The 72,089-nt window shown below is 37.5% G+C and overlaps 1 pseudogene; it reads right to left on the reverse strand.

Annotated features, from left to right (window-relative positions):
- Positions 1–38,487: 38,487 nt before the first annotated feature.
- LOC125999139 (protein FAM126B-like) lies at positions 38,488–47,213 on the reverse strand (annotated as a pseudogene).
- Between the last annotated feature and the right edge of the window lie 24,876 nt (positions 47,214–72,089).

Genomic DNA, 72,089 nt, shown 5'->3' on the forward strand with positions numbered 1-72,089 from the left:
CTGGGTCAAATGGCAGCTCAATTCTGAGTTCTTTGAGCACTCTCCAGACTTTTCTCCATAGATGTTGGACTAGGGGGCATTCCCACCAGCAGTAGATGAGAGTTCCTTTCACACTGCATCCCCGCCAACAAAGGTTGTTTCCATTATTTTTGATGTGATCCATCCTCACTGGTGTAAGGTGGTATCTCATTGTTGTCTTGATTTGGATCTCCCTGATGATGAGTGAAGGTGAGCATGTTTTCATGTGTTTGTTGGCCATCCTTCTGTCTTCCTCAGAGAAGTGTCTATTCATTTCATCTCCCCATTTTTTATGGCTTTATTTGGTTTTGGGGGGCTCAGCTTTCTGAGTGCATTGTATGTTCTAGAAATCAGCCCTTTATCTGATATGTCGAGTGAAAAGATTATTTTCCCATTCTGTTAGCTGTCTTCTTGCGTTAAGTAGGGTTTCTTTTGCCATGCAGAAGCTTTTTAGTTTGATGTAGTCCCATTTGTTTATATTTGATGCTAACATTCTTGCCATCGGTGCTCCATTCTCAAAGACCTTTTTGATATATAGGTCTTCGAGTGTTCTGCCTATTTTATTCTCGATAAACTTTATAGATTCGGGTCTGATTTCAAGGTCTTTGATCCATTTTGAGTTGACTTTTGTATAAGGAGTGAAGTATGGATCGATTTTCACTTTCGTATATGTGGTTTTTCAGTTGTACCAACACCATTTGTTGAATAGGCTTTCTTTGTTCCATTTCAGATTCTTGCCTCTTTTATCAAATATTAGTTGGCTGTATATCTGGGAGTTTATGTCTGGGAATTCTGTTCTGACCCACTGGTCTGAGGTCCTGTCTCTGTTCCAGTACCATGCTGTTTTAGTTACTATGGCTTTATAGTATAGTTTCAAGTTAGGTAAGGATATGCCTTCCAGCTTTTTGTTTTTCAGTATGTGTTTGGCTATCCTGGCTCTTTTGTGGTTCCAGATGAATTTTGTGATTGATTGTTCTATTTCTTTAAAGAATTGTGTCTGGATTTGGATAGGGATTGCATTAAATATATATAGAAGTTTGGGTAGGATAGTCATTTTGACTATGTTCATTCTACCTATCCATGAGCATGGAATGTTCTTCCATTTCTTTAGATCGTCTTCAATTTATTTCTGAAGTGTTTTGAAATTTTCCTGGTATAGGTCTTTCACTTCTCTTGTAAGGTTGATTCCTAGATACTTGATATTTTTTGATACTATCTTAAATGGAATTGTATTTTTAATCTCTCTCTCCTCAACTTCATTGTTTGTATATAGAAACGCTACTGTCTTTTGTGTATTGACTTTGTATCCAGCCACTTTGCTGTATTGGTTGATTGTTTCCAGGAGTTTTACTGTGGACTCTTTAGGGTTTTTGATGTATATCATCATATCATCGGCAAATAGAGATAGCTTGTGTTCCTCTTTCCCTACTTGAATTCCTTTGATTCCCCTCTCTTATCGGATTGCTATTGCTAGGACTTCTAAGGTTATATTGAATAAGAGTGGAGAGAGTGGACAGCCTTGTCTAGTTCCTGACCTTAGTGGGAATGCTTCTAGTTTCTCGCCATTAAGTATAATGTTGGCTGTAGGCTTTTCATATATAGCTGTAACTATCTTGAGGAAGGTTCCTTCTAATGCTATTTTGCTGAGTGTCTTTAACATTAAAGGGTGTTTGATTTTGTCAAACGCCTTCTCTGCATCGATTGATATGATCATGTGGTTTTTGTCTTTCTTGTTGTTGATGTGATGTATAATGTTGATTGATTTGCGTATGTTGAACCAACCTTGCATTCCTATTATAAATCCCACTTGGTCATGATGTATGATCTTTTTGATGAAGTGCTGGATTCGGTTTGCTAAGATTTTGTTGAGGATTTTTGCATCTATGTTCATTAGTGAGATAAGTCTGTAGTTTTCTTTCTTGGCAGTGTCTTTGCCATCTTTGGGAATGAGTGTTATACTAGCCTCATAAAAGGAATTAGGAAGGATTCCTGTTTTTTCAATGGTTTGGAAGAGCCTGTGGATCAGTGGTAGTAATTCTTCTCAGAATGTTTGATAGAATTCACCTGTAAAACCATCTGGACCTGGACTTTTGTACTTGGGGAGTTTCTTAATTACTGATTCAATTTCCTCAGATGTAATTGGCCTATTTAGGCTTTCTACATCCTCCTTATCCAGTCTTGGAAGATGATATTTTTCCAGAAATCTATCGGTTTCTTCTGGATTTTCTAACCCGACTGAGTAAAGTTGTTCATAATAAGTCCTCATGATATTTTGGATTTCTTGGGGTTCTGTTGTAATCTCTCCCCTTTCATTTGTGACCCTATTTATTTGGGTCTTTTCCCTCTTTTTTTGGTGAGTCTTTCCAGTGTTTTGTCAATCTTGTTTATTCTTTCAAAAAACCAACTCCTGGTCTCATTGTTTTTTTGTATTGTTTTCTTAGTTTCTATATTGTTTATCTCTGCTCTGTTCTTTATTATTTCTTGTCTTCTGCTTGTGTTTGGGTTTCTCTGCTGCTGTTTTTCCAGCTCCTTAAGATGTCCCTTTAAGTTGTTGATTTTGCTCTCCTCTTTCCTGACATATTCCTGTATTGCTATAAGTTTTTCCCTAATCACTGCTTTTACTGTCTCCCATGGATTTTGACAATTTGTCTCTTCATTATCGTTTGTCTCAAGAAATATTTTTATTTCTTCCTTGAGTTCCTCCTCCAGGTGTTGTATTTTCTACATAGTTTCTTTTTATAGTTAATCTTGATCTCTGTTGCATAGTGAGCTGATAGAGTAATTCTGATAATCTTTATATTTGTGACTTTATGTAAGTTAGAATTATATCCTAAGGCATGGTCTTTTCTAGAGAAGGTTCCATGTGCACTTGAGAAGAATGTGTATTTTGTTTTCTGAGGGTAGAGGGCCCTTTATAAGTCTATTCTATTAAACCTACTTCTTCTAATTTCTCATTTAGGACTCTTATTTCTTTGTGAGTCTTCTGTCTGGTGGATCTGTTCAGTGATGATAGTGGAGTATTGAAATATCCTACTACTATCACATTGCCTTCCATATGTTTCTCTAGTTTTGTGAGCAAATACCTTACATATATTGCTGGGTCTGCTTTAGGTGCGTAGATATTACAGAGTTATTACTTCATCATCTTGATCTAGCAGTCCTCTGATCAGTAAGTAGTGACCCTTTTGTCTCTGATCACTTTCTTAAAGTTGAATGCAATTTGGTCTGATATAAGAATGACTGTCTCAGCTTTTTTTTGGTGTCTATTGCCTTGAATAATTGAATTCCTTTTATTTTATCCTTTTATTCTGAGCCTGTGTCTATCCTGTACTTGTAGGTGTGTTTCTTGCAAGCAGTAGAAATTCAGGTTTTGTTTTTTGATCCAAGACTCTACTATGTGTCTTTTAAATGGAGAGTTTACTCCATTGACAAATAAGGAGATTATTGTTAGGGAGAGCTTTTGTGCAGTTGTATTGTGTAGGGTTGTTGTTGTTACATTAGGGGATTTGGATTGTGTAATTCATCTCTGAGTATATCATTTAGAATATGTTTTGTTTGTGCACATAATGCAAGTTCTTTTTTGTCTGAGAACGTTTTTAGTTCTCCCACCCAAATGAATGAGAGTTTTGCTGGATACTGAACTCTAGGATGGAAGTTTCTTTCATTCAGTTGTTTAAATATGTCATTCCACTCTTTTCTTGCTTGAGATATTTCAAATGGGAGATCTTGTTTGAGTCTTATGTTCATTCATTTGTACTTGATGTTTTTTTCTCTTCCTTATTGCTTTAAGGAGTTCATTCTTCTCTTTGATTTTTTTTTTTTTTTTTTTGGTTTTTGGGCCACACCCTGTGACGCTCAGGGGTTACTCCTGGCTATGCGCTCAGAAGTTGCTCCTGGCTTCTTGGGGGACCATATGGGACGCCGGGGGATCGAACCGCGGTCCATCCTAGGCTAGCGCAGGCAAGGCAGGCACCTTACCTCCAGCGCCACTGCCCGGCCCCTTCTCTTTGATTTTTTGCCATTTGGATTAATATATGTCTTGGTGTTGGTTTATCAGGGTATATTTCATTAGGGACTCTTTTCACTTCCTGGATTTGCACTGAAGCCTCTTTCCAGAGATTGGGAAATTTTTCTGCTATTATTTTCCTACCATCTTCGCTCCCCATTTCTCTATTTCCTCCCCTTCTGGTATTTCCACAATCTGTAGATTATTTCTTTTTTCTTTGTTCATTAAATAACTTTTTCTTCCAGTACTTTACCTTTTATTTTCTTATTGGCTTGTTTGTCATTTTTGGTTTGACGTTTTTATTCAATTTCTTTTATGTGATTCTTCAACTGTTTAATTCTGCTACTATGGCTTGCTAAGACATTTTTTATTTCCTTTATTTCCATTTGTATGGATTATTTTATGTTCTGTAAAAGTTCTTCTTTTAGTTTGTTGATTTTTTCATCTATGGATTTCTTGAACTCGCTGGCTAGTGATTCCCTGATTTCTTTTGCCATGGCTTGCAATGTTGCTTTTAGGTCTTCATCTATTGGTCCCATGCATTTTGGTGGACTTGGAAACTTGCTAGGATTTCTTTCCATATCCCCTGTTGTTAGTATCTTCCTTAGTTTGCCCATATTTTTTGCATTTGGTGGTTTTAGTTGGACTGACAGCTCCACAGGTCTGTCTGGGTCAATCGCCCCTCTCCCTACCTGGCAGATGGCGTGGCTCAGCCCCAGCTGCAGAGACTAGATCCACAAGCCAGCTTGGCTCAATCACCCCTCCGCCACCCAGAAGATGGCATGGTTCAAGCTCAACTGCAGAGACTAGCTCCAAAGGCTGGCTTGGATCAACCACCTCTTCCATACCTGGCAGATAGCATGGTTTAACCCTCAGCTGTAGACAGAGATCGAGTCCCACAAGCCAGCTTGGCTCAAGTGCCCCTCCCCCACCTGGTATATGGCGCAACTCAGTTCCAGCTGCAGATACTAGCTCCACAGGCCGGCTTGGATCAACACCCCCTAAGTCAATCGTTTTTAATGTCAGTAGTGAGTATTTAATGTCATGACAACCTTAAAAAATGAGCAGAGCCATTTTGATTTTTCTACTTATGGGAACAGAGGCAACAGGACATTCATCAAAAGTTAGACATGCCAAGGACCAGAGCAGTGGCACAGTGGTGGGGTGCTTGTCTTACATGTGACTGACCTAGGACTGAACTCAGATCGATTCCCCAGGGGTTCCGTATGATCCTCCAAGACAGAAGTGATTTCTAAGCACATAGCCAGGAGTAACCACTGAGCATTGCTGGATATGGCCCCAAAACAAAACAAAACAAACTGAAAAAAAAGTTAGACAACCCAAACCACAGGACTTAATTCCAGTTCTCCAGAGATTCATTTTTCCTGGTAAACTGAGGTAAACTCATTGTGCTTTTCTGTTGGGAAACAAGTCTTATACTAAACAACCCATCAAGACCACATTTTAATGCAATACCATATTTTCACAAAATTGCATTTTTTGGTGAGGTTCATAACCATTTTAAATTATTTTTCATAAATGAATGCTTAGTATATTTATGAATTATTAATGTTTAACATTTTAATAGATAATTTGAACCCCCTGCAAACCAAGTCTCAACATATTTATTCTTAATTTTTAAAGATGATCTCAACTAGTAAGCATAAGTAGTATTACTTTAAATAATGAGCATGTGACATTGAAAATCATTTCACATATATGTGAACAATCATCGCTAATGATGAAAATAAATTCTTTCATAAGAACAATATCAATAAGCCATATTTCACGTAATTATCTATATATTAGTGGGTATAAATAAATGACTTGAAAGGCTATAGCTGGAAAATATGGAAATAACTACTTAAAATAATTAACTATATAATAACTAGTATAGAAGAAAAATAGGTACTTGAGGAAACTTAAAATATTGTTAAAAATATCTTCTTTAAATAAACGCATTTTGCTTTCCCCCTTTTATTTTTGGCTCTTATTCTTTGCTTGTTGTCCCATCAACCTAGGTCTTACTCATAGCTCTATGATCAGGGATCATTTTTGGAAGTGGAAGAGCATCTGATGTGAGAGCAATTAAACATATGTTGGTTGTATGCAAAGCAAGTGACTTGCCTCCTCTATTATCTCTCTGACCTCTGTTTTGCCTTCTTTTTATTGAACTATTGGCATGCTAGAAAGGAATTGTAACATATTCATAAATATGAAAAAATGTTTAAAATGTAAGTAAAATGATGAAGTTTATTAATTCAATCAATGCTGTTTCTAAATGCTCTCTAATATTTTCCTTTTACCAATAAAAGATCAATATTCACGTACATGAATTTACAGTAAATTTACATATTGGTTGCATATTATAACATTTTTTAAAAACAGACATGGAAATGGGGCCAAAGCAAATAGTACAGTGGGTTTGGCATTTGCCTTACACATGGCTGACCTGGATATCATATATCATATTGGATCATATCACATCATATAATTTTATATCATATCATATTATATATCAAATTATATCATATCATATATATTTATTATATGATATCATATGATATGATATCATTATTATATTATATTATGTTGTTATGTTATGTTATATTATATTATATCATGTTATGTTATGTTATGTTGTTATGTTGTATTATATTATATTATATTATATTATATTATATTATATTATATTATATTATGTTATGTTATGTTATGTTATGTTATGTTATGTTATGTTATGTTATATTATTATATTAAAATATTATGTTATATATTTTATATATTATGTGTATTATATATTATATGTTCGGAGTCTGTAGTTATTTACATGACAGTATACTTCAAGGAAAGAGAAGACCTGTATCTATTAGCTCAAGGGAATTCCCTTTCTAATTTCGCCAATTTTTACTGTGCCTATGTAAAAAAAATAGCTCAAATTAATTTGTTTTGGTTTTGTTATTGTTGTTGTTTTTATCTTTTCTTTCCTGCTTTTTTTCTTTTTTTTCCTTCTTGTGTTTTGTTTTGTTTTTATTTTAGGACCATGGTCATTGTGTGGTTTTTGTCTTTATTGCTGTGATGCCTTTTGGGTTTTTTTGTTTGTTTTTTTTTCTTTCCTTCTAACAGAACCTCATAACTTGAACCATTTTTTCTGCCTCATATATTGAGGGAGAAATAATGTATGGTACCAAGACCAAACAGTCGTATGAACATTAAGTTGAAACAAAAAACAGACTTAAACACCAAATTCAAAGCCAATGACAGCAGAATTTATACCCAATTACAATAAGCTAGACAAAGAGGGGACCACTTATATTGTCAGCCTGGTGGTGGGGGTTAGGGAAGGGAATATGGGATGCATGCTGGGAACAGGGGAGGAGGGAGGACAACATTGTCCTGATTCAATGTCACTATGTACCCAAAATATTACATTGAAACATTTGTAATCCACTTTGTCCAAAATAAAAATTATAAAAAAAATTGAATATAAGTCTGTCTGTATAAAGTTCTCTTGGTGATGCATTGATTTCATTGAGTTTTATCACTATATCCCACTTCTGTCTATGGCCTTGTGAGATATCTGTGGTAAATCTTAGGGGTGCTCTTTTGAATGTAATTTTTTTTTGATCTTGCTGCTTTTAGAATTCCATCCATAAATGTGGGGTTTGTCATTGTGACTATCATATATCTTGGATGCTTTTCTCTATATCTCTTTGGTTAGTACTCTTCAGGCATGCAGGATTTGGTTGCATGTACTCTTTAGCTCTGGGATATTCTCTGGAATTATGTCCTTGACTATTGATACTACGTGGGATTTTTTTCCTCTGTCCCTGAAACTACAACGATTCTTATGTTGTTTCTGTTGAATTTCCCAGAGTCTTCGTTTTTCATCTGTTCACATTCTTTGTAGATATTTACCATTGTGCAATCATTTATATTAAGTTTCTTTTCCAACATTTTATCTTCTATGGAGTTGTTATGCATGTATCTTTCAGCCCATTTATTCTGTCTTCAGCACTGATTGTTCTCATTCTTTGTGATGTGCATCAATCTCTGTGGCATGGGATGGTACCTCATTGTTGTTTTGATTTGCATCTCCCTGATGATTAGTGATGTCGAGCACTTTTATGTGTCTTTTGGCCATATATATTTCTTCTTTGACAAAATATCTATTCATTTCTTCTCCCCATTTTTGATGGGATTAGATGTTTTTTTCTTGTAAAGTTCTGTCAGTGCTTTAAATATTTTGGATATTAGCCCCTTATCTGAGCATTGGGTGAATAATTTCTCCCATTTAGTGGATGGCTCTTGTATCCTAGGCTCTACTTCCTTTGAGGTGCTGAACCTTCAAAGCTTAATATATTCCCATCTGTTTATCTCGGCATTCACTTGTTTGGAGAGTGCTGTTTTCTCCTTGAAGATGACTCAATGTCATGGAGTGTTTTATCTATGTGTTGTTCTATATACCTTATGGTTTCAGGTCTGATATAAAGGTCTTTACTCAATTTGGATTTTACCTTCATACATGGTGTTAGCTGGGGGATATGAGTTTGCTTTTCTGAAAATGGCTAACCAGTTGTGCCAACACCACTTGTTGAAGAGGCTTTCCTTGCTCCATTAATTATTTCTTGACCCTTTATCAAAAATTTAATAATTGTATGTCTGGGGAACATTCTCTGAACACTCAAGCCTATTCCATTGATCTGAGGATTTGTCTTTATTTCAATACCATGTTGTTTTCATAACTATTGGTTTGTAATACTATTTAAAATTGGAGAAAGTAATGCCTCCCATATTTCTTTCCCCAAGGATTTCTTTATCTATTTGTGTGTGTTTATCTTTCTAAATGACTTTCAGGAGTGTTTGATCCACTTCTTTGAAGAATGTCATGGGTATCTTTAAAGAAAGTGCATGTAATCTGTATAATGTTTTGGAGATTTTTGCCATTTTAATGATGTTAATTCTGCCAATCTATGAACAGGGTATGTACTTCCATTTCTGCATTTTCTCTCTTATTTCTTGATGCAAGGTTTTGTAGTTTTCTTTGTATAAGTTCTTCACATCTTTAGTTAACTTGACTACAAGATATTTGAGTTTGTGTGACACTCATAGGAATGTTTTTTTAATGTGCATTTCTTCTCTATCATTATTTGTGTATAAGAAGGCCATTGATTTTTGCATGTTAATTTTGTAGCCTTATATTTTGCTATGAATCTACTGTTTCTAAAAGCTTTTTGATAGAGTCGTTAGGGATTTTTAAATACCTAGTATCATACCATCTACAAACAGTGAGAGCTTGTCTTTTCCCTTTTCTGTCAGGATGAACTTGATATCTTTTTGTTGCCTAATCTTTATAGGAAGTACTTCTAGTACTATGTTAAATAGGAGTGGTAAGAGATACCAGTCTTGTCCTGTACCAGATTTTAGAGGAAATATTTTTAGTTTTTCTCCATTAAGGATAATATTGTCATTAGTTTGTGGTATAAGGATAATATTGTCATTAGTTTGTGGTATATGGCCTTAATTATACTGAGAAAGTTCCTTTCATCCCCATCTTAATGAGAGTTTTTTTTTTATAAAGAATGGGCATTGGATCTTATCAAATGTTTTCTCTGCATCTATTGATATGGTCATATGGATTTTTTCCTGTCGTTGACATTGTGTATTATGTTGATTGATTTAAATATGTTCAACCATTCTTGCATTTCTGGGATGAAACCTACTTGATCGTGGTGAATGACCTTGAGGAGGCAGTGGATCCTATTTGCCAGAATTTTGTTGAGGATCTTTGCATCTTGTTCATCATAGATATTGATCTGTAATTTTTTGACAGCATCTCTGTCTGTTTTTTGTATCAAGGTGATGTTGGCTTCATAAAAACTATTTGGAAGTGTTCCCTGTTTTCAACTTTATGAAAGAGCCTGGCAAGGATTGGTATTAAATTCCTCTTGAAAAGTTTGAAAGAATTCATTAGTGAATCCATCTGGGCCTGGGCTTTTGTTTTTGGGTAGACATTTGATTACAGTTTTAATTTCCTCAATAGTGATGGGGATGTTTGGATATGCTACATCCTCCTTATTTAACCGTGGAAGGTTATGAGTCATATTATTTATCCATTTCTTCCTGGTTTTCATGTCTTGTGGCACTGAGTTTCTCAAATTAGTCTCTGATTACCCATTAAATCTCTGCACTATCTGTACTGATATCCCCCTTTTCATTTCTAATCCTGTTTATCAAGTTGAGAGAAAAATATCATCACACCGTGCCCATCACAGAGTACCAATATTATTCCACCACACAATATTAAGATCCTGTCAACCTACCCTTTCAGAAACATCCACCACCTTGGTAAACTCAATTCTAGAGCTTTTTTCTCTCTGGATGCTGCCTGCTCCTTAGATTTCTTCTTATATACATAGCTTATGAGTGAGGTCATCTATTATTTGTCCAATTCATTCTCACTTATTTTGCTTAGCATGACTCTATGTAGTTTTAAATTTATTGCATACAAGAGAAGAATTCATCTTTTCTTATGAAAGAGTTGTGTTCCGTTGTGTATATTACCTTCTACATAATTATTTACTAATATATCATTAGATATTTGATTTTTTTCAGCTCCTGGCTTTTATAAATTAGTTGCAATTAACATAGGTGTTGATATATACTTTTGAATTATTATTTGTGTGTTCCTTGAATAAATAATATTGAAATTGATAGAATAAATAATAGTGAATTGATAGATCATATGGTAGTTTTATTTAATATTTAGAGAAACTTTCAAACTATCTTCTATAGAAACTGATCCTGTTTACATTTCCATTCAGTCAGAATAGTTTTTATTTATCCATATTCCGTCAGCATTTGATTTATGTTCTTGTTTTAGGCCATTATTATTTGTGTGAAGTGTATACAGTAATGATAAGCTTATTATTAAAATATTTAAACCCAACTATGAAGATGTTTGCAATGACAGTGCTTAAATAAAGAATTTATTTAAAAATAAATAAATCATGTGCCATTGAGTAGAAAAGCCTTTCAGATCTTCTATTTTAATTTTTTTATAAAGCTGTGGGCTTTTTCTACTTCTGTTTTGGTTTGTTACTTGGGTTATTACAGTTTTTAAACTTGGCTCACTATGATGTGTAAGATATGCAAATATTTCCTTCCATTTAGTAGAATGTTTTTTAGCTTAGAATTCATTTATTTATCAATGGCCTTTTGGTTGATTCTTATTTAGTACCATTCTTTCAATTTAAGATTTCATTTAGCAAAAATTGATAATATGAATATGTATTCCAAATTTTTCTTACATATTATGGTGATAATTCATTTATATATTTTTATTAATTGTATGTAGGTGCCATCTATCAAGTAAAAATCTTTGGCTGATATTTAAGAAGTCTAACTATACAAACAAAATATAATATGCAAAATAACTTGCATATTATATTCTAGATGTTATTTATATAGATATTATGTAAATATTTTTTCCAGTCAGTTGAGTATCTTTTTTAATTTAAGCCAGCTTATTTTTTGGCTATGCAGAAAGTTTCATTTTCATATAGTTCCAATAGTTTATTCTGATGTAATTGCTAGTCAAATCATGCAATTGAAATCTTCTAGATGCTAAGAAACTGGACAGTTTTCTCTACATTTTCCTCATACAATTTATAAATTTTGCTCTAATTACTAGGTTTTTTTTTATCTATTTAGAATTACTGCCAAACAGGGTGGAGCCCGATGGCCATTGCAAAGGGCTGCATTCTGACCATTGCTGTGGCTTTTGATACCAAACCCTGTCCAAAAACCCTCCTGAATTTGCATAAGTGGAGAGGCTCTGCAGAAACTATATGAGTGATAGTAAGCCTGTAATGCCCAAGCAGGGTGGAGCCTGATCACCACTGCTGAATGCCACTGCAAGGGGCTGCAGCCTAACCACCACTGTGGGTTTTGATACCAACCCCTGCCCAGAAGCTCTGCTGAAGATGCATGAGCAGAAGTAAGCCAGAAACGCCCAAGCAGGGTGGAGTCAGAAGAGCATGGCTGCTCCACTTTGCGTCCAAGAGTAACTTCTAGTCAATTAACTCTACCATGACATGTAAACAAAAAACCCAAACAAGTGGAAAATGAAGAAACACTGCAGGCCAGCACCAGGTATAGAAAACTAAGATGACAACTCTGATGATCCAAAAAATGCCAACCACCTAATTAACCTCTCAGATAAGAAGTTTAGAGAAGAAATATGGAGAATGTTCATAAAACTCAAAGAAAGCATAGATCAAGCTGAATGGAACACAAATAAGAATCAAGAAGATATAAATAATAAAACTCCAAACTGAAATACAAGGTATAAAAAATCAGTACATAAAATAAAAACCTCAATGGGAAACCTCTTTAAAAGAGTCACAGCAGCTGAGGACAGTATGAGTGAGCTGGAAGATGAAATGCATAACTCTATACAACAGAAGATATTGGAAAAAAGCTTTAAAGCAATTGAACAGACAATGGGAAAGGTACTTAAAGAACATGAACAGATAAAAATAGATATATTTGATAAACTCAACAGAAACAACATAAGAATCATTGGAGTCCCAGAGACACAGCAGACCTTTCACAAGAAACTCTCAAGGCCAGAAGACAGTGGTGGGATATAATGACAAAACTCAACAAAATGAATGTTTCACCTAGAATAATGTACCCAGCTAGACTCACTTTCAGTTTTGAAGGAAGTATACATAGCTTCACAGATAAACAACAGCTCAGAAACTTTACAGACTCAAAACCAGCCTTAAAAGATAAGTTGAACGGTCTAATTTATAACAAGACAGACCTAAAGATGCATCAAACTTCCACACGAAGATGGCTCTAAATCCCATGACAATTATCTTTCTCAACGTTAATGGGTCAATTGCACCAGTTAAGAGATACAGAATGGCAACATAAATCAAAAAGCTGAATCTAACATTCTGCTGCCTACAAGAAACTAATCTGAATAGTCAGAACAAACAGACTCAAAATCAAAGTTGCAAGCACACATCAAGAAGGAGGAAGGGACCACATAAATAATCTTAATGACACAGCTTAAAAAATTAGAAAATGATTAACAAAATTTTGCACCCAACAGAAGTAGGCAGAGAAAGTAACAAAGCTTAGAGCAGAAATTAATAAAGTGGAAACCCAAAAACAATCCGAAAGATCTATGAAAGCAAAAGTTGGTTCTTTGAAAAAAAATTAGGACAAGATTGATAAACCACTAGAAAAATTCACAACAAAAGGGAGAGAAACTTAATAAAGCAGATTAGAAAAGGGGGGGCACTACAGATAATACAGCGATCCAAAGGATAATCAAAGACTACTTTGAGAAACTGTGCCATGAAACATGAGATCCTGGAGAGAATGGGGAAAAATAAATAAAAGACATTATTGTAATAATGCCCAGAGATAATAGAGATGAGGGCCAAAGGACTAGCTGACTATATGAAACCCACCACAGAGTGGTGAATGCAGTTAGAGAAATGACTACAGTAAAAACTAACATGACAGTGTTGATGAGTGAGAAAAGTAGAATGCCTGTCTCAAATAAAGGCAGAGGGTGGGGGAAGAGGGAGAAGGGGGATACTATTGGTAAGAATTTGCACTGGTGAAGGGCGGTGTTCTTTCTTTGACTGAGGCCCAATTACAAGCATGTTTGTAATCATGGTGCTTAAATTAAAAGAAAATAAACATAAAATAATTTTAAAAAAAGAAAAGAAAAGAAAATCCCCAGGAAAAATCAACAGTTTAGGACATCATTGCAGAGAAACTACCATAGCTAAAGACTGTATGCAGCCAAATCCTGCAAGCACAAAGAGTACCAGCTAAAAGGGATCTGAAGAAAAGCATTAGAAGACAAATCCTCAGTCACAATGATGAATCTCACAGATAGGGACAGAATAATAAAAGCAGCAAGATCAAGAAGGGAAATTACATTTAAAAGAGCATCTTTAAGATTTACAGCAGACCTGTAAAAAGAAACACTCAAAGCCAAAGGCAGTGGTAGGATATACTGACAAATCTTTGAGATGAATGATTCACCCAAAATACTGCACCCAGCCAAACTCACTTTCTGGTTCGAAGGAAGTATACATAGCTTCACAGATAAACGACAGCTCAGAAACTTCACAGACTCCACACCAGCCTTAAAGGAAATACTGAAAGGTTTACTTTAAGACAAGAAAGACCAACAATGCACCAAACTTCTAAAAAAGATGATAATAAATCCCATGACAATTGTCTCTCTCAACATCAATGACCTAATGCAACTGTTAAAAGATACAGAGTGGCAAAATGAATCAAAAAGCTGAATCCAACCTTTTGCTGCCTACAGGAAACTATCTGAATAGTCAGAACAAGTATAGGCTCAAAGTAAAGGCTGGAGGAAAATTATCCTAACACGCAACTCCCTTAAAAAGCTGACGTGGCATATTAAAATCAGGTGACACAAATCTTAGACTCAGCAAAGTTAAAAGGAACAAAGATGGACATTTCATAATAATCAACGGATATGTACAACAGGAAGATATCAAACTCCTAAACATATATGCATCCAGTAAGAGAACAGCAAAAAATTTAATACAATTGCTAACAAATATGAAAAAAATAATAGAAACAATAATAGTGGGAGACCTCAAGAGTGCCTTGTCACCCTTAATAGGTCGAACAGGCTAAAACCCAAAAAGAATATACTTCTTTCTCTCTTTCTCTCTCTCTCTCTCTCTCTCTATATATATATATGTATGTGTGTATGTGTGTGTCTGTGTGTGTGTGTCTGTGTCTGTATGTGTCTGTGCATGAGTGTGTGTCTCCACCCACAGAAAATTGGATACACATATTTCTCCAATTCACATGGGTTATTTTCCAGGATATACCACATGCTGGCTAATAAAACATATCTCCATAAAGTCAAGAGGATAGAAATTGTACAAACTACCTTCTCAGATCACAAGGCACTGAAAGTAAACGTGAACTACAGACGAACACAGAAGAAAAACTATAACTTTTGGAAATTAAATATTACACTACTGAGCAAGCAGTGGGTAAGACCAAATCAAAACATTCCTGGAAACAAATGACAATGAAACCACAAATTATCATAATTTGTCTGACACATCAAGAGTACTAATAAGAGAAAAAAATTATACCTATGCAAGCATATATCAAGAAGGAAGAAGTTGCCTACATAAATAGCTTAACGACCAGTTTATTAAATTAGAAAATGATCAACAAAAGGAAACAAAAATAGGTAGGCAGAAGGAAATAACAAAGTTAGAGCAGAAATCAATTAAGTAGAAATTCAAAACACAACCCAAAAGATAAATGAAAGTAAAAATTGGTTCTTTGAAAAAAAAAACATTATCATTGGCAAAAATCACAAAGAAAAGGGCAGAGATAAACTTAATAAACTGGATAAGAAATGAAAAGCGGGAGATCACTACAGATATTGCAAATATTTAAAGGGTAATCAGAAACTACTTTCAGAAATTCTGTGCCACAAAATATGAGAACATGGGAAAATACATAAATTCTTGGAGTATTACAATCTTCCATGATTAAACCAGGATGATCTAGCATATCTAAACAGACACATCACTATTAAGGAAATTAAATGGTAATCAAAAGTCTCCCAAAAAAGAAAGCCCTGGCCTAGAAGAATTCACTAACTCGTTCTTTCAAACCTTTCAAGAAGAACTAACTACTACCAATCCTTTTCAGGCTTTTTCGTGAAATTGAAGAAACAGGAGCACTCTCCAATAGTTTTTTTTCTTTTTTTCCTTTATTTATTTATTTATTTTTTTGGCCACATCCACTCAGGTATTACTCCTGGCTAAGCGCTCAGAATTGCCCCTGGCTTGGGGGGACCATATGGGATACCAGGGGATAGAACCGTGGTCCTTCCTTGGCTAGCACTTGCAAGGCAGACACCTTACCTCTAGCACCACCTGGCTGGCCCCTCCAATAGTTTTCTGAAGGTAACATCAGCCTGTTACCAAAATTAGACAGAAATGCTGAAAAAAAAAAGAAAGAAAGAAAAGAAAGAAAAAAAGGCCACTATCCCTGAGGAACACACATGCAAAGATTCTCAATTAAATAAGACGAAATAGGTTTACTTCCAGGAATGCAATATGGTATGGCATACATTAATCAATCAACATAAAACACCATCTCAACAAAAGGAAAAATCAAACCATATGATCATGTCAATAGATGCAGACAAAGGATTCATTAAGGTCCAACAGCCATTCTTGAAAGCTCTCATCAAGATAGTAATAAAAGCAATTTTTCTCAATATAGTCAAGGCATTCTACTACAAGCCAACTGCAAATATTATTCTAAATAGTGATAAACTAAAAGCCTTTCCTCTATAATCTGGTACAAGAGAAGGCTGCCATCTCTCATTTCTCCTATTCAACATAGTACTGGAAGTACTTGCCCTGGTGATTAGGCAAGAAAAAAATCAAGAGTATTCATACAGAAAAGGAAGAGGTCAAGCTCTCACTGTTTACAGACAACATGATACTATATTTAGAAACTACTAAATACTCTATCAGAAAGCTTTTAGAAACTATAGAATCATATAGCAAAGTGGCACACTACAAAATTAACACATAGAAATTAGTGGCCTTCTCAAACACCAATAATGATAGAGAAGAAATGGGCATTAATAAAACAACCCCATTTATATTACTGTCACATGTATTAAAGTACCTTGGTGTCCACTTAATTAAAAAGGTGAAGGTCATATACAAAGAAAATTACAAAGCAGTGCTTCAGGAAATAAAAGAGGACACTAGAAATAGACACATAGACTCATAGACTGGGATGATTAACATTATTAAAATGTCAATATTTGGAAAGGCAGGTCTTCTGTGCCATTTGATTGGAGAAATCTGCCCTGCTGAGTGATTTCCAACTGCAAGAGACTGTGAGTGTCACCTGTGCATGTTTTTCTACTGTCCTGTCTTCTCAGCGGGCTGAGAAGCATCCAGCAAAATCTCTCTCTCAGAGGCTCCAGAAGAGCACGGCCAATCTTCTCCCCTTCACTTCATGGCACTGAGCTCTTTCTAATGAATAAAACCAACCACAACATGCAGAAAAAAATCACACTACAGGTGTGACAATGGGGAAGCCTCACAGGCAAACACCATGCACAGAGAATGATGATAGATCTGATGACAAAAAATACAAACCATCTGATTAACCACTCAGAGAAAGAGATTTGAATAGAAATATGAGGAATCCTCATGAAAATCAAAGAAAATATAGCTCTAGTGGAACAGAACACAAAGATAAAAATCAGAAACTCCAAACTAAAATAACAGATCTGAAAAACAAGGTAGCTGAACTGAAAATCTCAAAATGGACAGCCTCTCCAACAGGGTAAAAGCAGCGGAGGACAGATTTGGTGAACTGAAAAATGAAGTGCAGAAAAACTCAATACAGCAGAAGAGATTGTAAAAGAACCTAAGGCAAATAATCAGACAATGGAAAAAGTACTCAAAGAATGTGCACAGATGAAAATAGAAATTTTTGATAAACTCAACAGAAACAACATAAGAATCATTGGCGTCCCAGAGGCCCAGGAAGGGTTTTCTCAGGAAGACTCAACAGTCACTGATATCACAGAGAATCTCCCACAGCTAAAGACTGCATAATCAAACACTGCATGCCCGAAGAGTACCATCTAAAAGAGACCCGAACAAAAACACCCCAAGTCATATCCTAGTCACAATGACAAATCCTATAGATAGAGATAGAATACGGAAAGCAGCACGATCAAAAAGGAAATTACATTCAAAGGAGCATCCATAAGATTTACAACAGACATGACACAGGAAAATGTCAAGACCAGAAGAGAATGGTGGAATATTGTGACAAGACTGAATGAAATGGAGGCTTCACCTAGAATGCTGCACCCAGCCTGACTCACCTTCAAGGTTGAAGTAAAGATACATAGCTTCACAGATAAGCAACAGCTCAGAAATTTTACACATCCAAAACAAGACTTAAAAAAAACTGACCCCAAAAGCAATAAATGAAAAAAAAAAGAAAGAAAAAGAGAACAACTCCATTCACATAAGTGCCACACAAAGACAAATATCTTGGAGTCAACTTGACTTAATATGTGAAGGACCTATACAAAGAAAACTATAAAACCTTGCTTTAAGAAATAAGAGAGGACGCACGGAAACACAAAACCTGAAGAAAACTATAAAACCTTGCTTTAAGAAATAAGAGAGGACGCACGGAAACACAAAACCTGCTCATGGATTGGCAGGATTAACATCATTAAAATGAAATACTCCCAGGGGCCCGACTGTGAAAACCTGTGAGTGCTGTCCTGTTGCGTGAATCTCTTGGGAGTAGGCCAAAAAGAGGCTCCAGAGAACTCACTCTCCCAGAGGCCAATTCTAGGGCGGGAATGCCAAGAAACTGCTCCATAATGTGAAAACTGGCTATAAGCAGTACTTTGCAGAAGCCAGGTCCCCTGTTTGTGATGTCAGGCTGGGAAAATCCGCAAAACGACTCCTGCCCAGTGGGGCCCGACTGTGAAAACTGTGAGTGCTGCCTGCGTGTGTCTGTCTACTGTCCTGTTGTGTGAACCTCTTGGGAGTGGGCCAAAAAGAGGCTCCAGAAGAGCACTTTGCTCCACTTCACTACGCGGCCGTGCGCTCTTTCTAAGGAAAGAACACCATCGCAACAAGAAGAAAAAATTACACTAAGAACTGTGTTGGATCACTGAAGTGCAGCATTTCACTCCGGATTGTCTTCTCTGCTGCGTGCTCGGGCCTAAAATTTGATCCTGTGTGAGGCTTCATCCATGGAGGACTCCCCTCCCTTGGAGGAGAGTAGACCCATCCAGAAAGGGCATCATTTAGCCAATGAATACCACCACAACATGTAGAAAAACAATACAAGTGTGACAAAGGGGAAACAACACAGGCCAGCATCAGACATAGAGAATGAAGATGACAATTCTGATGACCAGATAATGATCAACCAACTAATCAACCTCTCAGATAAGGACTTTAGACTAGCAATATGGAAGATGCTCAATGAACTCAAAGAAAACATGGATCGAGTTGAAAAGAACACTAATAAGAACCAAGAAAATATGAAGACAAAAATCACAAAACTCCAAACTAAAATAACATGTCAACTAAGAGGCCTGAAAATCTCAGTAAACGAAGTGAATGACAAAATGGATAAGCTCTGGGACAGGGTATCAGAAGCTGAGAATAGAATTGGTGCTGTGGAAGATGAGATAAATAACAATTTCATACAGGAGCCACTGAACTTCGCTGGATCTCAGATGCCAGCACCATTCTGCCTCTCTACTCTGCTGTCCTGCATTTTCGGCCTGATTTCACCCTTGGTGCGGCTCATCAGCCAGCCTGCCTTCCTGTGAACTTTCCGGGGAGTCTGCCTTCCCGTGAGCCTTCCGTGGAGGTGAGTCGACACGCCCAGAAAGGGAGGAGCCACTGAACTTCGCTGGATCTCAGATGCCAGCACCCTTCTGCCTCTCTACTCTGCTGTCCTGCATTTTCGGCCTGATTTCACCCTTGGTGCAGCTCATCAGCCAGCCTGCCTTCCTGTGAGCTTTCCGGGGAGTCTGCCTTCCCGTGAGCCTTCCGTGGAGGTGAGTCGACACGCCCAGAAAGGGAGGAGCCACTGAACTTCGCTGGATCTTAGATGCCAGCACACTTCTGCCTCTCTACTCTGCTGTCCTGCATTTTTGGCCTGATTTCATCCTGGGTGCGGCCCATCTGCCAGCCTGCCTTCCTGTGAGCCTTCCGTGGAGGTGAGTCGACACACCCAGAAAGGGAGAAGCCAGAGGAGCACGGTTGCCCCGCTCCCCTTCGCGACGGTGCACAGCACTTAGCCGATGAATACAATCACAACACGTAGAAAAACACGCAGTACTAGTGTGACAATGGGGAAACAACACGGGCCAGTGCCAGACATAGAGAATGAAGATGGCAACTCTGATGACTTGAACATGACCAACCACCTAGTAAGTCTCTCAGATAAGGAGTTTAGAGTTGCAATATGGAACATGTTCAAAGAACTCAAACAAAGTATAGAAGAGAAAACTAAAAAGAATGAGGAGAATATGAAGATAGAAATGAGAAAACTCCAAACAGAAATTTCAGATCAAATAACAGGTCTGAGAAACTCAGTAGATGAATTGAAGAAAAACATGTTTGAGATTTCCCACAGGTTAACAGCAGCTGAGGATAGAATCAGTACACTGGAAGATGAGATACATAACAATTACATACAGCAGAAGAAATTGGAAAAAAGCCTCAAAGCAAATGATCAAACAATGGAAAAATTACTCAAAGAATGGGAACAGATGAAAATAGAAGTCTATGATAAGCTCAACAGAAACAACTTAAGAATCATTGGAGTCCCAGAGACTCAGGAAGAAAATCTCCAGGAAGAATCAACAGTCAAGAACATCATTAAAGAGAAACTACCAGAGATAATGAATACATGTGATCAAATCCTGCATGCCCGAAGAGTGCCAACTAAAAGAGACCCCAGAAAAAAACACCCCAAGACACATCCTAGTCACAATGACGAATCCCATAGATAGAGACAGAATTCTGAAAGCAGCAAGATCGAAAAGAGAAATTACATTCAAGGGAACATTCTTGAGATTTACTGCAGACCTGTCACCAGAAACACTCAAGGCCAGAAGGCAGTGGTGGGACATAGTGACAAAACTCAATGAAATAAATGCTTCGCCTAGAATACTGCACCCAGCAAAACTCACTTTCAGGTTTGAAGGAACAATACATAGTTTCACAGACAAACAACAGCTCAAAAACTTCACAGACTCAAAACCATTCTTAAAAGAAAAACTGAACGGCATACTTTAAGACAAGGCTTACCAACAGACACACCAAACTTTAATATAAAGATGGCACTAACTCCCAGGACAATTCTTTCTCTCAATGTCAATGGACTAAATGCACCAGTTAAGAGACACAGAGTGGCTAAATGGATAAAAAAACTCAATCCAACCTTCTGCTGCCTACATGAAACGCACCTGAATAGTCAGAACAAACATAGACTCAAAATAAAAGGCTGGAGGAAAATCATCCAAGCAAACAACACCCAAAAAAAGCAGGAGAGGCCATATTAATATCAGATGATGCAAACTTTATACTTAGGAAAGTTGTAAGGGACAAAGATGGACATTTTGTATTAATCAAGGGATATGTACAGCAGGAAGAAATCACCCTCCTAAACATATATGCACCGAATGAGGGGCCAGCAAAATATTTAATACAACTGTTGACAAATCTGAAAAATAATATCAATAACAACACAATAATTTTGGGAGACCTCAATATGGTATTGTCAAAACTAGACAGGTCAACCAGACTGAAACCCAACAAGAACATACTAGACCTGAGGAGAGAAATGGAAGAAAGAGGCCTAGTAGATATATACAGGACACTCCACCCCCAGAAGCCTGGATACACATTTTTCTCTAATGTACATGGGACATTCTCTAGGATAGACTACATGTTAGCACACAAAACATACCTCCATAATATCAAGAGGATAGAAATTTTGCAGGCTGCCTTTGCTGACCACAAAGCCCTAAAATTATATATAAACTACAAAGGGACACAGAAGAAAAATTTTAACACCTGGAAGTTAAATAGCCTCATACTGAATAATCAGTGGGTCCGAGATGAAATCAAAGAGGAAATCAAAACCTTCCTGAAAACAAATGACAATGGAGACACAAATTATCAGAACCTATGGGACACAGCAAAAGCAGTACTGAGAGGAAAATTTATAGCTTTGCAAGCATACATCAGGAAAGAAGAAGGGGCATACCTGAATAGCTTAATGACGCAGCTCATAGAATTAGAAAGTGCTCAACAAAAGGATCCAAAAATAGGGAGGCAGAAGGAAATAACAAAGCTGAGAGCAGAAATCAATGAAGTGGAAACCAGAAAAACCATCCAAAAGATCAACGAAAGCAGAAGTTGGTTCTTTGAAAAAATAAACAAGATTGATAGACCACTGGCAAAACTAACAAAGAAAGAAAGAGAGAGAAACTTGATAACTCGTATTAGGAATGAAAAAGGAGAGATCACTACTGATATGGTAGAGATTCAAAGGGTAATCAGAAACTACTTTGAGAAACTCTATGCCACTAAAAATGAAAACCTGGAAGAAATGGATAAATTTTTGGAATCTTATAATCTTCCACGATTGAATGAAGAGGATGTAGCATATCTAAACACACCCATTACTATTGAGGAAATTAAGAAAGTAATCAAATGTCTGCCCAAAAACAAAAGCCCAAGCCCAGATGGATTTACTAATGAATTCTGTCAAACCTTTCAACAGGAACTACTACCAATCCTGGCAAGACTCTTTCATGAAATTGAAAAAACAGGAAAACTTCCAAATAGCTTTTATGAAGCCAACATTACCTTGATACCTAAACCAGACAGAAATGCTACGAAAAAAGAAAATTACAGACCAATATCGCTGATGAATGCAGATGCAAAGATCTTCAACAAAATCCTGGCAAATAGGATTCAATGCCTCATTAAGAAGATCATCCACTACGATCAAGTAGGTTTCATTCCAGGAATGCAAGGCTGGTTTAACATCCATAAATCTATCAACATAATACACAACATCAACAGCAAGAAAAATAAAAATCACATGATTATATCAATCGACGCAGAGAAAGCATTTGACAAGGTCCAACACCCATTCTTGATCAAAACTCTCAGCAAGATGGGAATGGAAGGAACTTTCTCAATATAGTTAAGGCCATCTACCACAATCCAGAGGCAAATATTGTCCTCAATGGAGAAAAACTGAAAGCCTTTCCTCTAAATTCTGGCACAAGACAAGGCTGTCCTCTCTCACCAATCCTATGCAACATAACACTGGAAGTACTCGCTATAGCGATTAGGCAAGAAAAGGATATCAAGGGAATCCAGATAGGAAAGGAAGAAGTCAAGCTCTCACTGTTTGCAGATGACATGATACTCTACTTAGAAAACCCCAAAGACTCTACCAAAAAGCTTCTAGAAACAATAGACTCATATAGCAAGGTGGCAGGCTACAAAATTAACACACAAAAATCAATGGCCTTTCTATACACCAATACTAATAAGGAAGAAATGGACATTAAGAAAACAACTCCATTCACTATAGTGTCACACAAACTCAAATATCTTGGAATCAACTTGACTAAAAATGTGAAGGACCTATACAAGGAAAACTATAAAAGTCTGCTCCAAGATATAAGAGAGGACACGCGGAAATGGAAGCACATACCCTGGTCATGGATTGGCAGGATTAACATCATTAAAATGGCAATACTCCCCAAAGCACTGTACAGATTTAATGTGATCCCCCTAAAGATACCCATGACATTCTTCAAAGAAGTGGACCAGGCACTTTTGAAATTCATTTGGAACAATAAACACCCTCGAATAGCTAAAGCAATCATTGGGAAAAAGAATATGGGAGGAATTACTTTCCCCAACTTTAAACTTTACTACAAAGCAATAGTTATCAAAACAGCATGGTATTGGAAAAAGGACAGGCCCTCAGATCAGTGGAATAAGCTTGAATACTCAGAGAATGTTCCCCAGACATACAATCACCTAATTTTTGATAAAGGAGCAAAAAATCCTAAATGGAACAAAGAAAGCCTCTTCAACAAGTGGTGTTGGCACAACTGGGTAGCCACTTGCAAAAAATTGAACTTAGACCCCCCAGCTAACATCATGTACGAAGGTAAAATCCAAATGGATTAAAGACCTCAATATCAGCCCCAAAACCATAAGATATATAGAACAATACGTAGGTAAAACACTCCAGGACATTGAGGCTAAAGGCATCTTCAAGGAAGAAACTGCACTCTCCAAGCAAGTGAAAGCAGAAATTAACAGATGGGAATATATTAAGCTGAGAAGCTTCTGCACCTCAAAGGAAATAGTGCCCAAGATACAAGAGCCACCCACTGAGTGGGAGAAACTATTCACCCAATACCCATCAGATAAGGGGCTAATCTCCAAAATATACAAGGCACTGACAGAACTTTACAAGAAAAAAACATCTAATCCCATCAAAAAATGGGGAGAAGAAATGAACAGACACTTTGACAAAGAAGAAATACAGATGGCCAAAAGACACATGAAAAAGTGCTCCACATCACTAATCATCAGGGAGATGCAAATCAAAACAACGATGAGATACCACCTCACACCACAGAGAATGGCACACATCACAAAGAATGAGAATAAACAGTGTTGGCGGGGATGTGGGGAGAAAGGAACTCTTATCCACTGCTGGTGGGAATGCCGTCTAGTTCAACCTTTATGGAAAGCGATATGGAGATTCCTCCAAAAACTGGAAATTGAGCTCCCATATGATCCAGCTATACCACTCCTAGGAATACACCCTAGGAACACAAAAATACAATACAAAAATCCCTTCCTTACACCTATATTCATTGCAGCTCTATTTACCATAGCAAGACTCTGGAAACAACCAAGATGCCCTTCAACAGACGAATGGCTAAAGAAACTGTGGTACATATACACAATGGAATATTATGCAGCTGTCAGGAGAGATGAAGTCATGAAATTTTCCTATACATGGATGTACACGGAATCTATTATGCTGAGTGAAATAAGTCAGAGAGAGAGAGAAAAACGCAGAATGGTCTCACACATTTATGGGTTTTAAGAAAAATGAAAGACATTCTTGCAATAATAACTTTCAGACACAAAAGAGAAAAGAGCTGGAAGTTCCAGCCCACCTCAGGAAGCTCATCACAAAGAGTGATGAGTTTAGTTGGATAAATAACTACATTTTGAACTATCCTAATAATGAGAATGTATGAGGGAAATTGAGAACCTGTTTAGAGTACAGGCGGGGGTTGGGTGGGGAGGAGGGAGACTTGGGACATTGGTGATGGGAATGTTGCACTGGTGATGGGTGGTGTTAAGAAAAAAAATATTGTTATTCAATAATGGAATACAATGTATATACAATATATTATTATATACAATACATTGCATTATAAAAAAAGAAGATTGTGAAGGAAAATAAAAAAAGAAAAAAAAAGATAAGTATGAAGTATTTATATATTTAAAAAAAAACAAAAAAAAACAAAAAACAATTTCATACAGCTAGAGAGATTGGAAAAAAAACTTAAAGCAAATGAGCAGACAATGGAAAAATTAGTCAAAGAATGGGAACAGATGAAAATAAAAGTCTATGATAAGCTCAACAGAAACAACTTAAGAATCATTGGAGTCCCAGAGACCCAGGAAGAAAATTTCCAGGAAGAATCAACGGTCAAGAGCATCACTAAAGAGAAACTTCCAGAGCTAAAGAATATATGTGATCAAATCCTGCATGCTTGAAGAGTACCAACCAAAAGAGACCCCAGAAAAAATACCCCAAGACACATCCTAGTCAAAATGACAAATCCCACAGATAGAGACAGAATTCTGAAAACAGCAAGATCAAAAAGGGAAATTACACGCCCGGAGAGATAGCACAGCGGCATTTGCCTTGCAAGCAGCCAATCCAGGACCAAAGGTGGTTAGTTCAAATCCCAGTGTCCCATATGGTCCCCCGTGCCTGCCAGGAGCTATTTCTGAGCAGACAGCCAGAAGTAACCCCTGAGCACCGCCGGGTGTGTCCCAAAAACCAAAAAAAAAAAAAATAATAAAAAAAGGGAAATTACATTCAAGGGAGCATCCTTGAGATTTACAGCAGACCTGTCACCAGAAACACTCAAGGCCAGAAAGCAGTGGTGAGATATTGTGACAAGACTGAATGAAATGAATGCTTCACCTAGAATACTATACCCAGCAAAACTCACTTTCTGGTTTGACGGAAGAATACATGGTTTCACAGACAAAAAACAGCTCAGAAACATTACAGACTCAAAAGCAATCTTAAAGAAAAACTGAAAGACCTAATATTAGACAAGACTAACCAAAAGACACACCAAATTTCTATATAAAGATGGCAATAAATCCCAGGACAATCCTTTCTCTCAATATGAATGGACTAAATGCACCAGGTAAGAGACACAGAGTAACTAAATGGATCAAAAAACTCAATCCAACCTTCTGCTGCCTACAAGATACGCACCTGAATAGTCAGAACAAACATAGACTCAAGATAAAAGGCTGGAGAAAAATTATCCAACCAAACAACACTCATAAAAAAGATGGAGTGGCCATACTAATATCAGATAATGCAAATTTTATACTCAGGAAGGTTTTGAGTGACAAAGATGGAAATTTTATATTAATCAAGGGGTATGTAGAGCAGGAAGAAATAACTCTTCTAACCATATATGCACCGAATGAGGGGCCAGCAAAATATTTAATACAACTGTTGACAAATCTGAAAAAATATATCAATAACAACACAATAATTGTGGGGGACTTCAACACAGCTCTGTCAACACTGGATAGGTCAACCAGAAAAGAATATACTAGACCTGAAAAGAGAAATGGAAAAAACAGGCCTAGTGGATATATATAGGACACTCCATCCCCAGAAACCTGGATACACATTCTTCTCCAATGTACATGGGACATTCTCCAGGATAGACTACATGCTGGCACATAAAACATACCTCCATAATATCAAGAGGATAGAAATTTTGCAGACTACCTTCGCTGACCAAAAGGCTCTGAAATTATTTGTGAATTCCAAAGGGACTCAGAAGAAAAACTTTAACACCTGGAAGTTAAACAGCCTCATGCTCAATAACCAGTGGGTCCGAGATGAGATCAAGGAGGAAATCAAAAGTTTCCTGGAAACAAATGACAATAAAGACACAAACTATCAGAACTTATGGAACACAGCAAAAGCAGTACTAAGAGAAAAATTTATAGCTTTGCAAGCACACATCAGGAAGGAAGAAGGAGCTTACCTGAGTAGCTCAATGACACAGCTAATAGAACTAGAAAGTGCTCAAAAAAAGAACCCAAAAATTGGAAGACAGAAGGAAATAACAAAGCTGAGAACAGAAATCAACGAAGTGGAAACCCAAAAAACAATCGAAAGATCAATGAAAGCAGAAGTTGGTTCTTTGAAAAAAATAAACAAGATTGATAGACCACTGGCAAAACTAACAAAAAAAAAGAGAGAGAAACTTGATAACTCATATTAGGAATGAAAAAGGAGAGATCACTACTGATATGACAGAGATTCAAAGGGTAAACATAAACTACTTTGAGAAAATCTACACCACCAAAAATGAGAACCTGGAAGAAATGGATAAATTCTTGTACTCTTATAATCTTCCATGGTTGAAAGAAGAGGATGTAGCATATCTAAACACCCCATCACTATTGATGAAATTAAAACGGTAATCAAATATCTGCCCAAAAACAAAAGCCCAGGCCCACATGGATTCATTAATGAATTCTTTCAAACTTTCCAAGAGGAACTACTACCAATCTTGGCAAGACTCTTTCATAAAATTGAACAAACGGAAACACTTCCATTTAGCTTTTATGAAGCCAACATCACCGTGATACCTAAACCAGACAGAAATGCTAGGAAAAAAGAAAATTACAGACCAATATCGCTGATGAATACAGATGCAAAGATCCTCAACAAAATCCTGGCAAATAGGATTCAGTGCCTCATTAAGAAGATCATCCACTATGATCAAGTAGGTTTTATCCCAGGAATGCAAGGATGGTTTAACATCCATAAATCTATCAACATAATACACAACATCAACAACAAGAAAAATAACCACATGATCATATCTATACATGCAGAGAAAGCATTTGATAAGGTCCAACACCCATTCTTGATCAAAAGTCTCAGCAAGATGGGAATGGAAGGAACCTTTCTCAATATATTTAAGGCCATCTACCACAAGCCAGTGGCAAATATTATCCTCAATGGAGAAAAACTAAAAGCCTTCCCTCTAAATTCTAGCACAAGACAAGGCTGTCCTCTCTCACCACTCCTCTTCAACATAGCACTGGAAGTACTCGCTATAGCGATTAGGCAAGAAAAATATATCAAGGGAATTCAGATAGGAAAGGACGAAGTCAAGTTCTAACTGTTTGCAGATGACATGATACTCTACTTGGAAAACCCTAAAGACTCTACCAAAAAGCTTCTAGAAACAATAGACTCATATAGCAAGGTGGCAGGCTACAAAATTAATACACAAAAATCAATGGCCTTTCTATACACCAATAGTAATAAGGAAGAAATGGACATTAAGAAAACAACTCCATTCACAATAGTGCCACACAAACTCAAATATCTTAGAATCAACTTGACTAAAAATGTGAAGGACCTATACAAAGAAAACTATAAAACTCTGCTCCAAGAAATAAGAGAGGACACGCAGAAATAGAAACACATACCCTGCTCATGGATTGGCAGGATTAACATCATCAAAATGGCAATACTCCCCAAGACATTATACAGATTTAATGCGATCCCTCTAAAGATACCCATGACATTCTTCAAATAATTGGATCAGGCACTTTTGAAATTCATTTGGAACAATAAACACCCTAGAATAGCTAAAGCAATCATTGAGAAAAAGAATATGGGAGGAATTACTTTCCCCAAGTTTAAACTTTACTACAAAGGAATAGTTATCAAAACAGCATGGTATTGGAATAAGACAGGCCCTCAGATCAGTGGAATAGGCATGAATACTCAGAAAATGTTCCCCAGACATACAATCACCTAATTTTTGATAAAGGAGGAAGAAATCCTAAAAAGAGCAAAGAAAGCCTCTTCAACAAGTGGTGTTGGCACAACTGGCTAGCCACTTGCAAAAAATTGAACTTAGACCCCCAGCTAACATCATGTACGAAGGTAAAATCCAAATGGATGAAAGACCTCGATATCAGACCTAACAACAACAGTGACCTGCCTACTGGACAGGGCTTGCTTTATTGCCCCTTAATTGTGAGGTGAAACTAGAGGATACTACACACCAGCCTGACTTCAATGTAGGATGTGCAGATTCCAGGATCTTTAATACAGAAACCTGATGCCAACAATAGGACTGCATGAAAAAAAAACTGTATTGGCACTACAGACAATGACTTGTATTGAATAAATTAGTTTGCCTGGAACCTAGAGTTGGTCTTATGCCAGGAAACTTCAGGGGTAGAGTCTCCTTGTATTTAGACCAAGGCTAGTCCTTTCTATGACCCCCATATTTTGGTGGGCCTATGCAAACAATATTTGCCACTCTAACTCCGTTTTTACTGTGCCCTTTTGACTAACCCTTAAAAAAAACCTCTTAAACTTTTGATGTTAACTTAAACTAATATGTATGTGCATGAATATATAAAAATACTATGCCTTCAAAGAAGTCACATAAATCTCATGGCTTTAGGTTGCTTCGTGTACTGCTAAGAAATGTTATAATGTACTACAATCTGGGGACAAAGTAATTGTACATGGGTTCTGCCTTATTTTTATTAATGTTTTTTTGACTGTAAGTTCAATATTTAGGTGTCAGCAAGGGGATTTTTTCTGAGAACTCTGTTTATGGGCGATTGTTCTTTCACTGTAACTTTACTTGTCCTCTTTGCATCATTGTTCTCATAATTAAAAATAAAAAAATTTAAAAAAACACACCTGCATAAAATAATGAAGATAGAAATTGTACAAAATAACTTCTCAGATTATAATTAACTGAAATTAGAAATGAGTAACATGCAGACACAGAAGAAAAATATTAACACCTGAAAATTAAAGAGCTCACTACTGAACAACAAGTGGATAAGAGAGAGAAATCATGGAGGAAATCAACGATTTCTGGTAATATATGAGCAGTAAGATAATTTATCAGAATTTGTGAAAATCAGTTAGTGGTAGTAAGAGAATAATTTATAGTTTTGAATACACTCATTGAGGAGAAAGAAGGGGCCTACATAAATAACTTAATGGCACAGTTTTTGAAATTGTAAAATGATCAACAAAATGAACCATAAATAGGCAAACAGAAGATAATAATAAGGCTTAGAACAAAAATTAATAAATTGGAAATTCAAAAAGAAATCCGGAAGCTCAATGAAAGCAAGAGTTGCATCTTTGAAAAAAATAAACAGGATTGATAACCACTATCAAACTCACAAAGAAATGAAGAGATAGAAACATAATGAACCAAATTAGAAATAAAAGGGGGAGATTACTACAGATACTACAGAAATTCAAAGGGTAATTAGAGACTAATGAGAGAAACTCTATGCCACAAAACAAGAGAACTAGGAAGAAATGAATAAATTCTTGGACTCATAGCCTTTCAAGGTTGAACCAAGATGATCCAGCATATTTGAAAAGATCCAACACCATTGAGGAAATTAAAATGATAATCAAAATATTCTCCCAATTGAAAGATGAGGCCCAGATAGACTCATTAAAAATTCTTTCAAAATTTTCAAGAAGACCTACAGGAAATCCTTTGTAGGATTTCCAGAAAATAAAATAAACACTCACAAATCATTTTTATGAAGCTAACATCCTGATAACAAAATCAAACACAGAGGCCACAAAAAGAGACAACTTTGGATCAATAACTTTGATGAACATAGATGCTAAGATCTTCAACAAAATCCTAGGAAATAATATCCAAATTCTCATCAAGGAGGTCATACCCCATGACCAAGTAGGACTCATTCTGGCGATGCAAGGATAATTTAACATATGAAGTTAAAGGGGCCAAAAACACAAAAGCGAGCAAGGAAAGCCTCTTCAACAAATGGTGCTGGGACAACTGGTCAGTCCAATGCAAAAAAGTATACTCAGACCTCTATCTAATATCATTCACAATGGTCAAATCAAAAAGGACTAAAAACCTTGACATCAGACCTGAAACTATAAGGTATACAGATAAAAACAGACAACACACTTCATAACATTGAGACTAATAGCATCATCAAGAAGGAAACACCACTGTTTAAACAAGTGGAAGCAGAGATAAACAAATGAGATTAGATCAAACTGAGAAGCTCCTGCACTTCAAAGGAAACAAACAGTGACTTGGGTAAAAAGGTCACTCACAGAATGGGAGAAATTATTCACCCACTACCCATCGGATAAGAAACTAATATTTAAGATATACAAGGTACTGAAGAACTTAACAAGAAAAAAAAGTAACCCCATTAAAAATGAAGAAAAGAAATGAACATATATTTCCCCAAATAAGAAATAAAGATGACCTAGAGACACATGAAAAAAGCTTTATATCACTAATAATTATGGAGATGCAAATCAAAACAATTAATATTCATCTTCTGCAACAGAGACTGGCACACATCACAAAGAACAAGAATAACCACTGCTGGAGTGGATGCACTGAGAATGGAACTTTCATTCACTGCTGGAGGGAATGCCTTCTAGTCCATCCTTTCTAGAAAACAGTATGGATATTCCTCAGAAAACTGGAAATTAAGTTCCCGTATGATCAAGCAATATCATTCCTAGAGATATACCTAGGATATAATACAAAACAAAACACAAAAATGCCCCCTGCACTCTTACGCTCATTGTAGTGCTTGCTATTTACAATAGCCAGAATCTAAAAACAACAAAAATGCACAAAAACTGATGAGTGGCTAAAGAAACAGTGGTACATGTACACAATGTAATACTACACCACTGTTAGGAAAAATGAACTCATGAATTTTTCCATACATAGATGGACACAAAGACTATCATGCTGAGTAAAAATAGTGGAGAGAGACAAAGAAAAGTCCCACCCATCTTTGGAACTTAAGAAAATAGCAGCATGATAATACTACCTAGAGACAATAAAAATGCAGGTTGAAGGACAAACCATGATATATAGCTGACCACAAAGAGAAGAGAACACAGAGAAATAACTGCACTAATAACTACCATGATAATAATAGTGAGAGAGAGAAATAGAATGCCTTTACCAAGACAGGAAGGCATGGGGGAAGAGGGAAATTAGCAATATTGGTTTTGGGAAAAAGTTACACTGGTGAATGTGTTTATTGGGTGACTGAAACCCAATTACGAACATTTTTGTAATCATGGTACTTAAAGTAAATATTATTTAAAAATAAAATTAAAAATAGGTGTAATTTTACTTTTGTTTTAAATTTTTCTAGTTTTTGTAAGCAATAAAAACGGGACCCAAAGAAAAACACCCTGACACATCCTAGTCAGAATGACGAATTCTACAGATAGAGAGAGAATACTGAAAACAACAAGATCAAAAACGGAAATTACATTCAAAGAAGCATCCATAAGATTTACAGCACACATGTCACAAGAAACTCTTAAGGCCAGAAGACAGTGGTGGGATATTGTGACAAGACTGAATAAAATGGAGGCTTCACCTAGAATACTGCACCCAGCCTGACTCATATTTGGGTTTAAAGGAAGGGTACATAGTTTCACGGATAAGCAACAGCTCAGAAACTTTACAGATGCAAAACCAACCTTAAAGGAATAAGTGAAAGGTCTACTTTAAGACAAACAGACTAACAGTCAAGCCAAACTTATACACAAAAATGACATTAAATCCCATGGCAATCATCTCCCTCAATGTCAATAAAATAAATGCACAAGTTAAGGGACACAGAATGGCTAAATGGATCAAAAAGATAAATACAACATTCTGCTACCTAAAAGAAACACACATGAATAGTCAGAATTAACATAGACTCAAAATCAAAGGCTGGAGGAAAATCATCCAAGCAAAGAAACCTATTAAAAAAGCTGGGGTGGCCATATTAATATCAAACGACACAAACTTTAGACTCAGAAAAGCTGTAAGGCACAAAGATGGACACTTCGTATTAATCAAGGGATATATACAACAGGAAGAAGTCACACTACAAACATATATGCACACAACGAAAGACCAGCGAATTATCTAATACAATTATTGACAAATTTGATAGAAGACATCAATAATAACAAAATAATTGTGGGAGACCTCAACAAGACCCTATCAAGAAGATAGAAATTTTGCAGGCTACCTTTGTTGACCACAAGGCTCTGAATTTAGATGTGAACTCAAAGGGACACAGAAGAATGTGAATAACTGGAAATTAAACAGCCTGCTACTAAACAACCAGTAGTTCGAGATGAAATCAAAGAGGAAATCAAAACTTTCCTGGAAACAAATGACAATGATGACACAAACTATCAGAATCTATGGGACACAGCAAAAGCAGTACTGAGACGAAAATTTATAGCTTTGCAAGCACACATCAGGAAGTAAGAAGGGGCATACCTGAACAGCTTAATGACAGAGATCATAAAATTAGAAAATGATCAACAGAAGGAACCAAAAATAGGGAGCCAGAAGGAAATAACAAAACTTAGAGCAGAAATCAAGGAAGTAGAAACCCCAAAATCAATCTGAAAGATCAACAAAAGCAGAAGTTGTTTCTTTGAGAAAATAAACAAGATTGATAGACCATTGGCAAAATTAACAAAGATAGAGAGAGAAACTTGATAACCCCTATTAGAAAATAAAAGGGGACATAAATACCTATATTCTACAGATTCAAAGGGTAATCAGAGACTACTTTGAGAAACTCTATACCACCAAATATGAGAACTTGGAAGAAATGTATACATTCTTTTTTTTTTCGGGCCACACCTGTTTGATGCTCAGGGGTTACTTCTGGCTAAGCACTCAGAAATTGCCTCTGGCTTGGGGGGACCATATGGGACGCCGGGGGATCAAACCGTGGTCCTGATCCTTGGCTAGCGCTTGAAAGGCAGACACCTTACCTCTAGCGCCACCTCGCTGGCCCCGGAAAAAATGTATAAATTCTTGGACTCCTGCAACCTTACAGGATTGAATAAGAAAGATGTAGCTTATCTAAGTACCCCCATCACCATTGAGGAAATTAAAATGGTAAGCAAATGTCTGCCCAAAAACAAAAGCCCATGCCCAGATAGATTCACTAACGAATTCTTTCAATCCTTTAAAAAATATACTACCAATCCTGGCAAGGCTCTTTAATTAAATTGAAAAACAAGTACACTTCCAAATAGCTTTTAAGAAGCCAATATCACCTTGATACAAAACCAGACAAAGATTCTGCCAAAAAAGAAAATTACAGACCAACATCTCTGATGAACACAGATGCAAAGATCCTCAACAAAATCCTGGCAAATAGGATACAATGCCTCATCAAGAAGATCATTCACTACGATCAAGTAGGTTTCATCCCAGGATTGCAAAGATGGTTTAACATCTGTAAATCTATCAACATAATACACAATGTAAACAACAAGAAAAATAAAAATTACATGATCATATCAATAGATGCAGAGAAAGAATTTGATAAGTTCTAACACCTATTCTTGATCAAAACTCTCAGCAAGATTGGAATGAAAGCAACATTTCTCTATATAGTAAAGGCCATGTACCACAAGCCAATGGAAAATATCATCCTCAATGGAGAAAAACTAAAAGTCTTCCTCTAAATTCTGGTACAAGACAGGGCTGTCCTCTCTCACCACTGCTATTTAACAAAGCACTGGAAGAACTTGCTATATCGATTATGCAAGAAAGAGATATCAAGTGAATCCAGGTAGGAAAGGAAGAAGTCAAACTCTCACTGTTTGCAGATGACATGATACTCTACTTAGAAAATCATAAATACTCTATAAAAAAGCTTTTAGAAACAATGTTTATATATCAAGGTGGCAGGACACAAAATTAACACACAAAAATCAATGGCATTTTTATATACCAATAATAATAGTGAAGAAATAACATTAAGCAAACAACCCCATTCACATTACTGCCATAAGAGTTCAAATATCTTGGAGTCAACCTGACTAAAGACTTGAAGTACCTATACAAAGAAAACTTTAAAACACTGCTTCACGAAATAAGAGATGACACTAGAAAATGGATATGCATACCCTGCTCATGGATTGGCAAAATTAAGATCATTAAAATGGCAATACTCCCCAAAGCACTGTACAGATTTAATGTGATCCCTCTAAATATACCAATGATATTCTTCAAAGAAGTGGATCAAACACTTCTGAAATTTATTTGAAACAATAAACACCCTTGAATAACTAAAGCACTCCTTGGTAAAAGAAATATGGGAGGCATTACTTTCCCTAACTTTCATGTGTATTACAGAGAGATAGTTATCAAAACAGCATGATATTTGAATAAAGACCTCAGACCAGTGAAATAGGATTGAGTTCTCAGAGAATGTTCCCCAGCCATACAATCACCTAAGTTTTTATAAATGAGCAAGAAATCCTATATCGAGCAAATAAAGTCTCTTCAACAAGTGGTGTTGGCACAACTGGTCAGCCACCTTGCAAAAAAAGCGAACTCAGACCCATAGCTAACACCAGATACAAGGTAAAATCCAAATGGATTAAAGAACTTGACATAATACCTGAAATCATAAGGAATATAGAACACATAGTTAAAATACTTCATGACATTGAGACTAAAGGCATCTTCAAGGAGGAAACAGCACTCTCCAAACAAGTGGACGCAGTGATAAACATATGGGAATATATTAAGCTGAGAAGCTTCTGCACGTGAAAGGAAACATTGCCCCTGGATACTAGAGTCACCCACTGACTGGGAGAAACTATTCACCCAATACCCATCAGATAAGGGGTTAATATACAAATTATACAAAGCACTGACAGACCTTTACAAAAAAAATCTAACCCCATCAAAAATGGGGAGAAGAAATGAACAGACATTTTGATAAAGAAGAAATAGAAATGGCTAAAGGACACATGAAAAAATGCTCCACATCACTAATCATCAGGGAGATGCACATCAAAACAATTACAAGGTACCATCTTATGCCAAGAAGAAGAAGAAGCCTGAGGAAGAAAATAGGGTGCAGATGAAGATGATGACAGCATAAATAACAAAAAGGGTATGTGAGGGTTTGAGAAAGACTGCCAGTTATTTTGAGTCTGTGAATGTCTTTGCCTATGGAATCAATTAAGAAAGTCTAGAAATTATCTCACACAATAGCATCACAGGTTTAGCATGGCATTAATAGAGTATAGATACAATAAATTGAATTTTTTAGCTAAAAAATAAAAATTTAAAAATTAGTGCTTATTTCTCTAACTAAACTCATCACTCTTTGTGGTGAGCTTCCTGAGGTGAGCTGGAACTTCCAGCTCTTTTCTCTTTTGAGTCTGAAAATTATTATTGCAAGAATGTCTTTCATTTTTCTTAAAACCCATTCGGGAGACTTGGGACATTGGTGATGGGAATGTTGCACTGGTGATGGGTGGTGTTCTTTACATGACTGAAACCCAAACATAATCATGTATGTAATCAAGGTGTTTAAATAAAAAAATAATAATAAATAAAAAGGTTAAAAACTAATGATCATTAAAGATATTTCTGCTAAAAAATTAGTGCAAGTTTATTTCTTTGTTTTAAATTTTTCTAGTTTGTATAAGCAATAAAATATATTTGGCTCTGATAAAAAAGACCTTATTTCAATATTATAAGAACTTTGCTTTTCTTGAAGTATCAAACTCAAAGTAGTTTATGTGGAGTCAGCTTGAGAAAGACCAGGTGAAGTGGACTGTTCATTTTATTTTCCCCTGACTGAATCTTTTACTCTGTAGTACAACCCACTTCCCTAACTCCATGGGCAATATAGTTTCATTAAAATATGTTTAGATTTCTATGTATTATATAGTGAGCAATAGTTTAGTTACTGAAAAGAAATTGATATTTCATTTTTAAAACTATATTACCTAAGTTAATACTAATTAACAATATCATATGTTTAAGATGTAAACCTATAAACACTAAATGATGATCACCACCCAAAACTTAACTTTCATCACTGTACACTCATGCCCCTTTGTTTTCCCCACTTCACTCTTGGGTAACCACCAATTTGCTACTGTATCTAAATATTTACTGTTGTTTTGCTTTGTTTTGTTTGCACTGTGTCTTTAAGCCCACAATTTGTATTTTTTGAGATCCTATGAAGTTTTAATAAAATTTTATCCAACCATATCAGAACTGAATGAGTATTTTTTTTTACTGAAAATGCATTTCTGGTAAACTTTTAGCAGTTACCAAATGCTACTTACATATATTCAACATCTAGCTTACTGCCATGATTTTAAAATCTTATAAAAATGAGAAACTTCTGCAGATAAATTGATTAGAAGGTACACAAACTGCATTACAAAGGCAGTGTGGTCCTTATAGGAGAAATGAAATCAGTACCCCTGGTAGAAATGTTCTATAAAAATGTGTCACCTTGAAGCATCAGTGTATTTCCTTGGAGTATATAATCTATTAGGACTTCAGGTTTCTTAACCCAAAATATCTGACTGAATTTAGGTACATATAAAAAATCAGCTTGAACGGGTTTTTCCGATAGTCTGACAGCACAGAAAGTGGGTTGAGAAATCCCTCCCTTTACCTGAAGATGTATTTGTTCTACTTAAAAAAAATCGATCAAAATTCTCCATTCACACAATCCCACACAAAGCTAACAGAGACCGCCCTGTTCCCTCCCTCCACCCCCAACCCAGCACCAAAACAGCAATCATTCCTAAAATAGAGCATGCCCCTTGGATTCTCTGATTTGTTAGTTGTTCAGTCTTTAAGGACAGAAATGCCTTAAAGTCCCGGTGGGGAAGAGGGTGGAAGACATTTAATAATGACTAAAGAGCCATTGAGAAAGTGTGTCATCAATTGCACAGTTAAACATAAGCCCTGCCCTCTCTTAGAGGTGGCCACAATTTGATTAAAATGTCTCAGTAACTAAATATTTGTGTCCTTGACAAAGGAGATGGGGGGAAATAGAGCCACCCTCATTTTAATTAAAAGTGCAGCACTTGACCACCTTTCCCCAAGCTTCTCAAGAAAATGATCACACAGACTCAGAGAAGTCCAAAAGTCATAGCAGAATCTCTTGAGGCACTCCTGGTTAATAGAGAAAAAATATGATCCAGTAATCTTCATAGTATATAGATTATGAGAACAAACCCGTTTTGTATATTTTTTGTAAAGAAAGCCAAATAATCATCTCAAAAGGATCATAAGCACCATTTCCTCTAGCATCTCCTCGTCTCACAGTGTTGAAATGAGACCGATCAGTCTACGATGGAATTGCACGTCACCCAAGGAGAAAGGAAGGTGTGGAAAATGCACACATTATGTACTGTTTCACACACATTACAAGGAATAGGCCGAGAGAAGATAATGGGGAGAAAAAGCCTTATTGCTGTTTCCATACAAAAAACAGTATAAAGACACCTAAACTAAAACCAAATTTGATTACTATGACTAGTAGTATTTTCACAATGTGGGAGGAAGTACTTTCCTGCACAACGAAATGTTCCATTTTAAAGGGAAGCAGAGAGATGATAGTGGCTGTCAAGACTACACCTGGGATATCAGCTGCATATTGAAACTCGGGGATCGAGACTGCTTGGTTAAGGGCGCTCCTGCGCTGAGGAGGTCTTTGCTCTCTCCAGTTTGCCCTAGTCTGTCTTCTTGCAGACTGATTGTTGAAAATCGATTAGCATTGGTAGCTGCTAAATTAGAAAACTCCCCTCAAGGCCAACCCCAATGCTGGTACTTGCTTGACTGCCATTGACGTAGTCAAATGATTTACTTGAGGAAGCACTGGCTGTCTGGATTATGTTATGGGTTTTTAGCACCACCTGGCCAGCAGGCAGGCTCAGGTGTTTCTTCATAGGTGTTAGCTCAGCTGAATCTACACTAAGGTCAGCTGGCTGCTGCACAAACTGCCTTCAAACTACCAATTCTTGAGGGCTCTCGCTGGATTTGACAGCAGAGGTTTCTTTCTCCTTGGCTGACCACCCGGCTGCTACTTTCCTTAAACTTGCCCTCTGGGAAGAAGCTGGTTTGGTCCCTACTGGCTGACTGCTCAGGGAAGCTCCTGATGAAAATCCTTCATCTGCATCATTCAGGTTAAGAGATTCTTCTAAAAAAAAAAAAGAGATTCTTCTCCAAAAAAAAAAGAGATTCTTCTCCATTTACACCCTCAGCACCTTCTCTCCTCCATCTGTGGCGACGGATGGAAGCTGTTGTAATCCCAGTCCAAGAGATCCTCGGTACTGTTGGGGTGACTTCCACTTTAAGTACTTTCTGGCCTTCTTGTGAAGAATGTGGAGCATCGAATGATAATGAATTTTTCATGGCATTAGCAACCAACAGTAGTTGAGAAAAGAGTTCAAGCTGAGCTGTAGGGAGCCAGATTCTCCCTCACAGCCTTAGCATAAGCACAGCCATCTTGTAGCAAACTGCCATTTTCTAAACAGGCCTGTCCTTTAGTTGAATTGTGTACGTGCCAACTGGCCATGAGTTGACGCAGATCAAAAGAACCATAAGGTCACACTCTTCTGTCTCAGGAAACTCAGACCTATAGATAGAGCATTTGGTGTGATAATTGGATATTCCTCAGGAAACTTGTATTAAATTAACAGGCACATGTCAAACCTTTTGAACTGAATGATGACAAATGTATGCTTGACAAATGTTTGCACTGTCCCCTCCTCCCTTTGTGTAAAGTCATGCATTTCAAAAATAAATCGATGCCATAATCAGAATCCTTGGTGGTCCCCTTTTTCCCACCCATTTCCTTTTCAGGTGCAGACCCTTTCCACGACCACAAATAAACTGAAGCTGCTGGCTGGCAGCGTTGGCACCCCACATGCGGCATGGAAAACAGCTCTCCACCGGACACTGAACGTACGCTAGGGGCCTCTCCAGAGGGCTTGGAGAAGGTAAGATCTCACATAATTTTCATTGTGTCTGATAAGAATGGGTCAAGAATTGTCTAAAGAGGCACAGTTTATAGCTGGCGTCAAACAAACTCTCAGGGCAAAAGGTATAAGAGTTAAAAGAAAAATCTCTTGGAATTCTTTCTCTTTATTCATAAGAAATGTCCGTGGTTCTCCATTGGCGGTCCTGGGAAAACAGCCCAGATTAGTAGCCAAGCATGGCAAAAGTGGGCCCCCGGTCATCAGTCGCTCCTGTCAAATCTCCCCATTTTCAGAACTCTCTTCACTCCCTCCTCCAAAAAGGATCTATGCTGTCCTCTCTGATTTTCCGGATGAACCCCTCGATCCGGGTGATGCAGCCACTTTGGAGGATGAGGCGACCTGCTACTGTCACTCCCACCGGCTGCTGAGCTCCCTTGCTTCTGCTCCTCCGCTGCTTACTTATTCCAAAAACCCTCCCCCTAATAGCCTTCTAGGACTCACTCAGGCTGCTGCTATGGCTGCTTGGAGGGACGTTCCCTTTAAGGGATTCCCCTTAACACTTCGTTTCCTGCCCAGCAGCACCAATGTGGCGATTCTGTCCCTGGTTCCTCTGATATTAACATTTACTGGATCCAAGCACTCACTAACATCTGACCCCTCTTTCACTCAAAATTGAGGGCCAAGAATTCTTAGGGCTTCTAGATACTGGTACAGACATAACCTGCATGTCCCCTGCTACCTGGCCCTCATCTTGGCCTCTAGCCCCCACCTGGGACATCATTACCGGTGTTGCCTGTCCCAAAAAGGTTATGCAGAGCGCCAAGATCTCAACTTGGGAGGACTCTGACGGTGATATTGGCACATTCCAATCTTACATAATTTCTGACCTCCCTATTAATCTCTGGGGCAGTGATATTCTTGAACAAATGAATGTCTACCTTGTTAAGTGTAAAAACAAAGCTGTCCTCCAGCAGATGTTTAATTAGGGTTATGTCCCCGGCAAAGGCCTTGGTAAATCTGGACAGGGTATGACCGAGGCACTAAAGCCCACACCCAAATTTAATCGAGCCAAATTGGCTTTAAGCCCCAGCCTTTCCCCTAACGGCCACGGTTCTTCCTGCACCCCCAACTCCCACAGCAAAGAAGATCACTTGGCTTGACAACAAGCCTGTTTGGGTGAATCAGTGGCCACTCACCTTGAAGAAGTTAGAAGCAGCCTCACTGCTTGTGCAAGATCAGCTGGCCGCTGGACATCTCCAACTCTCTATTTCTCCTTGGAATACCCCTATTTTTGTCATCAAAAAACGCTCTGGTAAATGGAGGCTCTTACATGATCTCTGAGCTATCAATTCCACCATGGATCCAATGGGTGCCCTCCAACCAGGATTGCCTTCTCCGGTAGCTATTCCCTCTCATTTTGTAAAACTTGTTATCGACCTTAAGGACAGCTTTTTCTCCATTCCTCTTCACCCAGATGACTGCGAGCGCTTCACTTTCAGCCTCGCAGTTACTAATTGTGCAGGTCTTTCTCCCCAATATCAGTGGACGGTCTTGCCCCAAGGCATGGCAAATAGTCCTACCCTCTGTCAAAAGTTCATTGCCACTTTCATTGACCTTTTCGCAGCACCTTCCCTCATGCATATATCATTCATTATATAGATGATATTCTTCTCGCTGCTCCCTCAAAGGCAGAACTTTCCTCTCTTTCCTCCTCACTTATAACCACCCTCCTCTCTGCAGGATTTACTATCTCCCCTGAGAAAATTCAGCAATTTCCCCCCCCCCCCAGCTCTTTTTAGGGTTTGAACTCCTTTCACATAGCATCACCACCCAAAAGACCACCATTTGCTCACAGCACCTGTCCACACTTAATGATTTACAGCGGTTGCTAGGAGATATCAATTGTCTCAGACCCTATCTATGCCTGTCTACTGGACTACTCAAACCTCTTTTTGATATTCTTAAGGGGACCTCGGATCCTAATTCTCCAAGGCAACTAACACCAGCTGCCCAACAGGCTCTTTGCTTGGTTGAGCAAGCCATTGCTCAACAACATGTCTCATATTTTTCCCCTGACAAACCCTTGTTTTTTCTGTTTTTTTTTCTTCCACATTTTCTCCCACAGGTCTCTTGTGGCAGGAACATCCTCTTTTTTGGGTACACTTACCTGCTGCTCCCCCTAAAGTACTCTCTTCTTATCCCTCACTTGTAGTCTCCTTGCTGCAAGCTGGCTGCCAGCATGCCATTCGGCTTTTTGGCCATTTCCCTGATGTTGCTGTTACTCCATACATGACTGCCCAAGTCCAGTGGCTCACAGAGACGGTGGATGATTGGGCTGCCTTTGTCTGTGGTTTCCCCGGAAGATTAGACAACCATTATCCCCCCCAATAAGCTCATCCAGTTTTTCACACTCATGCCTGTGGCCTTCCCCACTATTACTAAAGCCAAGCCCATTACAGCCACAGCTCTTATATTTACAGATGGTTCTTCAAATGGCAAAGCAGCTTAAAGTATTAATGCAAAAATTTTCTCCTTCCAACCCTCTTATTCCTCAGCACAACTAGTGGAACTTGCAGCACTTGTGCAAGTTTTCTCCATGGTCCATGAACCCTTTAATCTCTATACAGATAGTTCCTATATAGCCACCTCTGTCCCCTGTTAGAGACGGTCCCTTTCATCAAACCATCAACCAATGCCTCTCCCCTGTTTTCCCACATATAGTGGTTCATTCTTTCCTGCACCTCCCCCTTTTTCATTGCCCACATCAGGGCTCATTCCACTCTTCCTGGACCCCTCACTGAAGGAAATTCTTTTGTTGGTGCTGCCACACAGATTTTTCCAGTTACAGTGCAATCTGATCCTGTTGCATTGGCCACAGAAGAGCATTCTCTTCATCACTTTAATGCTCAAAGCTTATGCCTTTGTTTCAAGATAAACCATGAGCAGGCCAAACATATGGTTAAGCGGTGCAAAACCTGCCTTTCCTTCTTGCCTGAGCCACATCTAGGAGTGAATCCCCGTGGCCTCACCCCTGGTGAGTTCTGGCAAATGGATGTTACTCACTTTACCTCTTTTGGGTCCCTCAAATACATTCATGTTACTGTGGATACCTACAGGGGTTTTCTCTGTGTGTCTCTTCAAACAGGCGAAAGAACTGCACATATTATTTCTCATGTTTTACATTGCCTCTCTGTTTAGCCCAAACCCTCAGCCATTAAAAAGGACAATGGCCCTGGATACACCAGTTCAAAATTTCGTTCCTTCTGTGCTGCAATGCACATCAAACAAATCTTTGGCATTCCCCACAACCCAACTGGCCAAGCAATTGTTGAATGTGCCAATCAAACTCTTAAAACCATGCTAACTAAACTCTCCTCCAATCAATTTTCCTTCTATTCCCGCAAGGGAAACCCCTACCCCTTGCTCAGTCATGCCCTTTTTTGTTCTTAATTTTCTTTCTTATGATCAAGTCAGCCAATCTGCCGCAGACAGACTTTGGCACCCTGCCACTGCCACCTCTTTTAAACAAGTCCTTTGGAAGGATCCACTTACAATATCCTGGCAAGGACCTCACCCAGTCCTCATTTGGGGCAAAGGACATGCCTGCGTCCACTACCCGGTTTCCAACAATACTCGTTGACTCCCTGAACGCCTCATTAAGCTCTTTAACCCACCCAAAGCTCTCTGCCCTGAGGTTAACCCTTCTCTTTCAGATGCTGCTACAAACCCTCCAACCAACCCCGATCTTACAGCTGCGAGTGCGGATGCCACCTCCTCTCCTTCTGGCTCTCCTGCTTCTTCTCAAGCCACCTTTCCTCTACCTCCTGATGGCTGCCGCTGCCTCCAAAGTTCCAGGCAAATATGAGATCTACAACTATACCTGGCAAGTCATCAACCAGGCTGCTGATATTGTCAACTCTTCCACAACTATTGCAGCGCTCCCCAGGAGCTCCCCAGGAGCGCTGGAAGTCAACCTTTGTGCACTCACTCTTGGCACCGGACCTTGGTGGGGCACTCTTGCTCATTTCTGGCCTCAACCACACCCGGTCAATATTATTGCTGTCATGGGCGACCCTAAATACCCCCCTCGGCTCATGTTGCCTCTGTTGCCTTTGCTTCTGAACCGTCAAACTGTGGCAACACCAACGGTTGCTCTGACATCAGTGAGACTGCCATCTATGTTTGTCCCGGACATCACCATCCCCGTTCCTGGAATTACAAGTGTGGAGACATTTCTGACTTTTTCTGTGCCTCATGGGGCTGTGAAACCACTGGGGATGGTTACTGGAACCCTACCTCCGATTGGGACTATATTACTGTCAAAAAGAAAACTCTGGGTCCCCAGACTGCTTGACAATGTGCTCATGCCTGATGTAATCCCCTTTTAATCTCCTTTACTGACAAAGCCTGATACAATTATACTGTTTTCCACTGGTCTTACATGGGGACTCAGACTTTACAGAAAGCCTTCTGCGGCTGAACTTCTTTTCACCATTCGCCTTCAACAATCCTTTCCCCAATACCAACGCATTGCTGTTGGCCCTAATCCCTTCTTCCACCCACCCCACCCCCTTCTCCACCCTGTCCTTTACTGCTCCCTTCTCTTTCCCCCTCTTCTCCTTTCTTCCCCGCACCCCTTCCCCTCCTTCCACTCCTTCCCCTACTTTCGCCCCACCATGCCCCCTGCGCTCCCTTCCTCTGCACAACTATTGTTTGATATGGTTAACACCTCTGCCATTGCTTTGTCTGACCACCATTATGATCACTGTTGGATTTGTTTCTCTGATCAACCACCTTATTATAAAGGTGTTGCTTCTTTCTCCGACAACTTACTCTTTTCCAATACATCTTCTTCCCTCCGTTGGGATTTTGATCACCCTGCTTCCATTACCCCCAGCCAAGTTGTTGGCTCAGGCCTTTGTCTCCTTGGCCCCCTTATGCTCCCCCCTCTGGAACACGAACCTATTTGTAACACCTCCCTTATTGTCTCTCCTCAATCCTTATATCTCATTGCCCCTGCACCTCTGTTCTTCGCTTACTCCTCTGGCCTAATCCCCCACATTATTGTTCCTTCTTTCCTTAAAGATCGTGATTACTGTGTCCTTGTTCTTCTCCTTCGCTTTACTATTCGCTCCCATGATGACTTTCTCTGGTATCACTCCCCCAAAACCCTTTCTAGAGCCCATAGAGAGCCTGTTATGGCTATTACTCTTGCTGTTGTTCTCAGTCTTGGTGCCATGGGCACTAGCACTGGCATTGCTGCCCTAGTTACTTCTCAACAAAACTTTGACTTTCTCTCCCTAAAGGTTCAGCAAAACATCAAGACCATTCAAACTGGTCTTAGTGCTCTTGAACAATCACTATCATCCCTTGCGGAAATGGTTTTGCAAAACCACCACGGTCCCAACCTTGCCTTTTTCAAGGAGGGGGGGTCTGCACGGCCTTCAAGGAAGAATGCTGTTTTTATAAAGATAAGACTAGTATTGTTAGAAATAGTGTTAAAGAGCTAGAAAAAAGCCTTGAGGAATGGAATCAAGTCACTACACAAAGTGAGTCCTGGTACCAAAATTGGTTTTTAACTTCTTCATGGCTCACTACCCTCATCCCTACCATTATGGGACCCTTATTGGGTTTTCTCTGCCTCATCTCATTTGGGCCATGGGCATTTAGAAAATTAACAGAATTTTTTAAACATCAAGTGGACAGTGCCACAAAAAAGCATGTAGCAGTTCATTACCAGCAATTGGCTGCCATTCCATCTGAATCTTTAGATTTTGAAGAATTTTAGACTCTTGCAGATCAGGCTTCTCCCTGGTGGAACCGGCTGTGATGTTGCCCACGATGGGATTAGCTTGGGCCCACAAGGTGGATGCAACACTTGCCCCTCTCTCAGGTGCCCCTTGTGGTAGCAGCCCAGGTAGCCTAAGACAGGTGCATCGCCCATAACCTTGAACTGCCCTTCCGCTTTACTATACTAGAGAGGGGGAACTGTAGGGAGCCAGATTCTCCCTCACAGTCTTGGCATAAGCACAGCCATCTTGTAGCAAACTGCCATTTTCTAACAGGCCTGTTCTTTAGTTGAATTGTGCACGTGCCACCTGGCCATGAGTTGACACAGATCAAAAGAACCATTAGGTCACACTCTTCTGGCTCAGGAAACTCAGACCTATAGATAGAGCATTTGGTGTGATAATAGAATATTCCTAAGGAAACTTGTATTAAATTAACAGGCACATGCCAAACCTTTTGAATTGAATGATGACAAATGTATGCTTGACAAATGTTTGCACTGTCCCCTCCTCCCTTTGTGTAAAAACTATATAAGCCATGCATTTCAAAAATAAATAGACTCCATAATCAGAATCCTTGGTGGTCCCCCCTTTTCCCACCCCATTTCCTTTTCAGGTGCAGACCCTTTCCACGACCACGAATAAACTGAAGCTGCTGGCCGGCACACTGAACTCTGTAAATGATGTCATCAAGGACTTCCCTGGCCCAGGTCCCGTTGTCCATTTATACATGGCATAATACAGCCCTGTGAGAAGTTGCACCATACATTCGGGATCCAATACTATTCGGCCACAGAGTTCTTTCCACTGTTTTTTATGCTGCTGTGAAAATCCACTCACACAAACCCTGGAGCCCATCTGACAGAGAGGCTGGTATGAAGAAGCAGGCACGTACCACAATAGCAGAGTTATAACACAGCATGAGGAAACTCAGCACTTCAACCAATTTTGTGCAGTGAATGTTTCCCTTTGAGGATGAAGATCACTATAAACAACCCTGATGAGATCATGCTGACACAAGGTTTCTTCTGTCAAAGCCATGGATCCGATTGTTGAGGGCTCATGATATATTGAAGGCTTGGATAAAGAAGGAATAGTGAAAGATAGAACTTTATTGTTTCCATCTTTATCAGCAATTTCCAAATTATAAATTCCTAACAGAAGAGCTTCAATGCAACCATTACTTTGTCTGTCTCGGCTAACTGTAAGCCGTAAATAAACCCACATCAATTCTGGCGAGAACTGTAGTGTGAACCTCTTAAGACGAACTTCAGAGCTACAATAGAGCTCAAACAGCTGGTGGCAAACAGGCTCTATGAGCTCATTGTCTGAATCCTGAATAACTTTATAGAGGGCAGGTACTAGGGACTTTTTCCTATGAAGAGTTGCTGCATTATTGGTGATCTAAGTGTCAGGTAATGCCTTGAATTCTGATAATCATTCTTCACTGTGATCAGATCCCAGCATCTTCTATCTTCTATGCTTTTACCTCTCAGTTCTAAGATCAGTTTTCTAATGGAGGAGGTGGTACAGGAATGCAGCAGAATTCACGTGTGGAATTCATTGGTTGAGATTTTAATATTTTCTAAGTCTCCTTTACTCTAGATTTCGGGGTGGGGGTGAAGGAGGGAAAGAGGGTCCTTCTCCACTTTCCTGTCACCCCACAGCCTCCAGCTTCTCGCTGCCGCAGCCTCCTGCAGCCTCCTGCCAACTCAAGAATTTGTATTTTTCATCTGGCTTACTTCGCCAGGTTTAAAAAATAGTAAGATTTTTTCCTTTGTTTTTAGAAGCTGAGTAGCATTCCATATATAGTCTCACACTTCATTCATCTATTGTTGAATACTTTTTTTCCTATAAAGTATCTGCTTGTATACATTATCATATTCAACGCTGGACTGATTATGGTGATACACACACAGTCTTAACTTAGTATTAATATATTAAATTATCCAGATCAGAAATAGTTGGGATCATAAGGTATTTGTGTTCTTAATTTTAAATAATATCAATAATAATGTTCATAAGTGGTTGTATCATTTTATAATTCACCAACAGCAAACTATGTGTAAACAACAATAAACAAAGGAGACTAAATAAAATCTAAAAGCTTCTATGCAAAGAAACCATTACTAAGATGAAAAGACAAATAGAAAATTTTATTGGAATTTCCTGGTCATGAGTTTTGAGAGGCCTCTTAAAAGCATTTCACCTGGACATTCTCTGAATCCACACCCATTTTATTATTTATTAATAAAATTTTAATGCATTTGTCTTACTTTTGCCATATTTCTATTCTTCTGGTTCCAGAGTAACTTGGAAATCTCAATTGTTTTGGTTCTGAGTACTGTTAATGCTATTGGTACTCCAGTTACATTTAGCCATGACAATAAGCTTCATTTTAGATTTTTTTCAGTGTCTTCACTGAGCTTGATCCTTACAACAGAAAATCAAACATAGAAATTTGTTTATGTTTTATTGCAGGAGTTTTCCCTTAAGTAGACTTGACTTCAGAACACAGCATTTCTGCTTTCTTGCCATTTATTTATGAAATCTTTTCTGAAATAAAATAAAAGTTTAAAAACTCATATTTATTTGCCACCCTGTGTATTCTTATATTTTATTACTATGGGAAAAGAGTAGAAATAAGTAATAAAAAGAATAAATAAAACTGTCTTAAATCTTTATAAGAATGAGGCTTTCGATTTACAAAGGTCTCTGAAATTGGAGATCCTTTGCTTATGACACAACTTATAAGAACTCTATATTTATAAGGTCAATAGTATTAATTACCTTTAAATTATGTTGTATGTGCTTTTTTGGATGACGAAAGGTTAACTAAGCATGTGGTGGGGTGTCCCTAAATGAAAATATCAAAAATTATATGGTATTTAATATATTTTTACAAATTATGATTTACCCATAAATTTAAAACACTGATATTTTTTACATTTATACATTCTATTTTATATGACGTTTTAAAATTTCTCACAGTGCACCTTAGCAGTAGGGACTAAATGCAGTTATAAAAACACAGCATTTTAGTACTTACAGTCTGAACAATATTAATCCATCTCTGAACAAAGCCTGATCAGGTGTTTTTCTTTTCTTTTTGGTGCCACACACAATAGTGTTCAGGGATTACTCTTGGCTCTACACTCAGGGATTACTCTTGGGCAGGACTCAGTGGATAATACATAATGCCTAGAATCAAATCTAAGTCAGCTGCATGCAAGGAAAGTGACCTATACATTGTATTATCATGGGCTCAAACTTTTTTGTGATTTAACTTTATATATACATGAGCTTATTTTCAGAAAAATAAATCATATCAACCCAGATTTATTAAGCTAGAAAATAAAATTGGAAATGGATATTAAATTAAACACAGTGAATCTGTACTTCTTAGAATATGACGTGAGGAAAATAATAATTTATGCTACTATATTTATACAAGCTACTATTTTATACACATGCTATTATTTTAACAGAATTATACCACAATTTGAAACAATCTTTGTCATGTTTATAAAAGTCCATATATTTAAAGCTTTGCCATAAATTTATAAGCAGAGTTTCAGTGTCTGAGATGTGCCATTTAATATACCTCACAATTATCAGTAGAGAAATGACAATAATTATAACTAGTATTCATTGATTTATTTTATGTATATTTTATTTGGGGACTATGGGCTCTATGCTAAGATTACTTTTGGATCTGTACTCAGAAATCATGGTCGTAGGGATGGGGGCGAGATCATATGGGATACTGGATATTGAACCTGGGTCAGTTGTGTACAAGGCAAGTACACTAGGCACCACACTATTCTACTCTCTTTATTTCATAATTTATTTATATCTTGTTTGATATTTACCTCAATCATAAATGCTCATTAATGAGCCAGTATAATTGCTTTCTGGTTTTAAATCCAAAACTGGCAGTGCTGAGGGTTTACTGCTGGCTCTACGCTCAGGAATCACTCCTAATAGCAGTCAGGAAACTAAATGAAGTTTCCAGAGATTAAACTTTGTTCAACCACAAGGAAGGCACGACTTTTACCCACTGTACCATTTATCTGGCCATCCATATGATTATTTTATGTAATATAGACAGAAAAGAAGAATTGCAACTGAGATTTGATCTATCAGGAACACCTAATTCTATAAAGAACTTTGAGAAATTATCTTGCTGACCTAGGGAATGGATCAAGGCGACAGAAGCCTGCATTGCAGGCCATTATACAATGAGTAAACTTCCTGGCATTGCCCACTTGCACTAAGCACAGCTCCTATAACTCTATTTTCTGAAAACCTTGGCTATCTTAATGAAGCTTAAGATCTTTAGTGTGCTTGAACACTGCAACTAAAAGTATTATGGACACTATAGCCAGAATCAGACCCCTGATGTTCACTACAAGAATGATATTCACATGCACCACAATTAAAGGAATGTAATCCTTTAGCATGTAATCCTTTAGCAAAATACATGTGCAAGCACCACAACTAAAGCATGACTTCAAAGAAAGGACTGTGGCTACACATGAGAGTACTATAACTAGGTATGTGACTCATGGTGAGTACCAACCCATGTTTCTAACAGCATCATGGTAAGAAACAAAATGAAATAAGGAACCAATTCTGAGAAGCTAGAGAGTTAGGACAGGAGGTAAGGTTTTTTGACTTGCTTAGCATTCTTCCATTGCAGCACCATGTACAGTTTCTTAAACACTATTAGGAGTGAGTTCTGATCACAGTCAAGAGTAAAACACTTTAACACTGTTAGATAAGGATACGTTTGCAAAAAAAGAAACCAAATCTACATTATCACATAACACTTAAAATTTCATATTACTGAAAATGTGTACTTTGCAAAAATGGCTACAATAAAGTGTGCTTGTCACAAATAGGGAGGAATCCAGATAGGACAGAGAAGTAACCACTGTGATAATGATAATTTGCAATGATCACTCTGGACAAGAGCTGGGTGTTGAAAGGAGGCAAAAATGATATGCGTGATACCTTTTCAGTAACAGTACAGCAAATCACAGTAAATTAAATGAAAGAAAGGGAGAACTAAAGACAGAAGTATCTGCCACAGAAATAGGCTGACAGGAGTAGGTACAGGAGGGAAACGTGTAGCACAAAATGATTATTGGTGAAGGGATGGGTGCTATAATATTGTATGTCTGAAACTCAAACGACTTTTAATTCTGCATCTCAGTATTTAATTAAAAATACTGGCTACATATTTCTCTATACAATAACGAAGCAGAGGAAAAAAGAGACTAAGGAGTCAATTCCATTTAAAATAGTATCCAAAAATATCTGGGGCCGGGCGGGTTGCGCTAAAGGTAAAGTGCCTGCCTTGCCTGCGCTAACCTTGGACGGACGCGGGTTCAATCCCTCGGTGTCCCATATGGTCCCCCATGCCAGGAGCAACTTCTGAGCACATAGCCAGGAGTAACCCCTCTGAGCGTTACCGGGTTGTGGCCCAAAAACAAACAAAAAAAATAAAATAAAATAGTATCCAAAAATATCAAGTACCTAGAAATTAACCTGACAAGAGAAGTGAAGGACCCATACCATGAAAACTTTAAAACACTTTGAAAAAAATTGAAGAGGGCCTAAGGAATTGAAAGAACATTCTATGTTCATGGGTAGTTATAATAAGCATCATCAAAATGACTATCTTACCTAAACTACTACATAGATTCAATGCACCCCCTATCCAAACTCAGACATCAGTTTTTATAAAAAATTTTATTTTGATCAAAGTGGATTACATATCTTTCACAGTAATATTTTAGGTGCATATTAACATTGAATCAGGGGAATTCCCATCACCAAAGTTGTCCTCCCTCCACCTCTGTTCCCAGCTTGCATCTCCTATTTCCCCTTACCCCCCAGGCTGCTAGTATAAGTGGTCCCCTCTGTGTCTAGCTTACTACTTAGTGATCATACAACTTTAGTCTTGCTACCCACCATTATTTCCCCCTCAATTTGAGAGGCTGAACTAGATGGTTCAAGTTATATGGTTCTGTTTGAAGAAAAGAAAAGCAATGAAATGGGTAAAAATCAAATAAGCTGAAAATGAGCAGAGTCCTTCTAGAGGCTCTCAACCTCAATTTGAGAGAAGGGAAAAAGGAAACGAAACACCACAACAATACAAAAGGAAATATCAAACAAAAAGTTCAGTGAGCACTACAGCAATAAAGACAAGCACCACATAATAACCCTGGTTCTGAAATAAAAACAAAACAAAGCACAAAATGAAGAAAAAATAAATAAGTAAAAAAACATTATTTTGTGCTGTTTTTTTTTCCTTGATAGGCACAGTAAATACTGGGGACATTAGAAAGGGAACTCCCTTGGCCCAAGAGACACAGGGTTTCTCCACTCTTGAAGTATACTGTCATGGGAATAACTACAGACTCCTTGCATGTTCATTTACTCTCCCTTAGGTGCTTTTGTAGTGTATGGAAGACTTCTGCTCTGTCATGGGTGATAAAATCAGACCTCTGTATCTAGAGATTCTGATATCTGCACAGGTCAAGGAATGGAGCTTATGATGAAGTCTTTCTTTGCAGTTCTAGAAGTCCTGTTCCTTCACTGTAGTTTTAATCCGTCTCTGTTGGTGGTGGTCTTGGTCATTGCATTGATCTTAGGATGGAGCCGGAAATAGAATCTTTCATTATGTTTCCAGAAGACCCGTTCAGTTGCAATTGTCTTAGATCTCTGGAATTAGAGATTTTGGATGTACAGATCGAAGGCCAAAACCTAGACTAGGGCTTTTTTATTGGTCCCAGAATACATTCTGCCCAGTCATGGCTTTCACAGTCAGTCATCCGTAGATAGCAATCTTGGCTTTTTCACAGATCAAAGGATGACAAGTCTTCTGATTTTGTCTTATGGCTAGATGGTGAGGTAAGACAACCTTCTCTTCAATCAAGGTGTTCCAATTTCTTAGTTGTCAGGATATCATATCAGAACTGGCACCTGATGGTGCCAGAGCAGTATCAAGGATGTCCCAGAGGGGATTTGCTTCCTGAAGCTGTTGTGGAGAACTGTGTCATATCTACAGACATCATTTTTTCAGGACTTAGAACAATCGGTTATAAAGTTCATATGGAAACACAAAAGATCCAGATTAGCCAAATCCATACTGAAAAACAAGAAACTGGGTGGCATGTCTTTAACTAACCTGAAATTTTACTATAAAGAGATAGTGATCAAAACAGCATGGTACTGGAATAAAACAGAATCTCATATCAATGGGTTAGAATAGAATATCCAGTAACATATCCCCAAATACACAGTCAACTAATATTTGACAAAGGAGGATTAATTTGAAATAGAACAAAGCAGTCTCTTCAACAAATGCTGTTGGAACAACTGGATAACCACCTGTAAGAAAATAACGATTGATCCATACCTCACACCTTACACAAAAGTCAACTCTAATGGACTAAAGACCTTGAAATCAGAAGCGAAACTGTAAAGTTCATTGAGGAAAAATAGGCAGAACACTTCAAGACTTATATACCAAAAAGCACTTTATGATAGATTATACAAAGGATAATAGGATATACAAACACTCAAAAAGGTTAGCTCCCCCAAATCTAATAAAGACATAGAGAAATGGGAAGAAGAAGAATAGACACTTCTCTAAGGAAGACAAACTGATGGTCAATAGACACATGAAAAAATTGTTCACCATCACTCATCATTAGGGAAATTCAAATCAAGACAACAATGAGGTACCAACTAACACAAGTGAAGATGGCACACACCAAAATAAGAGGATCAATCTGTTGGTGGAGATGTAAGAGAGGAACTCTCATCAAAAGCTGGTGGAATGCTGCCTGGTCCACCCCCTCTAAAAACAGTGTGGAGGGTTCTCAGTAAACTAAGAATTGAGTTGCATTATTACTCAGCAATCACACTCCTGGGAATCAATCCCCAAACTAGAAAGTAAGTCATTCAAAAGAATGTGTGCACACTCAGTACTCTTGGCATAATAGCCAAGATTTGAAATCAACCTAAATGTACAATAGATGAGAGGATCCTGAAAATGTGTTACTTATACACAATGAAATACTACATAGCAATAAAAATGATACAATCATGCAATTTGCAGCAACTTGGATGTAACTAGAAAATATTATGTTAAATGAAGCAAGACAGAAGAAGGATAAATACACAATGATAGCACTTACTTGAGGTATTTAGAATATATACCATATAGTGACCTCGTGGAATAATGGTAGCGCATCTGACTCCAGAACATATACCATATAAACATATAATACTCTATGAAAAACACAATAATCTAAATGCTAGAAAACTCAAACACCATAGGTGCCAGGGTATAATGAGAAGTGATCAATTCAGTGGAAAAGAGGAAATACAAATCCTAGGATATCCTGTATACCATAAAGAAACCAGCAACAATGAAAACTGTAGTTTAGAGTGAACAGGTGTTTCATAAACCTCTCACTAAAAAGGCCTATCATAATGTTCTTTTTACTTTTACATTTTACAGACCTTATATAGTATTGTCTAGATTTTTATTAATATATTTAAACACCTTGAATACAAATATGATTGTAGTTGAGTTTCAGTCATGTAAAGAACACACCCCTTCACCAGTGCAACATTCCCATCACCAATGCCCCAAATCTGCCTCCTCCCCACACCACCCCCGCCTTTACTCTAGACAGGCTTTCTACTTCATTTATTCACATTGTTATGATAGTTCTCAGTGTATTTACTTCTCTAACTGCACTCACCACCCTCTGTGCTGAGCTTCATGTCATGAGCTGGACCTTCCAGCGTTCTCTCTTTCATCTAGGAGAATTATTAGAAAAATGTCTTCTATTTTTCTTAAAACCCATAGATGAGTGATACTATTCTGTGTCTATCTCTCTCCTTCTGACTTATTTCACTCAGCTTAATAAATTCCATGTACACGCATGTATAGGAAAATTTCATGACTTCATGTTTCCTGACAGCTGCATAATGTGTATATGTACCACAGTTTCTTTAGCCATTCATCTGGTGAAGGGCATCTTGGTTGTTTCCAGAGTGTAGCACTGCAATGAATATAGGTGTGAGGAAGGGATTTTTGTATTGTATTTTTGTGTTCCTAGGGTATATTCCTAGGAGTGGTATAGCTGGGTCATATGGGAGCTCGATTTCCAGTTTTGGAGGAATTTCCATATCACTTTCCATAAAGGTTGGACTAGATAGCATTCCCACCAGCAGTGGATTAGAGTTCCCTTATATACACATCCCACCAGCACTGCTTGTTCTCATTCTTTGTGAGATGTGCCAATTTCTGTGGCATGAAATGGAAGCTCATAGTTGTTTTGATTTTCATCTCCCTATTGTTTAGTGATGTGGAGCATTTTTTCATGTGTCTTTTGGCCATTAATATTTCTTCTTTGACAAAGTGTCTGCTCATTTCTTTTCCCCATTTTTTGTGATGAGATTAGATTGTTTCCTTGGTAATATTTTGTCAGTGCCTTGTATATTTTGGAGATTAACCCCTTTTCTGATGGGTATTGGGTGAATAGTTTCTCCCACACTGTGGGTGGCTCTTGTATCCTGGGCACTATTTTCTTTGAGGTTCAGAAGCTTCTCAGCTTAATATATTCCCATCAATTTATCTCTGCTTCCACTTGTTTGGAAACTGCTGTTTCTTCCTTGAAGATGTCTTTAGTCTAAATGTCATGAAGTGTTTTAACTATGTGTTGTTCTACATACCTTATGATTTTAGGTTTTATATCAAGGTCTTTAATCTGTTTGGATTTTAACTTTATACATGGTGTTAGCTGGGAGTCTGAGTTTGCTTTTTGAAAGTTGCTAAACAGTTGTGCCAACACCACTTGTTGAAGAGGCTTTCTTTGCTCTATTTAGGATTTCTTTCTCTTTTATGAAAAATTAGGTGATTTTATGTCTGGGGAGCATTCTCTGAGTACTCAAGCCTATTCCACTTATCTTAGGATATGTCTTTATTCCAATACCATGCTGTTTTAATCACTATAGCTTTGTAATACAGTTTAAAATTGGGAAGGGGTATGCCTCCTATAGTCCTTTTCTAAAAGGTTTCTATAGCTATTTGTGGGTGCTTATCGTTCCAATTAAATTTCAGGAGTTTTTGACCTACTTCTTTGAACAATTTAATAGGTATCCTTAGAGGATTTGCTATAAATCTGTCAATGATTTGGGGATTATTGCATTTTAATGATGTCAATCTTCCCAATCCATGAGCAGTGTATGTGTCTCCATTTCCTTGCATTCTCTTTTATTTCTTGAAGCAGGTTTTTGTTGTTTTCTTTGTACAGTTCCTTCACCTCTTCAGTTAAGTTGACTCCAAGTTATTTGAGTTTATGTGGCACTAATGTGAATGGGATTGTTTTTAATGTTAATTTCTTTTTATCATTATTTGTTCATAAGAAGTCATTGATTTTTATATTATGTTTGTGTCCTACCAATTTTTATATGAATCAGTTATTTCTGGAAGCTTTTTGGGGGAGTTTTTAGGGTTTCCTAAATATAGCATCATGTTGTCTGTGAACAATAAGAGGTTGACTTCTTCCTTTTTTGTCAGGATTACATAGATGTCTTTTTCTTGCCTACTCCCTATGGCAAGAACTTCTAGCACTATTTTTAATAGGAATGGTGAGAGAGGGTAGAAATTTCTTCTACCAGATTTTAGAGGAAAGGCTGTTATTTTTATCTTCATTGAGAATACTATTTGCCATTGACTTGTGGTAGATGGCCTTGAGTGTATTGAGAAAAGTTATTTTTATTACTATCTTGATAAGATTTTTTAAGAATGTGTCTTGGACCTTAATAAATGCTTTCAATGCATCTATTTATGTGATCATCTGGTTTGGATATTCAATTTTTTGATATGGTGTATTATGTTTATTGATTTACTTATGTCATACCGTTTTTCCATTGTCTGATCATTTACTCTAAGGATCTATTCAAGTTTCTTTTGCTATATGGATTTTTCTGCATCTCATATTCCAGCTCACTAATTATGTCCTAAGCTGCTTTTACTCTGTTGGAGATGCTTTCCACTGAGACTTTAATTTAATTTACTGTGTTTTCTAGTCCTATTATTTCAGTTTGGAGTTTTCTGATTTCTATCTGTAGTCTGTTCAGCTCTATCTATACTCTCTTTGAGTTCCATGAAAATCTTTCATATTTATTCTATACACTCCTTATCTGAGAATTTTTCTAGGTGGTTGTCACTTTTTGGGTCATCAGAGCTGCCGTCTTTATTCACTATGGTGTTTGCCTGCATTATTTCCCCATTGTCACGATCTTAGTGTGGTTCTTTACATGTTATGGTTGGGTTCATCAGCTAGAAAATGCATGTGGATGCAAAGCGAAGCAGCTGTGCTCCTCTGGCTCCACCCTTTGTGAGACAGCTCCTCTCTGAAGAATATCCAGGAAACTATGGGTGGGAGTACCAAAATCCAGGACATAAGAGAGTGAGAAGTTAGTTCAGAATGTCTGCCTGCTGTGCTACAGAGCACACAGCAGCAACCAGCTCCACCCATTGTGGGCAGGATAGCTCACCTCTGAAGAAGCACCTCAAGGGAATGATGGGTGGTGAGTACCAAGGTCCAGGACACAGGATAGTTGAGAAGATAGTGCATAATGTCTGCCTGTCATGCTTCAGACCACACAGCAGCAACCAGCTCCTATTTCTTGAAATTTTAAGTAGTACGCCATCAAATCTTTACTCCCTATGAACCAGGATTCATTAATCTAATGATAGTAATCAATTTGTCAAATTAGGCAAACCTAATATATAACTTGAAAAACGAGTTCAAAAAGGGCTTCTGTCTTATTTTTCATATTTTTCTCCCAATTACTCTGCCCCGAACTCCTCAACAAAGCATTAGGAACTGATCCACATGCATTAGTATAATCTACTGTATCATTGGAATCTATGTCAGAGATATAAATAATCAAGGAATCCCAACTTTTCTAGTCCCAGACGTTTCAGTCATGCCAAGCCAGACACTGAAAAGAAGTGACATCTCTAATACCAGTATAGCAACTCTCTATCTTCAATTTTAGAGAATGCTAAACAATAATCACCACATTTAGCAGCTCTTAAATTCCTTACCATTATTGTCTGAAACTACTGAGTTGAAGGGCAATGTGATATAGCAAATTAAATAACTGAAATAATCACTTTCACAAATGATCCTATTGATCCCTCCATTACTGTGACATTGTATCAGTCAAATAGTTATTTCCCCCAATTCATATCCTAAAGAAGATAATGTAATTTGTAATTCAAATGTAACACCATGTCAATATTCGCATTACAAATGCCAATAGGAGAAAAAAAACAGAATTGACTACAAATTGAGAGCTGAAAACAAGGCACAAAGCTTGCACAAATGCAATTATTAATGGATTTTATGCCAATGTATGAAGAAGCTTGATTGAGATTATTCTAGAGAAATATTAATCTGAGAGGGCTGAAAAGAATCCTTTTAACAGAGAAACTGGATGGAAAAAAATGTAAGGAAAACTGCAGTATGTTTGCAAAGTATTTACTTTTCTGTTAAAAAAATAAGTAGAATTTTATTTTGTATATATACCACCATTTTTTGAGCCACTTATCTGATTTTCGGCATCTGGGTTGTTTCCAGATTCTGGCTATTGTAAATGGTGTTGCAATGAATACAGGTTTGCAGGAGACATTTTTGTATTGTGTTTCTGTGTTCCTAGGCTATATCCCTAAGAGTGGAATAGCTGGATCACATGGGAGCTCAATTTAACAAGGTTTTCTTTTAAAGGAATATCCATATTGTTTTCTATTAAGAGTGGACTAGACAGCATTCCTATCAGCAACAAATAAGAGTTCCTTTCTCACCTCCCCCAATATAAAGCTTACCACAAACAGTGGTGAGTTCAGTTAGAGAAATAACTACACTAAAAACTATAATGACCATGATAGCGAGTGAGAGAATTACAATGCCTGTCTCGGATAAGGCAGGGAGTGGGGGATGAGGGAGATGGGGGCATTGGTGGTTGGAAAGTTGCATTGGTGAAGGGGGGTGTTCTTTTTTAATAACTGAAACCCAACTACAAAAGTTTTTTAATCATGGTGCTTAAATAAAGATATTATTATATTCCAATTGTATGGATTTTTTTCATCTTCTGTAAAAATTCTTCTTTGAGTTGGTTGAATTGTTCATCTGTAGATTTCTTAATCTCACAGGCTAGTGGTTCATTAATTTCCCTTGCTAGAGCATTTATTGCTGCTTTTAGTTCCTCCTTTATTGGGCTTATGCATTTTGGTGGGCGTGGAAACTTGATAGGATTTCTCTCCATTTCCCCGGGTGCTAGTCTCTTCCTTAGTTTACATATATTTCTTTGCATCTGGTGATTTTTGAATGTTGAGTTTTCTGGTTGTTTAATAAAGTGGTCTACTGTATTGATTGTATTAGAGGTACTTGAAGGTATATTCGATTTAGAGTTTATTTTTCCTTAGCCAGGTGGCTTGTCTAAGTATGATTGAAATATTACAAACTGCTTCAGTGTTTTGCTATTCTGTTTTATGGACTGTGGGACTATCTGAGGAAATTGAGTATTAGGTCTGAGCTGACTGGACCTATGTGTTGTAATTTAGACTATCTCGTGAGTTTGTGCAGATAGTTGTCCTAAGGAGGGGGCAGACTATCTCAACCCTGCCCAAAGGTCCCATGCCAAGATGTGTGTGCTTCCTGGTCCTGCAGAGTGGGGCGGAAAGTCTCAAACCTGCCAAAATATCCAGCTCCCAGGTGTGCTCACTTACTTGCCAGTGGAGGGGGTCCTTCTGGAGAGAAGGGTGGTCTCAAAGCAGCCCAAAGGTCCAGGTGCCCAGTTCTATGCACTTACCAGGCTGTCAGAGGGGACGCTGCAGGGGACGGTGGTCTCAAACCAGCCAAAAAAGTTTTATACTTGATATAACAGATTTATATTTAGAGCATTTTGACTTGTTCCATTTGGGTGAATTAGATGCAATCCACCACCAGTGTTTACCTCCTTCCACCAGAATTCCCAGCATGCATTCTATACCACTACTCTTAGCCCCCCTGGACAACAACTAGTATTGCAGGTTCATTTTGTGTTTAGATTGTTACAGTTTGTGTCTCTTGACTACTCTTAGCCCCCCTGGACAACAACTAGTATTGCAGGTTCATTTTGTGTTTAGATTGCTACAGTTTGTGTCTCTTGATTCTATTGTTTTGGTTTTTTTTTGGGGGGGAGGGGTTGGGTCACACCCAGCAATACTCGGGGGTTACTCCTGGATCCAGGGTCAGAAATTGCTCCTGACAGGCTTGGGGGACCATATAGGATGCCAGGATTCAAACCAATGACCTTCTGCATGAAAGGCAAACGCCTTACCTCCATGCCATCTCCCTGGCCCCTTGATTCTATTGTTGTTTACTTTGACATGGGTATTTAGAACTGACTCTTTTTTTAAAACTCAATGATCCTAGGACCACTTGGCCCCTGGGTCCAATTCACTTTTTTTTCTTTTTTCAATTTGTAGAAAGATATAGTAATATGAGGCAGAACAAATTATTTAAGTTCTATGGTTCTATGAAGAATACAGGAACTCCTAGCTAGAAGATATATAAAGAAGTGGCAGGTGTGGCAAGATATTTTTTTGCATATGCACAGTAAACACTGAAGAATTTAGAAAGGAAATTTCCTTGGCCTAAGAGATGTAGGATGTTTCCACCCATTAAGCATACTGTCATAAGACCGATTACTGGCTCTAGGCATACTAACTGTTTAACCACAAGGTCGTTTTCTATGGTCCCAGGAGAAGTTCTGTTCAGTTGCAATTGTCAAAGTCAGTTTTCTATAATTAGAAATCTTAGGATAAAGCCAAGGGTAAGTCTTTCTTTATGGGTAAAGTCTTTCTTTACGGTTGCAGGAAAAGTTCTGCTCAGTGGTGCTCTTGTAGTCAGTCTTCTGTAATTAGAGATCCTGATTTTTGCATAGATATTCAGATGAAGTGTCTTCTGATGTTATCTCACTATTAGGTGTTGAAGCAGGGAAACCTGCCTTTCCATTGAGATGTTGTTTCCTTGTTGTCAGGGTATCATATGAACCTACCCTGGAGTAAGTTGGTGCCAAAGTGATATTAGGACTTCTCTCTGAGGGAGTTTGATTCTTGGTACTGGTGTAGGAGACTGTGCCAGTTTTAATGTTGGGAACCTCTTTTGGGGTGGTCAGTCAATGTCCAATTGAATGAAGACTAAGTCAAGTCCCCATGACTAGTAACAAGGATAGGAGGCACTTCTTCACTATAAAATATATAGGTTCTTATACCTATTAGAAAAGAACTTCTTTCTAAACATAAGATTTCCTCATTTTAGTGTGCCTATGCAAAAAGAAACAGTGCCATACTGTAATCCTGGTGCATTTAGGAATAAAAATAACAGACTATACACTCTATGCTGTGGTTTTGACCTGAGCTCATATCCCAAGCAAGTCTTTTCTACAACAATATCCCAATAAGCAGACACAGTAAATAAAAATTTAAAAATGCATGGCAGAGGCTACCTCAAAATATGGAGATAAGCATTAAGTGTTCTAAGTATTAATATGTGTCTACAGAAACATATAAAATATAGATATTCCTTTTATGTATTTTGAGATAGGCAGAGGGGGGATATAATCCAGGGCATAGTTTCATTTCACTCTGATCTTGTTTAGACTGAAAAATGATTTGTAGCTGTGAAGGATCAGGAAATGTCCTCGAGGTGAGGGTCCCTCTGAAGCCGAATCCAATAGCAAGCAACAGTCCAGAGTGAGGGTAATCGGGGGTAAAAAAGGCCACATAAAGTTCATCAACAAGATCTTTAGCTAAAGCTTCTTGCCAAGGAGAGATGTGGGGGGCTAAAAAGGTGTCTTTTTATTTTAGAAGCAAGTAGCAGCTTTCTGGGGGATGGAAGAAGGTTCTGATTCCTGAGTAATTAAGAACTAAGGGTAAAGAGGGTTAAATAGGGAGATATAACAGTCCAAGTAGAGGTGGTGAGAGGATAGGTTGGATTTTCTAAGGTAGTAAACAGGAGGAAGGGAGGGAGGAGGGATATTATTCACAGGGAGTATATACAATATAGAGAGGGATTATCTACAATACATATTCGACAAACATAAAGGAGTCTACCACATACACACTCAGTCCCACTTGTAGATATATATAGGAGCAGATCAATTATTTTATCTGTTTATGTGTGTGAGGTTGCCACCGCTATATCAGCTGAATATATCTATATTGTATTGACCTGTCCCGCTGTTGTACTTAGCTCTTTTTTATTGTTCTTTTATTCCCCCACCAAAATTTATTAGGTCTTTTTATTTAACTAATACCCTCAGTTCTTTTCTATTTTATTGAAACCACTGTGATCTACAAAGTCATTCATACTTGAATTTCATATATAGAGTGAATAAGGGCCATTCCCACCACCTGTGTAGACCTCCCTCTACCAATGGTGCTTGAATGCAGCCTGTACCACTACCTTCTATTTCTAAGGCCTGCCACTATAACAGGTCCGTTTATTTAAGTTTAGATCAGAGGTCACAAACTCAATTTACCTGGGGGCAGCAGGAGGCAAAGTCAGGATGAGGGAGGGCCGCATAAGGGATTTCATAAAAAAAGTCTTCAAAAGTCATTATTAACAGTTTTAATTATTCATTCTGAACATGAATAACATTGAGTGAAGATCATGAACAGTGCTTAACATGGCATCATTTGCCTAGTCCTTGCTGCCAGAGACTTGACAGCGCTTTTTCTCAAAAATCTGAACCACATTTGGCTTTAGAGAGGGAGCAGTTGAGACCCTCAGTATGGCTTGGAAATGATCATCACTAAGTCTAGACCTGTAATTTGACTTATTGAAGTTCAATGTGGAGAATAACTTTTCACACAAATATGTGCTCCCAAAAAGGCACATGGTGTGCTTGAATATTCGGGAAAGCTCAGGGAAGCTGGGGAGCAATTCTCTCAAAAATTGCCCATGCATGTCTGCTTTTCCACTAATCGCCCTGAACTTGGCTTTGAGATCAGAGTTGCATTGCAGGTCAATGAGCTCCATTTGAAGCACAGGAGGGGCATCTTGCACATCAAAGGAAATGGGGTCCACAAAAATTTGGAGAGTGCTCTGTGCTTTTTGAAGTCTGCAAATCTGTGATAAAATCCCTTCTCTAGCTTAAAAATAGCATCAACATATTTCTCACCACTGAATGGTATGCCTGCATCCACAAGTTCCTTGCATGCTGGGAAATGGCAAAGGTTTGTCTGAGAGAGCTGGGATTTCCATAACACAAGTTTTGTGGAGAATGCTTTCACGTTGTCATAGGCAGCACTGATAAGCTGTCTCGGGCCTTGTAACATCTTGTTTAGTACATTCAGCTTATGTGCGAAGTCAACAAGAAAAGCTAAGTCCATGAGCCATTTGTGATCACTCAACTCAGAAACAGCATTCCCATCCTTCTTCATGAAGGCTTTCACTTCTTCTCTCAACTCAATAAATCTTTTCAGGACATTTCCCGTGCTGAGCCAACATACCTCGGTGAAATAGAGCACATCTCCATATTATGACTCCATTTCCTCTAAAAAAGCATGGAACCTACTGTGCTTTAAGCCCCTGGATCTGATTTGGCTGATGCATTTCACAACAACAGACATCACATTGTCACACGGCAGGCATTTACTGCAAAGTGCCGGCTGATGGATAATGCAGTAATGAGCAATGGCCTTTTCTACATCCTCCTCTTTAAGTTTTGTTTAAACAAGTGCCTCCAGTCCATTTTTTCTCCCTGTCATCGATAGCGCTCCATCAGTTATTATTCCAACAACCTCTTCCATGGCAAACCTGCATTCTCAATGACATCACATAGATGCCAAAATATCTCATTAGCGGTGGTCTGGCCATGCATTGGAATTATTGTGTGCAGCTCCCCTGTCAATTCGAAATTGCAATCAACACCACGGACATAAATTGTGTGCTGTGCAGTGTCTGTTATATCTGTGCCCTCGTAGAGCAACTGAGTATGCATCAAAACATTTGGCTTTCTCACACAGTTGATGATAAATGTCACTTGACATGTCAGAAATGCACTCTGAAAAAACAGAAGAAATGTGCTCTGCCACAGTGTTGGCAGAAAGGCAGATTTTGCTAAACTGACCTTTCTTTCCGGACAGGTAATACTTGCAGCCTGTAACATGCATTTTTAAACAAACTCTCCTTCTGTGAATGGTTTCCCTGCCTTAGCAATCATCTCACTAACCATGTATCTAGCTTCGACTCATGCAACATTCTCTTTGGTTGCTTTCTTGAAGAAATCTTGTTGCCTCATTAGATATGCTTTAAGATGGCAAACTGCTTGGCTCTCTCATTTCCTTGATATTTTGCACATTCCTCAGCATGTTAGTTAAATAATGGCATTTCAAGTTGTATTCCTTGTGCACTCCAACTTTCTCTGAGCAAATAAGACATGTGGGGATGCCCCTGTACTCAACAAAGAAATACTGCGTCTCCCACTTTTCCTGAAATTGTCCGTGCTCGTCATCAATCTTTCTCTTCACTGCAGGCTTTGATGAAGTCATGACGAAGGTATGACAAAATATAATTCTGTAATAAATTTCTCTCCCTTAGGTCTCTGATAATGCAAAGGACAGTGGGCATCAGTAGTGGAAATGATGTGCGCTAGGTGCAAAGTATTCACCATTATTCACTTACCGAATATTGACAATAAAAATTGCATATATATATATATATAAATAAATAAAAGGATTATTTTGTGATTTTTTTTCCTGCATAGGCACAGTAAATATTGGGGACATTAAAAAGGGAATTCCCTTGGCCAAAGAGATACAGAGTTCTTCACCCTTGAAGTATACTGTCATGGGAATGACTATAGACTCCTTTCATGTTCATTTACTCTCCCCTTGGTGCTTTTGTGGTGTATGGAAGCCTTTTGCTCCATCATGTTATACCCTCAGTTCTTAACTCTTCAAGAACCCCTTTCCCAAGTGCTGCTGATGGGAACCACTAACTCTAGCCTGGCCCTTGGCCCTGCCATGGGAATATGACACCACAGATACGAACCAGCACTGCAATTAACATGGGTCTTGGGTGGCATTATTAGCGTGTGAACTGCTCATGACCCTCTCCAGTAGTTCTTCCTTAATGAAGTTCTCCTTCTCTATATCATTGCTCTGGCTCCTGATGCTGTTGGAGACACTGAAGTCAAAGGGCTGTGAGTCACTTGATACAAAAACCATACAGAGATGGTGCAAAAAGATAACTAAAGAACAATATCCCTTATGAACACAGATGAAAAGATCTTTAACAAAATTCTAGCAAATAGGTACAATGCCTGATCAAGAAGGTCATCAACCATGACCAAGGAGCTTTCATTCCAGGAATGCAAAGATGGTTTAAAATACATAAATCAGGGCCAGAAAGATAGCATGGAAGTAAGGTGTTTGACTTGCACGCAGAAGGATGGTGGTTCAAATCCTGGAATCCCATATGGTCCCCTGAGGCTACCAGGAGCAATTTCTGAGCATAAATCCAGGAGTAACCCCAGAGCGCTGCTGGGTGTGATAAAAAACCAAAATACATAAATCAATCAACATAATACACCATATCAACAAAAAGAACCATATGATCATATAAATTGATGCTGAGAAAGTATTGAATAAGGTCCAACACCCATTCTTGATAAAAAGTTCATCAAAATGGAAATAAAAGGAACTTTTCTCAATATACACAAGGTCATCTACCACAAGCCAATGGCAAATATTATTCTCAATGGAGATAAACTAAAAAGCCATCTTTTACACCAATAATGATAGAGAAGAAATCGACATTTAAAAAATTCCTATTCACATTAGTATCACACATACTCAAATATATTAGAGTCAACTTAGCTAAATATTTGAAAGGCCTATACAAAGAAAACTACAAAACCCTGCTTCAAGAAATAAAAGAGAGCAAAACAACATGGAGACACATAGCCTGCTCATGGATTGGCAGGATTAACATAAAAGTGCCAATACTCCCCAAAGCATTGTACAAATTTAATGCAAATGTCTAAGGATACTAATTAGATTTTTAAAAGAAATGAATCTTTTCTGAAAATCACTCCTGAAAATCATTTATAACAATATACACCCGCAAATATCTAGAGCAACCCTTGGGAAAAGGAATATGGGGAGCATCACTTTCCCCAACTTTAAATTGTATTACAAAGCGATACTCATTAAAACAACATGGTACTAGAATAACAACAGACCCTCAGATCAGTGGAATAGATGTGAATATTCAGAGAATGTTCCCCAGACATACAATCAATTAATTTTTTATAAAGGGGCAAGAAATGCAAAATGGAGCAATTAAAGCCTCTTCAACAAGTGGTGTTGGCACAACTGGTCAGCCACTTGCAAAAAACTGAACTCAGACCTCCATCTAACGCCATGTACAAAGGTCAAATCAAAATGGATTAAAGACCTTGCCACCAGACCCAAACCCATAATTTATATAGAATAACATGTAGGTAAAACACCCCAAGACATTAAGACTAAAGGCAAATTTAAGGAGGAAACAACACTCTAAAAACAAGTGGAAGTAGAAACAGATGGGATTATATTAACTAAGAAGCTTCTGCACCTCAAAGAAAATAGTACCTAGTATACAGAAGCGACCCACAGAATGTGAGAAACTATTCACCCAATACCCATCAGACAAGGAACTAATATTGTAAATATAAAAAGTACTGAGAGAAGTTAACAAAAAAAGAATACCTAACCCCATCAAAAAATGGGGATAAGAAATGAACAGACTTCCCTAAAGAAGAAATACAAATGGCCAAAAGGCACTTAAAAATGCTCCACATCATTAATCATCAGGGAGATGCAAATGAAAACAACCATGAGGTACCTTCTCTCACCACAGAGATTAGCACACATCACAAAGAATAAGAGCTGGCTGGGATGTGGCGATAAAGGAACTCTCATTCATTGCTGGTGGGAATGTCATCTAGTTCACCCTTTATGGAAAACAATATGGAGATTCCTTAAAAACCTGAAAATTGAGCTTCTATATGAATCATCTCTACCACTCCTAGAGACATACCCTAGGTACACAAAAGTACAATTCAGAAATCCTTTCCTCACACCTATATTCATTGTAGCACTATTTAAAATAGCCAAACTCTGGAAACAACCAAGATGCCTTTCAACAGAAGAGTGGCTAAAGAATATGTGGTATATATGCATAATGGAATATTTTGCAGCTATCAGGAAAAATGAAGGCATGAAATTTTCCTAAACATATATGCATATTAAAACTGTTATGCTGAGTGAAATAAGCCAGAGGGGAACAGAGAGAGAGAATAATCTCACTGATCTATGGGTTTTAAGAAAAAGAATTATTGTTATTATCCCCAGAGATGAGGACTGGATGTACTGGCTCATGATATGAAGCTTACCATAAAGAGTGGTGAGTGCAGTTAGAAAAATAACTACACAAGGGGCCAGAGCAGTGGCCTAGTAGTAAGGCATTTATCTTGCCCAAGTCTAATTTAGGATGGACCTTGGTTCTATCCCTGGTGTCCCATATGGTTCCTCAAGCCAGGAGTGATTTCTGAGAGCATAGATAGGAGTAACCCCTTACTGTCACCGGGTGTGGTCCAAAATAAAAAGAAAAGAAAAGTAACTACGCTAACAATTACCATGACAATATTAATAAGTAGGAAAAGTAGAATGCTACCTCAAATATAGGCAGGGGGGTGGAGGAAGAGACATATAGGGGGCATTGGTGGTAGTAATGTTGCCCTGGTGAAGGCGGTTGTTCTTTGTATGACTAAAACCAAACTACAATCTTGTTTGTAATCACGGTGCTTAAATAAAGACATTATAAAAAAGGAGCTGTGAGTTATTGTCAGAGAATAAGACAGGCACACCAACTATTCCAAACATGTTCTGGTGATCTTTTTTTGCCACTTCCCTTCACCATGAAGCTGTTGCTCACAAATGTTTTCCTCTTTTACAAGATCCTGGACTCTAGGACATTTCCTGATATGTGACTGCTGTGAGCCATATTTTCATACTCTACAAGACTATATTGCCAATTTAAGTTGTGATCCTTAATTTACACTGTCCAAACATTTCATATACGTAAGTGCATTTTTCAACATGTATATTCTTTATTGTATATTTTGTTATGTATTTACAGCTTTCCCCATTCTTTTTAGATTTGCTAGTAGGAATTTCTTAGAAGATAGTATAGATAGTACTAGTACACTAGGAGTTTTATGATATTGATAGAACTAGGTTAGAGGGATTATTTGGTTTCTTATTATCTTCCACTTAGACCCCAACAGTATCCTGTGGCACTGATTGTTTTCTCATGAGCACATTAAAATAAGAATATTAGATATTAAGAGGAGTTAATATCCATTAGGAATGAGAACTCAATAATTTCTTGTTATAGGAGCCCTTTCACCCTGAACAGTTGACATAGTGATTTGACTTGGGCTCTAGCTACTTGGATATCAACCAATTACCCCTGAACCTTGGGTCTCATCTTTGGGTCCACCATGGCTTTCTGTACTTACACCAGGAATTGACCTTCTACCAGGAGAGGCCCTGGATCTGCCTTAGTACATAATTGGACTGGGTGGGGGCTCACATGCTAACCTGACTATGGATTGGATATCAGCAACTATTTGCTTGAAGGCATATATCTCTGTCTCACCACAGAACGGTGTGATGAAGCCAGGAGATGCCTAAGAAAATTCTAATTCTGAGTTAGCATATACACTAACACCAGTGTCGCCAATTATTGACACTTGAAAGCAAAAACCAAGATTAAAAAACAGTTTCTGGGAACTGAAAGAAAGACTTTGGGGTTTGGTCTTATAGCAGGAGGCTTTGTGGGAAGGAACGCCCTAATTTTTAGGCCAAATATTTATCTTTTTCTTTTTCCAAATTTTGCTCTACCTATGCAAAATATTTCCTGTTTATCTTTTAATTAGTGGCATTTGTCCTTCCCTTAGAACTTTGGGATGTGATTTTACCAGGAATAAAATAACCCTTTAGCTTCTTTGTCCACAGTGGTCCTTGGAAACAAAGAATGGACAACCTAATTTTAAACCTCGGTATTCAATCATACTGGATACCATATACAGTGCTCATTATGACAAATGTCTTGATAATATACTCTAACCACTTTCTTTTGTTTATGTCTTTTATTAGAACACAAAGCATATGATCATTCAGACCACTGGAACAGTCAATGATGCACAGACATATGTTATGGGTCCCAATCATCAAATATGTTTTTGCAAATTACTACTTCATTTTTATTTTCTTCTTTCTCTCTCCTTTTCTTTTTCCCTCCACTTCTTTCCCTCTCCCCTATTCTCTTCTTCATCAACTCAATTTATGTTTAATAATGCTCACACCATTGGTGATGGGAATGTTGCACTGGTAAAGGGGGGTGTTCTTTATATGACTGAAACCCAACTACAATCATATTTGTAATCACGGTGTTTAAATAAAGATATTTTAAAAATGCCCTAGCAGTCATTTGCTCCTTAGGAAAAGAACCACTATACTTAAGGTGCAGAGAACGATACTATTAAGGCTAGTCACATCTTACAGTCCTCACTACCACACTGATTAGTACTCTAGATGCAAAAACTGTGTTTATCTTAAAAAGCTCCAGCCACTATGTAACCCTGAAACCCTTATTTATCAAAGCCCACCCCCATCAGTGAGGAAGAGCCTTGAAAGTAGAAAACGTCCCAACACTGACGCACCAGCCCAATCTTTTTAAACTTATTTTACAGTACTTACTTATTCTTCTCTTCTCTTCTCTCTTATCTTTTGCTTTTCTCTCCTTTCTCTCCTATATGTATATCAGCCAACTACTTATATTTTCTTATCTCAATTATTTCTTAAGAGCTCAGACTCAGCCTATGAGGGTCAGGCCTCCAACAACTACCCAGGAATAGATCACTAATATTTGTCTTTACGAGTAGGAGTCCATGACTCCTCTCTGATTGCCAAACAGAAACATGTTTTTTTCTCTTTAACTTCACTTGTTATGGCTCTGCTTGGTATGAAAACATACAAGAAAAAGTCTTGGCTGGGATGAAAGCTCAGGTCAAAACCAGGGCACAAAGATTCTGTAGCCTGACATTCTTACCCCAAATGCACCAGCAATATAATATGGCACCATTCCTTTTTTAAAGGCATACTAAAAGAGGGGGGAATTTTATGTATAGAAACAAGCTCTTATCTACCAGAGATAAGAACGCATATATTTTATAATACTAAATATACTATAATACAATACATTATATAACATATTATTATGTAATAATTATAATTCTATAATATGATATATGCATGTGATAATATGATATATGCATGTTATATTATATATAATACATTATATATAATTATATAATATTATATAATATATTACATATAATAACATATATAATACAATAATATAATATAATTAATATAATTTAATTTAATTTAATTTAATATAATATAATATAATATAATATAATATAATATAATATAATTAATATAATATAATTAATATAATTAATATAATATAATATAATATAATATAATATAATATAATATAATATAATATAATATAATATAATAATAATATAATATAATATAATATAATATAATATGATATAATAAATATAATATAATATAATATAATATAATATAATATAATATAATAAATATAATATAATATAATATAATATAATATAATTAATATAATATAATATAAATATAATATAATATAATATAATATAATATAATATAATATAATATAATTAATATAATATAATATAATATAATATAATATAATATAATATAATATAATATAATATAATATAATATAATAAATATAATATATATGATATGATATTATATATAACATGTTATTAATATTTAATATATAATATTACATAATTGTATAATAATTAATACTATAATATAAACTATAATACAATAATTCAGGGCACCTCCAGCCCTGAACGTGTCATGTGGACCTAAATTACAGTCCACTTGGCCAGACAGCTACCATCCAATCTTTGGACCTAGATCTCAAACGTAGAACTGACACTGTTCCCACAACAGTATCAGGAACCAAACTCCCTCTGGGAAAATCCTAATACCTAACACCAAGTTAGGCCAGTTTTGATATGACATTCTGACAAAGAGGAATTGGCAATAACTTGATCTAAGAGCAGAGCGTCGTAAGGGTAAGATGAAATCAGAAGATACGACACCCTTTGACCTATGCAAAGACCAAGATTACCAACTACTGAAGACTGACATTGACAGCCAAAACTGGGAAAGAACTTACCCTGGGACCAATAAAAGCGATCCTAGGCTAGGCTTCAGCCTAGGATCTGTACAAAAATCAAGATCTCTGATTCCAGAGGTCTGACTGTAACAACTGTGACATAATAAAACTTCTGGAAACATAATTAAAAACCTCTATTCCAGGTTTTTCCTTAGGATCTGTGCAAAAACAGAGACCACCAATTATAAAAATCTGATTACAACAGTGATGGAAAAGAACTTCGAGAACTATAAAGAAAGACTATCCCTAGGCTTCGTCCTATGACCTGTGTAAATACCAAGATATATATCTGATTATATCATCCACAACTGTGTGGATGACTGGCACCATAAAAACACCTGGGGAGAAAAAAAGAGGGTGTACGGAGCCTGTAATGGTTCTCATGACAGCATGCTTCAAGGGTGAAGAAACCCAAAATCTCTTAGACCAAGGTAATTAATTCCCTTTCAAAATTCCCCAATACTTACTATGCCTTCGCAAAATAAATAAATAAATAAACAAACAAACAAATAAAATAAAATAAAGAAGCACAAACCTTTTTATGTAGTTGCTGGTTGAGGTTTTTTGACTGTTTTTTTCTTTGTATTTGTTTTTTGTTGTTGTTTTTGTTACTGTTGTTGTTGTTGTTGTTGTTTTTGGTCTGTTTCGTAGCTGCTGGCTTGGGATTTTTTTAATTGTGTTTTTGGGTTGTTTTTTGTATTTTTCTTGTTATCGCTTTGTTGTTTATTGTTTGTTATTGGTTTTTTTTTTGTTTCGTTACCTTTTTCTTCTTTTTTCCCTGCCCTCTTCTAAATTGATACATATAACACCTAGAAGGACTCCTAGGTTTTTTCTTTCTTCTTTTCCTTTTTTCCTTTTCTATATCTCAAACTGAAAAATGCTTGAATCATCTTGTGGAGCCTCATAAATTGAGGGGGGAAAATGAATAGTACCAGGACTAGACACTTGCATGAACATTCAGTGGAAATAATAAGTGGTCAGACCTGAACAGCTAAATCAAAGTCAACAATA

This window comes from Suncus etruscus, chromosome X (assembly GCF_024139225.1).
Source record: "Suncus etruscus isolate mSunEtr1 chromosome X, mSunEtr1.pri.cur, whole genome shotgun sequence".
NCBI classification, from domain to species: domain Eukaryota; kingdom Metazoa; phylum Chordata; class Mammalia; order Eulipotyphla; family Soricidae; genus Suncus; species Suncus etruscus.